At 36.4% G+C, this 72,089-nt stretch overlaps 1 protein-coding gene and 2 pseudogenes across 1 annotated transcript; 1 reads left to right on the forward strand and 2 right to left on the reverse strand.

The window, feature by feature from the left end:
• The first annotated feature begins 13,696 nt into the window (after nt 1-13,696).
• On the forward strand, nt 13,697-14,316 carry LOC101127556 (olfactory receptor 10J3-like; annotated as a pseudogene).
• Nucleotides 14,317-39,442: 25,126 nt separating this feature from the next.
• LOC101126811 (olfactory receptor 10J1-like) lies at nt 39,443-40,372 on the reverse strand. Its single transcript, XM_004027065.1, has one exon. It carries the CDS (start codon nt 40,370-40,372, stop codon nt 39,443-39,445), a length of 930 nt encoding a protein of 309 aa, XP_004027114.1.
• A 14,149-nt stretch (nt 40,373-54,521) lies between these two features.
• LOC109028648 (olfactory receptor 10J1-like) lies at nt 54,522-55,525 on the reverse strand (annotated as a pseudogene).
• Between the last annotated feature and the right edge of the window lie 16,564 nt (nt 55,526-72,089).

Below are 72,089 nucleotides of genomic sequence, written 5' to 3' on the forward strand. Positions count from 1 at the left end.
TAAAAAATGAATTTAAGTTGCATATTTAACCAAATGAACCTAAAAGGCATTTACAAAGCATTTCATCCAACAACTACAGAATACACATTCCATTCATCAGACATTCTCCAAAACAGATCATATGTTAGGACACAAAACAAGTCTCAACAAATTGAATAATATTGAAATCATATCAAATGTCTTCTGAGACTACAGTGGAATAAAACTAGAAATCAAGAGGAACTTTGGAAACTGTACAAATACATGTAATTTAAGCAACATGCTCCTTGTGTTAGTCTGTTCTCACACTGCTAATAAAGGCATACCTGAGACTGGGTAATTTATAAAGAAAAAGAGGTTTAATGGACTCACAGTTCCATGTGGCTGGGGAGGCCTCACAATCATGGCAGAAAATGAAAGACATGTCTTACATGGCAGCAAGCAAGAAAGAAGACTTGTGCAGGCAAACTCCCATTTATAAAACCATCAGATCTCATGAGACTTATTCACTATCACAAGAACAGCATGGGGAAGACCCACCCCCATGATTCAATTACCTCCCACTGGGTTTCTCCCATGACACATGGGAATTATGGGAGCTATAATTTAAGCTAAGATTTGGGTGGGGTCAGAGTAAAACCATATCATTCTGCCCCTGGATCCTCCCAAATCTCATGTTCTCACATTTCAAAACCAATCATGCCTTCCCAACAGCTCCACAAAGTCTTAACTCATTTCAGCATTAACTCAAAAGTCCACAGCTTAAAATCTCATCTGAGACAAGCCAAGTCCCTTTGGCCTGTGAGCCTGTATAATCAAAAGCAAGTTAGTTACTTCCTAGGTACAATGGGGTTGCAAGCATTGGGTAAATACACTCATTCTAAATAGGAGAAATTGGCCAAAATGAAGGGGCTACAGGCCCCATGCAAGTCTGAAATCCCATGGGGAAGTCAAATCTTAAAGCTCCAAAATGATCTCCTTTGACTCAATGTCTCACATCCAGGTCACACTGATGCAAGAGGTGGGTTCCCATGATCTTGGGCAGCTCCACCCCTGTGGCTTTGCAAGGTACAACCTCCCTTCTAGCTGCTTTCACGTGCTGGTGTTGAAGGTCTGTGGCTTTTCCAGGTGCTCAGTGTAAGCTGTTGGGAGATCTACCATTCTGAGGTCTGGAGGACAGTGTCCCTCTTCTCATAGCTCCACTAGCCAGTGTCCCAGTGAGGACTTTGTGTGGGGGCTTCAACCACACATTTTCCTTCCACACTGCCCAAGCAGAGGTTCTCTGTGAAGGCCCCACCCCTACAGCAAACTTCTGCCTGGATATCCAGGTGTTTCCGTACATCCTGTGAAATCTAGGCAGAGGTTCCCAAGCCTCGATTCTTGACTTCTGTTCATCTGCAGGCGTGACACCACATGGCAGCTGCCAAGGTATGGGGATTGCACCATCTGAAGCTATGACCTGAGCTGTACCTTGGTCCCTTTTAACCATGGCTAGGGTGGCTGGGACTTAGAGCACCAATAGACTGTGCATAACAGGGGGCCCTGGAGCTGGCCCAGGAAACCCCTTTTTCCTCCTAAGCCTCCTGGCCTGTGGTGGGAGGGGCTGCTGCAAAGGTCTCTAACATGTCCTGGAGACATCTTCCCCATTGTCTTGGCAATTAACATTTGGCTCCTTGTTACTTATGAAAACTTCTCCAGCTGGCTTGAATTTCTCCTCAGAAAATGGAAGTTTCTTTTCTATTGCATTGTCAGGCTGCAAATTTTCTGAACTTTTATGTTGCTTCCCTTTGAAAGCTAAATGCTTTTAACAGCACCAAAGTCACCTCTTGAATGCTTTGCTGCTTAGAAATTTCTTCCACCAGATACCCTAAATCATCTCCCTCAAGTTCAAAGTTCCACAAATCTCTGGGGCAGGGGCATAATGATGCAAGTCTCTTTGCTAAAATATAACAAGAATCACCTTTACTCCAGTTCCCAACAGGATTCTCATCTCTATCTGAGACCACCACAGCCTGGATTTCATTGTCCGTATCATTATAAGAATTTTGGTAAAAGCCAGTCAATACGTTTCTAGGTAGTTCCAAACTTTCCCACATTTTCCTGTCTTCTTCTGAGCCCTCCAAACTGTTCCAACCTCTGCCTGTTACCCAGTTCCAAAGTTGCTTTTACATTTTTAGGTATCTATACAGCAGCACCCTACTCCTGGTACCTATTTACTGTTAGTCTTTTCTTGCACTGCTAATAAAGACTGCCTGAGACTGGTTAATTATAAAGAAAAAGAAGTTTAGTGGACTCATAGTTCCACATGGCTGAGGAGGCAGAAAGTGAAAGGCATGTCTTACATGATGGCAGACAAGAGAGAAAACTTGTGCAGGACAACTTCCACTTTTAAAAACATCAGATCTCGTGATACTTATTCACTATTATGAGAACACTATGGGAAAGACCTGCTCCCATGATTCAATTACCTCCCACCATATTTCTCCCATGATGTGTGGGAATTATGGGAACTACAATTTAAGATGAGATTTGGGTGTGGTCAGAGTCAAACCATATCACTCCTCAAAGGCCATTTGATCAAGAAAGGAATTATGGAGGAAATAAAATTTATTGAAACAAATAAAATGGAAACACAACATACCAAGACTTGTGGAGACAGCAAAAGCAGTGCTAAGAGGGAATTTTATAGAAATAAACACGTATAGAAAAAAGTAGATTTTAAATAAACAATCTAATGATTTACTTCAATGAACTAGAAAAACAAGAACAAAACAAATTCTAAATTAGTAGAAGAAATAATAAAGATCAAAGCAGAACTAAATGAAAGAGACTTAAAAAACAAAAAATCAATGAAATGACATGTTTTTAATAGATAAACAAAATCAATAAACTGCTAGACAGAATAACCAAGAGAAAAAGAGAGAAGACCCAAATAAATAAAATCAGAAATGAAAAAGGAGACATTACAACTGATACCACAGAATTAGAAAAGATTATTGGAGACTATTATGAGCAATACACACTAACAAATAGGAAACCTAGAGGAAATGAATACATTTCTAGACTCATATCACCTACCAAGACTTGAATCAGGAAGAAATAAAAAACTTGAACACACTTATAATGAGTAATGAGATTGGATCAATAATAACAGGCCTCCTAACAAAGAAAATCCCAGAACTGGATGGCTTCACTGAAAAATACCACCAAACTTTCAAAAAAGAACTAACATCAATTTCCTCAAATTATTTCAAAAAAATTAAAGGAGAAAATTTTCTCTAACTCATTGTATGAGGCAGCATTACCCTAATACTAAAACCAGACAAGGATGCAAAAAAAAAGAAAACTACAGTAAAATGCTCCTGATGAACACAGATACAAAAATTCTAAACAAAATACTGGCAAACCAAAACCAACAGCATATCAAAAAAAAATAATAGGACAAAAACAATATGATCATCTCAATAGATGAATAAAAATTATTTTGCAATATTCCCCCATGATAAAAAAGTCTCAAGAAACTAGGCAAAGAAAGATCATACCTGAACATAATATAGGCCACTTATGACAAACCCACAGCTAACATTGTACTGAATGGGGAAAACCTGAAAGCCTTTTATCTAAGAACTGGAACAAGACAAGGATTCTCCCTTTCACCATTCTTATTTGATGTAGTAATAGAAGTCGTAGCCAGACAATCAAACAAAAGAAAACTAAGATACTCAAATTGGATAAGAATAAGTCAAATTGTCCCTCTTTGCTGATGATATAATCTTACATCTAGAAAAACCTAAAGACTCCACCAAAAAAAACCTCTTAAATCTATAAATAAATTTAGTAAAGTTGTAAGATACAAAATCAACACACAAAAATCAATGGCATTTTTATACATGAATAATGACCTAGTGAATTCTTTATTTCTTTAATAAAGAAGGCAATCCCATTTACAATAACTGAAAAAAAAAACTAGGAATAAATTTAACAAAGGAGGTGAAAGAGCTTTGCAAGAAAAACTATAAAACATTGATGAAAGAAATTTAAGAGGACACAACAAATGAAAAGATGTCTCATGTTCATAAATTAAACAATTATCATTAAATAAATAATCACATTAATATTTTCATGTTCTTAAAATAATTATATCATTAACATATTACTAAAAGTGAATATTAGTCATATCGTTTAAAATTAATTACCATATTCATATCATTAAAATTACCATATTGCCCAAAGTGATCTATAGATCCAATCCAAAAATTTGTGTGGAACCAAAAAAGAGCTTGAATAGCCAAAGCAATCTTAAGCACAAACAACAAAGCTCAAGGCATCACCTGACCTGACTTGAAAATGTGTTACAAGGCTGTCATAATCAAAATAGCATGGTATTAGTATAAAAACAGACACACAGGCCAGTGAAACAGAATAGAGAATTCAGAAATACATTCATTTATTCACAGTCAACTGATTTTAGACAAAGGCACTAAGAACATGCATTGGGAAAAGGATACCTTCTTCAATAAGTGGTACTGGGAAAATTGGATGTCCATATGAAGAAGAATAAAAGTGGGCTTCTATCTCTCACCATATAAAAAAATCAACTCAAGATGGATCAAAGACTTGAATGTAAGACCCAAAACTATGAAATAACTAGAAGAAAACGTAGGGAAAACACTTCAGAATACTGATGCAGGCAAAGATTTATGTATAGTGAAGATCGCAAAAGCATAGATAAAAACAAACAGATAAATTGAACTCTATTAAATTAAATAGCTTCTTCACAGCAAAGAAAACAATCAAAAGTTGAGAAACAACACATTGAATGGGACTATATATATGCAAACTATTCATGCCACAAGGGACTAATATCCAGAATATACAAGGAACTCACCTCAACAGTAAAAATAAAAATCCAATTAAAAAGTGGGCAAAGGACAAGAATAGACATTTTTCAAAAGAAGATATACAAATGACCAACCATACATGAAAAAATGCTTAATATCGCTAATCATCAGGGAAATTCAAATCAAAACCACAATGAGATGTATAATCTTACCCTAGTTAGAATGGCTATTACTAAAATTAATAAATAACAGAAGATGCCAAGAAAAGGGAACTCTTATACAATATTGGTGGGAATGTAAATTAGCACAGTTGCTGTAGAAAACAGTATGACATTTCTAAAAAGCTAAAAATAGAGCTACCATATGATCCAGCAATTCTGCTGTTGGGTATATGTTCAAAAGAAAGGAAATCAGTATATTGAAGAGATATCTACACTTTCATGTTTATTGCAACACTCTTCAAAATAGCTAAGATATGGAATTCACCTAAGTGGCCATCAACTGACAAATGTACAAAGTAAATGTGTTATATAAACACAATGGAATACTGTTTGACCATAAAAAGAATGAAATCCCATCATTTGAAACAACATGGATGGAACTGGAGGTCATTAAGTGAAATAAGCCAGACACAAAAAGAAAAATTTTACATGTCCTCTCTCATATGCGGGAGCTACAAAAGTTGATTTCATCGAGGTAGAGAACAGAACGGTAGATACGAAAGCCTAGGAACTGTGTGTGGGTAGGAGGGTGGTGATGAAGAGAGGTTGGTCAATGGGTATGAACATACAGTTAGAAGTTATAAATTCTCATGGTCCACAGCAGGTTAGGGTGACTGCAGCTAGTATCAACGTATTGTAAATTTCAAAGTAGCTAGAAGAGAGGACTTGAAATGTTTCCAACACATAGAAATGATAAATACTGAAGGTGATAGATACCCTAAATATGCTGATTTGATCATTATACATTCACTGCATGTAACAAATACTCACATGTACCCCATAAATATGTAAAATATTATATGCCAATTTAAAAACCTGAAAAACCCGTTGACGTAAGTGTGAACTATACATACATTTCAGAAAGATTGATAAAAACAAGCAATATAATTTTTTATTTTTATTTATTTACTTTTTTATTTTATTTTATTATTATTATACTTTAAGTTTTAGGGTACATGTGCACAATGTGCAGGTTAGTTACATATGTGTACATGTGCCATGCTGGTGTGCTGCACCCATTAACTCATCATTTAGCATTGGGTATATCTCCTAATGCTATCCCTCCCCCCTCTCCCCCACCCCACAACAGTCCCCAGAGTGTGATGTTCCCCTTCCTGTGTCCAGGTGTTCTCATTGTTCAATTCCCACCTATGAGTGAGAACATGCAGTGTTTGGTTTTTTGTTCTTGTGATAGTTTACTGAGAATGATGATTTCCCATTTCATCCATGTCCCTACAAAGGACATGAACTCATCATTTTTTATGGTTGCATAGTATTCCATGGTGTATATGTGCCACATTTTCTTAATCCAGTCTATCATTGTTGGACATTTGGGTTGGTTCCAAGTCTCTGCTATTGTGAATAGTGCCACAATAAACATACGTGTGCATGTGTCTTTATAGCAGCATGATTTATAGTCCTTTGGGTATATACCCAGTAATGGGATGGCTGGGTCAAATGATATTTCTAGTTCTAGATCCCTGAGGAATCGCCACACTGACTACCACAATGGTTGAACTAGTTTACAGTCCCACCAACAGTGTAAAAGTGTTCCTATTTCTCCACATCCTCTCCAGCACCTGTTGTTTCCTGACTTTTTAATGATTGCCATTCTAACAGGTGTGAGATGGTATCTCATTGTGGTTTTGATTTGCATTTCTCTGATGGCCAGTGATGGTGAGCATTTTTTCATGTGTTTTTTTTTTTTTGGCTGCATAAATGTCTTCTTTTGAGAAGTGTCTGTTCATGTCCTTTGCCCACTTTTTGATGGGGTTGTTTGGTTTTTCCCTGTAAATTTGTTTGAGTTCATTATAGATTCTGGATATTAGCCCTTTGTCAGATGAGTAAGTTGCAAAAATTTTCTCCCATTTTGTAGGTCGCCTGTTCACTCTGATGGTAGTTTCTTTTGCTGTGCAGAAGCTCTTTAGTTTAATTAGATCCCATTTGTCAATTTTGGCTTTGGTTGCCATTGCTTTTGGTGTTTTAGACATGAAGTCCTTGCCAATGCCTATGTCTTGAATGATAACGCCTAGGTTTTCTTCTAGGGTTTTTATGGTTTTAGGTCTAACAATTAAGTCTTTAATCCATCTTGAATTGATTTTTGTATAAGGTGTAAGGAAGGGATCCAGTTTCAGCTTTCTACATATGGCTAGCCAGTTCTCCCAGCACCATTTATTAAATAGGGAATCCTTTCCCCATTGCTTGTTTTTCTCAGGTTTGTCAAAGATCAGATAGTTGTAGATATGTGGCGTTATTTGTGAGGGCTCTGTTCTGTTCCATTGATCTATATCTGTTTTGGTACCAGTACCATGCTGTTTTGGTTACTGTAGCCTTGTAGTATAGTTTGAAGTCAGGTAGTGTGATGCCTCCAGCTTTGTTCTTTTGGCTTAGGATCGACTTGGCAATGGGGGCTCTTTTTTGGTTCCATATGAACTTTAAAGTAGTTTTTTCCAATTCTGTGAAGAAAGTCATTGGTAGCTTGATGGGGATGGCATTGAATCTGTAAATTATCTTGGGCAGTATGGCCATTTTCACAATATTGATTCTTCCTACCCATGAGCATGGAATGTTCTTCCATTTCTTTGTATCCTCTTTGATTTCCTTGAGCAGTGGTTTGTAGTTCTCCTTGAAGAGGTCCTTCACATCCCTTGTAAGTTGGATTCCTAGTATTTTATTCTCTTTGAAGCAATTGTGAATGGGAGTTCACTCATGATTTAGCTCTGTTTGTCTGTTATTGGTGTATAAGAATGCTTGTGATTTTTGTACACTGATTTTGTATCCTGAGACTTTGCTGAAGTTGCTTATCAGCTTAAGGAGATTTTGGGCTGAGACAATGGGGTTTTCTAGATATACAATCACGTCATCTGCAAACAGGGACAATTTGACTTCCTCTTTTCCTAATTCAATACCCTTTATTTCCTTCTCCTGCCTAACTGCCCTGGCCAGAACTTCCAACACTATGTTGAATGTAAAGACCATCGAGGCTAGGAAGAAACTGCATCAACTAATGAGCAAAATAACCAGCTAACATCACAATGACAGGATCAAATTCACACATAACAATATTAACTTTAAATGTAAATGGACTAAATGCTCCAATTAAAAGACACAGACTGGCAAATTGGATAAAGAGTCAAGACTCATCAGTGTGCTGTGTTCAGGAAACCCATCTCACGTGCAGACACACATAGGCTCAAAATAAAAGGATGGAGGAAGATCTACCAAGCAAATGGAAAACAAAAAAAGGCAGGGGTTGCAATCCTAGTCTCTGATAAAACAGACTTTAAACCAACAAAGATCAAAAGAGACAAAGAAGGCCACTGCATAATGGTAAAGGGATCAATTCAACAAGAAGAGCTAACTATCCTAAATATATATGCACCCAATACAGGAGCACCCAGATTCATAAAGCAAGTCCTTAGAGACCTACAAAGAGACTTAGACTCCCACACAATAATAATGGGAGACTTTAACACCCCACTGTCAACATTAGACAGATCAACGAGACAGAAAGTTAACAAGGATACCCAGGAATTGAGCTCAGCTCTGCACCAAGTGAACCTAATAGACATCTACAGAACTCTCCTCCCCAAATCAACAGAATATACATTTTTTTCAGCACCACACCACACATATTCCAAAATTGACCACATAGTTGGAAGTAAAGCTCTCCTCAGCAAATGTAAAAGAACAGAAATTATAACAAACTGTCTCTCAGACCACAGTGCAATCAAACTACAACTCAGGATTAAGAAACTCACTCAAAACCGCTCAACTACATGGGAACTGAACAACCTGCTCCTGAATGACTACTGGGTACATAACAAAATGAAGGCAGAAATAAAGATGTTCTTTGAAACCAATGAGAACAAAGACACAACATACCAGAATCTCTGGGATGCATTCAAAGCAGTGTGTAGAGGGAAATTTATAGCACTACATGCCCACAAGAGAAAGCAGGAAAGATCCAAAATTGACACCCTAACATCACAATTAAAAGAACTAGAAAAGCAAGAGCAAACACATTCAAAAGCTAGCAGAAGGCAAGAAATAACTAAAATCAGAGCAGAATTGAAGGAAATAGAGACACAAAAAACCCTTCAAAAAGTTAATGAATCCAGGAGCTGGTTTTTTGAAAGGATCAACAAAATTGATAGACCGCTAGCAAGACTAATAAAGAAGAAAAGAGAGAAGAATCAAATAGATGCAATAAAAAAAGATCAAGGGGATATCACCACCTATCCCACAGAAATACAAACTACCATCAGAGAATACTACAAACACCTCTACGAAAATAAACTAGAAAATCTAGAAGGAATGGATAAATTCCTTGACACATACACCCTCCCAAGACTAAACCAGGAAGAAGTTGAATCTCTGAATAGACCAATAACAGGACCTGAAATTGTGGCAATAATCAATAGCTTACCAACCAAAAAGAGTCCAGGACCAGATGGATTCACAGTCGAATTCTACCAGAGGTACAAGGAGGAACTGGTACCATTCCTTCTGAAACTATTGCAATTAACAGAAAAAGAGGGAGTCCTCCCTAACTCATTTTATGAGGCCAGCATCATCCTGATACCAAAGCCGGGCAGGGACACAACCAAAAAAGAGAATTTTAGACCAATATCCTTGATGAACATTGATGCAGAAATCCTCAATAAAATACTGGCAAAATGAATCCAGCAACACATCAAAAAGCTTATCCACCATGATCAAGTGGGCTTCATCCCTGGGATGCAAGGCTGGTTCAATATACACAAATCAATAAATGTAATCCAGCATATAAACAGAACCAAAGACAAAAACCATATGATTATCTCAATAGATGCAGAAAAGGCCTTTGACAAAATTCAACAACCCTTCATGCTAAAAACTCTCAATAAATTAGGTATTGATGGGACGTATCTCAAAATAATAAGAGCTATCTATGACAAACCCACAGCCAATGTCATACTGAATGGGCAAAAACTGGAAGCATTCCCTTTGAAAACTGGCACAAGACAGGGATGCCCTCTCTCACCACTCCTATTCAATATAATTTTTTAAAAATTGGAAAAGCTGTCTTCAACATTTGAGCCATTAAAATAATGGAGAGACTTTATCGTTATGGATAGATTAGAGATAGATAATACATGTAAAGTTAAGTGGTTAATTATCTTGATAGAAATGTATAGGTAGACTCCTCAAAGTTTGTGAAGATATAAAATCAATGGAAATGAATGACCAAAATCTCTTTGCAGCTGGTTGGAAGAGGCAGGTAAGTCTCAGTGAGAAACTGCAAAATAATGTATTAGAAAAGGAGAGTATGGAGTATGCTTAAAGCACAATGTTCTGACTTACTAATTAAAAAGAAAGTGGAATTTGATGTCACAATGGGCTATTCCTAAGTATACAGGCCTAAAAAGTTAAAAACAAAGCGGAGATGGGTTTAATCGGTGAGCAGTCAAAAGAAAAGAATCCTTATGCAAATCCTTGGTCAGCTTCATGCAGCCCAGGTAAATTTCTCATTCATACTACTGCAGAACATTCAGAGAATAGCTGCGGAAATGCCCTGGTGAGAGTCTCAAGATCTCCAGTGTGCAAGTTATCTGATAAGAAGAGACTCTGAAGTCTGCAGTAAAAGAAGCAGAGAAGGGATGTGATTCATTTAAATACAGTTATGAATGGAGTGCACAGAGCAATATAGGCTCATTCAGCTCACACAGTACTAGGAAGTATATGATGGACATATCAAATTCATCATTTGTGTTTTGGAAAATCCCACACACCATGGTGCTTTTCAATCCCAGGGTCATAGCTTGGTTTCTCTTTCTTCCTTATAGCAGTTCCCAAGGACTCAGCCTCTTTAATGTTGCTATGAAGCACAAAGTCCTAGATCCATTCAGAACCACTCTTTTATTCCCTAAACATGACATAATAATCTTCTCTAATCATGATAATAATAATTATGGCCAAAATTTTTCGGGATGTTACTATTTGTCAGTCACCTTGCTCAATGATTTATGTATTGACTCATTTGAGCCTCACAATATTCTTATGAGTTAAGTACTAACATTACCCATTTTATAGATGAGGAACTTGTGTTACAGACAGGTTCAGAATTTGCCCAGGTGGAATGAGAATTTATCGTCAGGCCTTCTCTCTTTTTTTTTTTTTTATTATACTTTAAGTTTTAGGGTACATGTGCACAATGTGCAGGTTAGTTACATGTGTATACCTGTGACTTGCTGGTGTGCTGCACCCACTAACTCGTCACCTAGCATTAGGTATATCTCCTAATGCTATCCCTCCCCCCTCCCCCCACCCCACAACAGTCCCCAGAGTGTGATGTTCCCCTTCCTGCGTCCATGTGTTCTCATTGTTCAATTCCCACCTATGAGTGAGAATATGCGGTGTTTGGTTTTTTGTTCTTGCGATAGTTTACTGAGAATGATGATTTCCCATTTCATCCGTGTCCCTACAAAGGACATGAACTCATCATTTTTTATGGTTGCATAGTATTCCATGGTGTATATGTGCCACATTTTCTTAATCCAGTCTATCATTGTTGGACATTTGGGTTGGTTCCAAGTCTTTGCTATTCTGTTTCTGGGCCCTCCATATGTAACCACTGAGCTACAGAGATTCTCATGCTGCTTCATCTGGATCTTAGAAATGCTGGGCCCTCATACTTGATGCTGCCTGCAACATAAGCCTTATTCACTTTTCCTTTACTATCTTGGACAATACCTCCTTTATAGTATTCTTTGACCCTAAGACTGAGTTAGGAACCCTTCTTCACGTTTCCATATCATCCTACACTAAGCTCTATCATAACACCCCTTACTCTCTACATTGTTACTCCCATTTACCTTTCTTTTCTATTGATGTTGTGAGTTATTTAACATCAGGGACTCTTTACCATGCTTTATTCACTCAGTAAATAATTAACAAGAAACTAAAATGTACTAGCCATTGAATTCATAGACCTTGACACATAGTAGGGGAATAAGGAATATTTGATGAATAAATAAATTAAGTAATACTCTTCTTTGGAATTCTTCTCCCTTTAAGATCAGTTGTGAATTTTATCACTGATTTCATAGAAAAATATAAGAATTAACTGCATAACCACATTGAATAGGTTATAAAATTGATTGTATTCATGCACAGTTTCTGTAATTACTGTCCTCTGTCTTTGGCTTCCAATTCTTTCTAAAATCATCATTGGAATTCTTCCTGGTTAAACACACCTCCTTTAATATCTCTGCTGATGGAATGTTTCAGATTTTATGTACACTTAGAGTACCATATAGCATTCACTAGGTGCCAGACACTTTTCTAAGCACTTTGAGATATTAATGGATTTAATCCTCACAATGACTCTGTAAAGAAGGTGCTATCATTAAGCTCATTTTGGAGATAAAGCAATTGAGACACAGACAAGTTAAATAACTTGTCCACAGTTACATAGTTATGACCGGGTGGAACCAAAATTAAATTCTGGGCAGTGTGGCTTCAGAGTACATACTGCTTCCCATTACACTCTATTTCTTCTTTGAGCCATAACAATGGAAAATTGCATTTTGATACATTCTTTGTGAGAGATCACTTGGCAAAAATTTTATAGAGAAAAACATGGCACTCTATCCAAGTTGAAGATGCTCATAACTTTTGACTCTGCATTTTTTCACTACCTGTTATTCACTTATGTGTGAAATGACATCCTGACAAAGTTTTCTATTGCAGAAATGTTTGTTATGGTAACAACTGGAAAAAAAGACTAAAACATTGACCTCTATTTCCGAAAACATGGCCACTATTGTAGTTTGAGTGGCTCGCCCACAGCCTGGCCTTGCACTAGTCGTCTAAAGCAGCAGAGCTAAGGAAAGTAATGCCCAGGACTCCAGATATTTGGGAAGAATGCTTGATCTGAGATCCTCCCAGGGCAGTCTTTGCTGGCAATTCATACTGATGGAAACGAATGGATTAACCCCAGATATTTATCAACCTTCACTATCTCTGCCTCCTCATTATGTCATCAAAGGCTCAGATTAAGGGTAAGTATAGAGGAAGCTGAAGTGCCTGGCCCATTCAACATTTTCTTCCTCTCTGACCTGGACTCACCTTTTTAATGGTCAAGTAGGGTAGCTGTTTTCGTAATTTTGTTGTTCACATTATGTTGAAATTTCCTTCCCTTTGATCTCTGCCGTTAATCCAGTAGGTCATGAGACGTTTCTTAGTTTATTCCCAAGAGTGCTGAGCTCTTGATCAGTGGAGGAACAAAGATAACCCCTGTGCCTGGAACATTATCTAAGGAATCCAAAAAACTGATGCTGCTCAGACAACTGTGTAATCCGTAACATAGTTGGAGCCTCACTTCTGTCTTTCCTTTGTCCATTTCCTTCAGATTTAGACATTCTTCAGTGCCAAGGTCAAAGTCCACTGCTGTGACTGAGCTCTTCTTTGAAGGTTTCTCCAGCTTCAGATGACAGCGCAGACTTGTCTTCTTTGTTGTCTTTCTAACTTTGTACCTGCTGACTCTCTCTGGTAATGTGATTATTGTGACCATTATTCACCTGGACATTCACCTCCACACCCCCATGTACTTCTTCCTGAGCATTGCTGTCTATCTCTGAGACCTGCTACATGGTGGCCATTATTCCCCATATGCTTTCTCGCCTTTTGAATCCTCACTAGCTTATTGTCATGCAAGGCTGTGTCACTCAGCTCTTCTATGTGACTTTTGGCATCAACAACTGCTTTCTTCTCATAGCCATGAGATATGATTGCTATGTGGCCTTCTGCAACCCCTTACGGTATTCATAGGTAAGAGGGCTTGTGTCTGGCTGGGATCTGGGTCACTGAGGATTGGCCTGGGCATGGCCATTGTCCAAGTAACATCTATGTTTGGTCTGCCCTTTTGTGATGACTTTGTCATCTCCCACTTCTTCTGTGATGTGAGACCCCTGCTGAAGCTGGCCTGCACAGACACCACTGTTAATGAGATAATCAACTTTGTTGTCAGTGTCTGTGTCCTTGTCCTACATATGGCCCTGATCTTTATCTCCTATGACCTCATCATCTGCACCATCCTTAAGATTGCTTCAACTGAGGGTAGGAAGAAGGCCTGTACCACCTGCACCTCCCATCTCATAGTGGTCATCAGCCACTATGGCTATATTTCCATCGTCTACCTGAAGCTTAAGTCCCAGAGTTTCCTGGGGCAGAACAGACTCATCTCAGTGACCTGCACCATTATCACTCCCCTGCTGAACTCTATCATGTAGATCTTGAGGAGCAAGGAGCTCAAAGATGCTCTGTGCAGAGCCATGAAGAAGAAACTCTTCAACGCCCAGTGTGTCAAGATTGTGATGGCCTCCCTTCATGTGCTTACTTCTCCAAAGTTTTGGCAGTCAGGAATATTGTGATTCTCCACAGTCCAGGGAGCCTCCTATGGGGCCTGCTCCTGGAATGTCATCACAGGACATGCCTTCTCTCAGGTTAGCAGTCATATTCCCATGAAACCAGGTAAAATGGCCTGTGAGTTTCACCAGTTCTTACTCCTGCCAAATAACACAAAAATGGAAGATTCATGTTGGATGCCTTGTAAAAAGCTTCAGATATGTTATTCTATTTTGAGGCTAGGGAACCTTCAGAGGTGAAAATGGAAAGTGTTAATTTAGTTGTTCCTTATACAATTTCCCCCTTAGATCCACCTTTTTTCCTCATGTCTTTATTTGTTCACAAACTTTGGTATAAGTTTACTGCTTCCTCTTTCACTGGTGTAGGCATCACCCTCACCCCATGGAGCCCATGGTGAGCCATGAGTATATGCTGTTTCTCCTCTGTAGCGCTGCCTCATGTCTTGCACCACCATTATCATGGGGTACAAAAACGGAGAATTACCCTTTATCACACTGAAAACAAAGTTCTATATGTTGGTACATCGCTTTATAGTTTACAAGGAAGTTTCACATATAGGATTTCACCTGATCCTTAATGAACCCTATAGAGTAGGCTGGGAAACAATTACGTTATCTTCCCTATCTTAGACCTGAAAATACTAAAGCACATATAGATAGAATTTATCTGCCCAGGCACACGAAACTAGACAGTTGTAGTGATAGGATTTGGATCTAGTTCTCTTATCATTGTCACTTGCTCTTTGTAATGAATGGAGTAACATGAAGCAGAAACTTCTTGAGAAAAATTGTGGTCTTCATTGGATAGTACAGGCAAGGCTGTCACTGTTCTATGAAGCGTGTCTACCCATTTTAGGGGAAAAAAGCATCTTCTCTAGACATTTCTGTTGAAAACTGCCATAATAATTTTACTGCCCTCTCCCAATAAATTATCACAAATCTATGATGTTTGAGCTGTAAATGATACTCCTGTATCATTTACAAATGTGGCACTGTCGCGCACTGCACAACCTGCAGAATCCTATGCTGCAATTCTGACGATGGGTGTGAAAAAGGATACTGGAAACAATAGGTGCCTAGTTCCTTTCCCGGAGTCTATATTCATCCCTGGATTGTCTAAAAGGTGGAAGACATTAAATTCTATTACTGGATGAAACACCTCCAGTTTCTCCAACTCAGGCCTTTTCAAGAGAATATTCAAGTTATTTCAAAAGGTACAGTTATTTTTGACTATAGTCATCCTGTTTTGCTATCAAATAGTAGGTCTTATTTATTTTTTCTATATTTTTTGATACCCATTTACAATCCCCACCTCCCCCTCAAGCCCCCTGCTATACTTTTCAGCCTCTGGTCGCTCTCTATGCCCATGAGTTCAATTGTTTTGATTTTTAGATCCCACAAGTAAGTGAGAACATGCAATGTTTGTCTTCCTGTGCCTGGCTTATTTCATTTAACGTAATGATCTCCAGTTCCATTCATGTTGTTGCAAACGACTGGATTGCATTCTTTTTTTATGGCTGAACATTACTACATTGTGTGTATGTACCACATTTTCTTTATCCATTCATCTATCGATGGACACTTAGGTTGCTTCCAAATCTTAGCTATTGCAAACAGTGCTGCCACAAACATAGGAGTACAATCTCTTCTGTATACTGATTTCCTTTCTTTTGTGTATATATCCAGCAGTTGGATTGCTGGATCATATGGTAGCTCAATTAGTTTTTTGAGGAACCTCCAAAAAGTTCTCTATAATGGTTGTGCTAATTTACATTCACACCAGCTGTGTGCAAGTGTTCCCTTTTCTCCACATCCACGCCAGCATTTGCTATTGTCTTGTCTTTTGGATATAAACCATTTAACTGGGGTGAGATGATATCTCACTGTAGTTTTGATTTGCATTTCTCTGATGATCAATGACGTTGAGCACATTTTCATATGCCTGCATGCTATTTGTATGTCTTCTTTTGAGAAATGTCTATTCAAATCTTTTGCCTATTTTTGATCAGATTATTAGATTGTTTTCATATAGAGTTGTTTGTGCTCCTTATACATTTTGTTTATTAATCCCTTGTCACGTGGATCATTTGAGAATATTGTCTTCCATTCTGTGGGTTGTCTCTTCACTTTGTCGAATGTATACTTTACTATGAAGAAGCTTTTTAACTTGATGTGATCCCATTTGTCCACTTTTGATTTGGTTGCCTGTGCCTGTGGGTTATTGCTCAAGAAATTTTTGCCCAAGTTAATAATGTCCTAGAGATTTTCCCCAATGTTTTCTTATAGCAGTTTCATGGTTTGAGGTCCTAGATTTAAGTCTTTAATCCATTTTGATTTGATTTTCGTGCATGGTGAGAGATAGGGGTCTAGTTTAATCCCTGTGCATATGTATACCCAGTTTTCCCAGCACCATTTATTGAAGAGACAGTCTTTTCCCCTAGTTTGTGTTCTTGGTATCTTTGTTTAAAATGAGTTCATTGTAGGTGTGTGGATTTGTTTGTGGGTTCTCTATTCTGTTCAATTCATCTATGTGTTTGTTTTTACGACACTAGTATGCTGTTTTGGTTACTATAGCTCTGTGGTATAATTTGAAGTCAGGTAATGTGATTCTTCCAGTTTTGTTCTTTTTGCTTAGGCTAGCTTTGGCTATTCTGAGTCTTTTGTGATTCCATATAAATTTTATGATTGGTTTTTCTATTTCTGTGGAGAATATCATTGGTATTTTTATAGGTATTGCATTGAATCTGTAGACAGCTTTGGGTACTATAAATAGTTTAACAATATTGATTCTTCCACCCATAAACATGGAATCTTTTTCCTTTTTTTGGTGTCCTCTTCAATTACTTTCATGAGTGTTTTATAGTTTTCATTATAGAGATCTTTCACTTCTTTGGTTAAGTTCATTCCTAGATAATTCATTTTATGTGTGGCTATTGTAAATGGGATTTTTAAAAAAAAATTGTTTTTCACATCTTTGACTGTTGGCATATAGAAATGCTACTGATTTTTGTATGTTCATTTTTTATCCTGCAAGTTTACTGAATTTGTTTATTAGTTCTAATAGTTGTCTTGTGAAGTCTTTAGGTTTCTCCAAATATAAGATCATAGCATCTGCAAAGAAGGATACTTTGGCTTTTTCCTTTCCAATTTGGATGCCCTTTATTTCTTTCTCTCGTCTGATTGCTCTAGCTAGGACTTCTAGTACTATACAGAATAACAGTGATGAAAGTGGGCATTCTTGTTGTGTTGCAGATCTTACAGGAAAGGCTTTCAGTTTTTCCCCATTCAGCTCGTATCATTTAGTATGGTACTAGCTGTAGGTCTGTCATATATGGCTTTTATTTCGTTTCAGTATGTTCCTTCTATCCCCTGATTTTTAGGGGTTTTATCATTAAGGGATGTTGGATTTTATCAAATGCTTTTTTAAGCATCAGTTAAAATGATCATATGGTTTTGTCCTATATTCTTTTAATGTAATGTATCACATCGATTGATTTGCAAATGTTGAACCATTCCTGCATCCCAGGATTAAATCCCACTTGGTCATGATAAATGATCTTTCCAATGTATTGTTGGATTCTGTTTGCTAGTATTTTGTTGAGGATTTATGCATCAATATTCATAAAAAATATTGGCTTGTAGTTTTCTTTTTTTGATGTGTCTTTGTCTGGTTTTGGTATCAGGATAATGCTGGCCTTGTAGAATGAGTTTGACATATTCCTTCCTCTTCTATGTTTTGGAATAATTTGAGTATGATTGGTATTAGTTTTTTAAATGTTTGGTAGAATTCAGCAGTGAAGCCATCAGGTCCTGGGTTTTCTTTCCTGGAGACTTTCTTTTATGGCTTCAATCTCATTACTTGTTATTTATCTGTTCAGGTTTTTTATTTCTTCTTGGTTCAATCTTGGTAGGTTGTATGTACCTAAGTATTTGTTCATTTCTTCTAGGTTTTCCAGTTTATTGGCATATACTTGCTCATAGTAGCCACTAATCATCCTTTGAATTTCTGCAGTATCAGTTGTAATGCCACCTTCTTCATTTCTGATTTTATTTACTTAGATCTTCTCTATTTTTTTCTTTGTTAGTCTGGCTAACGGTTTGTCAATTTTGTTTAACTTTTCAAAACCCCAACTTTTTATTTCATTGATCTTTTGTGTTTTGTAAATTTTAATTTTATTTATTTATGCTCTAATCTTTATTATTTATCTTCTACTAATTTGGGGTTTGGTTTGCTCTTGCTTTTCTAGTTCTATAAGATGCATTGTTAGATTGTTTTTTGAAGTTTTTTCTCTTTTTTTTTTGGTGCAGGCACTTATAGTTAAAAACTTCCCTCTTAGTACTGCTTTTGCTATATCCCATAGGTTTTGGTATGTTGTGGTTCCATTATTCTTTGTTTCAAGAAGTTTTCAATATTTCATTGACCCACTGGTCATTCAGGAACATATTGTTTAATTTTTATGTATTTGTATATCTTCCCAAATTTCTGATTATTCATTTCTAGTTTCATCCCCTTTTGGCCAGAGAAGATGCTTGATATTATTTAAATGTTTTGAATGTTTTAAGACTTGTTTTGTCACCTAATATACAGTCTATCCTTCAGAATGATCCATGTGCTGAGGAAAAGGATGTTTATTCTGCAGCTCTTGTATGAAATGTTCTGTAAATATCTATTAGGTCTATTTGGTCTATAGTACAGAATAAGTCTGAGGTTTCTTTATGGATTTTCTGTCTGGAAGATCTGTCCAATGCTGAAAGTGGGGTACTGAAGTCTCCAGCTCTTATTGTATTGGGGCCTATGTTTTTCTTTAGCTCTAATAGTATTTTCTTTATATATCTTTTATATATTGGGTACTTTATATTTATATTTAAATTTTATATAATAAATATATATTTAAATTTTATAAAATATTTATATTTAAAATTGTTATATCCCCTTGCTGAATTGACCACTTTATCATTATATAGTGACACTCTTTGTCTTTTCTTATAGTTTTCATCTTGAAATTTATTTTATCTTATATAAGTATAGTGACTCCTGCTCTTTTTAGTTTTCCATTGGGATGGAATATCTTTTTCCATCCCTTTATTTTCGTTCTATGTGTGTCTATAGGTGAAGTGCTTTTGTAGGCAAAGATCAATGGATCTTGTTTTTTCATCCATTCAGCCAGTCAACGTATTTTCAGTGGAGAGTTTAGTCCATTCGCACTCAATGTTATTGTTGATAAGTAAGAACTTACTCTTTTTTTAAAATTATTATTATACTTTAAGTTTTAGGGTACATGTGCACACTTACTCTTGCCATTTTGTTGTTTCCAGGTTGTCTTGTGATCTTCTCTTCCTTCTTTCTTTCATTACTATCTTTCTTTAGTAAAGATGATTTTCTCTGTTGATACAATTTAGTTTCTTCCTTTTTTATTTTTTGTGTATCTATTGCATATTTTTTGGTTTGAGGTTACATGAGGCTTACAAATGCTATCTTATAATCCATTATTTTAACTTGATAACAACTTAACACTATTTGCATAAACAAACAAACAAGCAAAAAGAAAACTAACAAAAACTTGCCTTAACTTTGTCCTCCCACTTTTTAACTTTTCGTTGTTTCTATTTATATCTTATTGTACTGATTATGTCTTGAAAAGTTGTTGTAGTTATTATTTTCTATTGGTTCATCATTTAGTCCTTCTATTTAGTATAAGATTAGTTTACTTACACACAACAGTTACAGTGTTATAATGTTCTGTGTTTTTGTGTTTACTTGCTATTACCAGTAAATTTTCTATTTTCCGGTGATTATTTATTGCTCATTAATGTTCTTTTCTTTCTGATTGAAATACTCCCTTCAGCATTTCTTTTTTTTTTTCTTTTTTTTTTTTTTGAGACAGAATCTCGCTCTATCGCCCAGGCTGGAGTGCAGTGGCGTGATCTCTGTTCACTGCAAGCTCCACCTCCCAGGTTCACACCATTCTCCTGCCTCAGCCTCCTGAGTAGCTGGGACTACAGGTGCCCACCACGATGCCCGGCTAATTTTTTGTATTTTTTAGTAGAGACGGGTTTCACCGTGTTAGCCAGGATGGTCTCAATCTCCTGACCTTGTGATCTGCCCGCCTCAGCCTCCCACAGTGCTGGGATTACAGGCATGAGCCACCGCGCCTGGCCAGAATTTCTTATAGGACAGATCTGGTATTAATAAAACCTCTCAGCTTTGGCTTGTCTGGAAAAGTCTTCATTTTACCTTCATATTTCAAGGATATTTTTGCTGGATATACTATTCTAGACTTAACAGTGTTTTTTTCCTTCAACATTTAAAATATGTCATGTTATTCTCTCCTGGCCTGTAATGTTTCCACTGAGAAGTCCACTGCCAGGTGTATTGAAGCTTCATTGTATGTTATTTGTTTTTTTCTCTGACTGCTTTTAGTATCTTTTCTTTATTATTGATCTTTGGAAGTTTGATTATTAAATGCCTCGAGGTAGTCTTTGGGTTAAATCAGCTTCATGCTCTATGGCCCTCTTGCACTTGCTATTGATATCTTTCTCTAGGTTTGGGAAGTTCTCTGTTATAATCCTTTTGAATAAACATTCTACCCCTACCTCTTTCTTTACCTCCTCTTTAAGGCCAATAATTCTTACCATTTCTCAATAATAATTCTCTAAAATAGCCTTTTTGAGACTATTTTCTAGATTCTGTAGGCATACTTTATTGTTTTTTATTCTTTTTTCTTTTGTCTCCTCTGACAGTATATTTTCAAATAGCTTTTCTTCAAGCTCACTAATTCTCTCTTCTTCTTGATCCATTCTGCTATTGAAGGACTCTTATGCATTCCTCAGTATACCAATTACATTTTTCAGCACTGGAATTTCTGCTTGGTTTCTTAAAATTATTTCAATCTCTTTGTTAAATATATCTGATTGAATTCTGAATTCCTTCCCTGTATTATCTTGAATTTCCTTGAGTTTCCTTAACACGTCTATTTTGAATTCCCTTTCTGAAAGGTCACATATCTCTGTTTTTTCAGGATTGGTCCCTAGTGCCTTATTTAGTTAATTTGGTAAGGTCATGTTTTCCTGGACAATGTTGATGGTTGATGCTAGTAGATATTCTTCAGTGTCTGGGAATCAAAGAGTAATGTATTTATTGTAATCTTCACTGTCTTGGCTTATTTGCAGCCATCCTTCTTGAAAAGGCTTTCCAGATATTTGAAAGGACTTGGGTGTTGTGATTTAAGCTGTTTCTGCTTTAGGGGTCACCCTAAGCCCAATAATGCTGCAGTTCTTGCAGACTGTTGCTACGGTATTGCCTTGATGGTCTTGGGTAAGATTACCAGAATTCTCTGTATTACCAGGCAGAGATTCTTATTCTCTTCCCTTACTTTCTCCCAAACATACAGAGTCGCTTTCTATTTTCTAAGCCACCTACAGCTGGGGGTGTAGTGACACAAGCACTCCTGTGGCCACCATCACTGTGACCGCACAGACTTGAAGCAAGCATAGTGCTGGGGCTTGCCCAAGGCCTGCTGTAGCCAGTCCCTGGCTACTGTCTATGTTCACTCAAGGCCCTGGGGCTCTATAATCACCAGGCAGTAAAGACAGCCAGGCCTGTGTCCTTTGCTTTAGGGTGGCAAGGTCCCTCAAGCCCCAGGTGGGTCCAGAAGTGCCATCCAGGAGTCAGGGACTAGAGTCAAAAATCTTAGGAGACTATCTGGTATTCTATTATATTGCAGCTGAGCTGGCACTGAAACCACAAGACACAGTTGTTCCTACTCTTCCTTTCTTTTACCAAAGGCAGAAGAATCTCACCCCCATAGCCACCACCACATGGCCATGAGGAGTACTGCCAGACTACCATCAATATTCCTTTAAGGCCTAAGATCTCCTAAGTTAGCTTGTGGTGAATGTTGTCTAGCCTGGGACTCACCCTTCAGGGTAGTGGGCTCCCCTCTGGCCCAGGGCAGGTCCAGAAATGCCATCCAGAAGTCCAGTTCTGGAATCAAGGACCCCCAAGATTCCACTTGGTGCTTTACCCCTTGTGGCAGTGTTCTTACCTAAGGTGCAAGAAAAAGTCCCCTTTACTTTTCCCTCTGCTTTTCTCAAGCAGAATGAGTTTTGCCCCATAGCCACCACAGCTAGTAACATGCTGAGTTTTACCTCAAGCCAGCAAGTCTCAGAGGCTCTCTAAGGCCCTCAATGTAGTACGTGGGTATCACTGCTGGTTATTCAGGGCCCAAGGGCTCTTTATTTAGCAGTCAATGGATGCTGGCAGGACAGGGTCCTTTTCGATAAGGCAACAGGTTCCCTTCTGGACCAGGGTGTGTCTAGAAATGTTGGCTGGGGGCTAGGGTCTGAAACAGGGGCCTCCTGACTGACTGGTGCCCTAACCAGCCGTGGCTGAGCTGGTGTCCAAGATGCGAGACAAAGTCCTCCTCACTCTTTCCTCCCTTCTCCTTAAGTGGAAGAAAGGAATGTCTTTTGGAGCTATGAACTGTGCAGCCTTGGGTTAGGGGAGGGATGATGCCAGCACTCCTTTGGCTTCCTTAGCTAGTCTCTCAGTCTATTCCATGCCCAACACCCTCACAACAAGTCCACTATCTCTGGGCCTAGTTTAGCCCTGGGACTCACTTAAGTGTTGCAGTCCTTATGATCTAGACTGTCTTTCAAGTTTACTTAGTGACTGAGAGCACTTTGGCCCTTGGTGGTGAGGTTTGCAGGCACTCATAGTTCGGACCACTGGGATGGCAATTCCCTACTGGCTAGGGCTAGTTTAAATGCTCCCTCTGTGTATGGGTGTCAGCTGAGTTTGTTGGTTTTCCCTTCTGCTCTAACAGAACAGCACTGAGTTCAATGCCTCACAATTGTGTTCTTCCTCCAGCACGTAGAGATGCTTGCGAGGGTTAGGGAGGGGTGGCATAGGTGACTCAGGGCTGTTTTTCTATCTCTTCAGTGCTTTTTTCAGCAATATGAAGTTAAAACCAGGTGTTATGAGTGCTCACCTTATTTTTGGTGTTGTTTTCCTGTGTAGGTAGTTGTTAACTTGGTGTCCTTGCTATGGGGATGATTGGTGCAGCTTCCTATTCTGCCATCTTGTTCCACCTCTCTCCCTGAGCCTGGTGGTTCTTATTCCAAAGTCAGAGAAGAAAGCACTTATGCATTAATTATTGTCTATGCATTAAGAGCTTTGCTAGAAATTTTATACACATTATCTAATTTAAACTATTATTCTCCACAGTCTAGTATATTAATCATTTTATTCACTCAGTTTTCCAAGCGATGTCTATTGAGGGCTTTATTACCTGTTTATGCTACTCTGCCACGGCTGGCTCTTAGTAGGTTGGTGACCTTTAAGGCTACCAACTTTTTGATCATGGGAACTCTTTCAACTCTTAAAAATTATTGGGGACCCTATGAACTTTTGTCCATGTTATTTTACTGTAGTAGAAATTAAAATGGATAATTTTATATTTGAAAATAACAATGAACCTATTATGTGATAACATAAATAACATTTTTATGAAAAATAACCAATACAACAAAATATTTAGAAGAGTGGCACTACTTTACATTTTTGCAATTCTCTTTAATGTCTGGTTTAACAGAAGACAGCTGGATTATTATGTGCGCTTCTATATCCAATCTGTTGCCATATCACATATTATGTAGCCTCTGGAAAACTCCTGTCTCATGAGAGAATGAATGAAAAAGGTAAATAATATCAGTATTATCATGAAAACAGTTTGATCTCATAGACCCACTGGAAGAGACCTTCCCACTACTCTTTGAGCACACTTAGACTAGTGTTTAAGTGTATTGCTTGCTATGAGCTGTATTTACTAATGCTCCCACTCTTTACACTGACCACACTCAGTTTTAGAATAAAAAAAAAGAAAAGAAAAACAAAATGCAAAAAACTTGAAGTGGGGATGAGGAAGCATCACTTCTTGGGAGTTGTAAGCAAACAAAACTAATGAGAAGGTCACAGACCTCTATTGTCTTTGAGCATTTCTTGGCCCATTAAAAGAAGCATCAGAAAGAAGAATGCCTGAGTGGAAGATGGGGAAGAAATGGGATTTGGGTCAGGAGATTCTAAGGGGGATTTCTTACCCATTAGTGCTCAGTATATGAGTGAGAGCTGGGCTTTCCAAAACTTGTTTTCCTGCTGATTTTCTCTTGTTCCTTGACCCCAACCAGCAAACTAGAGTCTACGTTTTGCTTCATAGCATCAGCTGATAATCAATTGAGACCCTTTCTTTGGACTGCTAATGTCGAGCAGGGAGATAAACAACTGGATGGATTTTTTTTTTTTTTATAGTTGCGTGTTCTAAGCACACTGGAGTTCAGAGCCAAAAAGTTCGTTTAAAAAAATCTATTCAAAGAGAGATTCATGTTTGCACTTATCAAAGCAGTGTGTATTTAATCATATTCCTTTTCTCTCTCATATGCCAAATTAGTGCATGTGTACACATCTGTTTTTGAGTTACATTCTGTTGTATAAATCTATTTTGGCTATTTTTGTGCCAGTTTTATGCTTCTTTAATGAATATTGATTGATTATATATACCTTGATATCTGCTAGATCAAGAAACTCATTGTAATTTTTTTCTAAAAGTCTTGCGTATTTTAGTGCATTACTAAATATAAGTTCCATGAAAGCTTATTATTTCAATTATTGTACTCTTAACAACTTTAATAATGCTTGACATAGTATAAGCACTCAGTAAATACTTGTTAAAATAATGAGTTTACACTTCTGAACTAATTTTAGAGTTAGTATTCATGCAACATCCCACATGGTTTATTTTTTAGGGTTGCACTGAATTTGTAGATTGATTCAGAAAGAGTTGACGTCTTTTCTTTAAAGAAAAGCCATCAATGGATATGTCTCTTCATTTATCTCCTTCATTAAAGTTACATAATATTTTACATAACGATATGGTGTATTTTTGTTATGTTTTCATAAGATGCTCTGGTGTTCTGTTGTTATTTAAATGGGATATTTTAAAATAATAGGCTTATTGAGTTGTAATTCACCTAACATAACATTTACCTTTTTAAAGTGCAAAATTTAGTATTTTTTAGTACATTCACAAAGTTCTATAACTATTACTACTATCTAATTTCGGAACATTTTCACCACCTCCAAAACACCCTGTATGCATTAGCAGCCATCCCCTATTTCTCTCCTGCCTTCAGCCATTGACAAACACTAAACTATTTTCTGTTTCTGTAGATTTGCCTGTCTGGACATTTCATATAAATGGAATCATAACACACATGGTTCTTTGTGACTAATTTATTTCACTTAGCATAATATTTTCAAGGTTCATCCATGTTGCAGCATGAATCAATATTTCATTCCTTTTTATTGCAGAATAATTTTTCATATGTCACATTTGCTTATCCATTAATCGGTTGTCAGAAAATTGTGTTGTTTACATTTTTTGGCTATTACAAATGTAATGGTGCTATGAACATTTGTCTGAAAGTTTCTGTGTGGAGGTATGTTTTTATTTCTTTTGGATATATGCCTAAATATGGAATTGTTACTGGATTCAGTTTGCTAGTATTTTATTGAAGTTTTTATATCTATATTCTGAAAAAATATGGATCTACAGTTTTTTTTTCTTGTTTCTTGTGATGTCATTGGTTTTGGTATCAAGAAATAATAATGGCCTTATAGGATGGGTTGGGAAGTATTTTCTCTTTTTTTTGGAAGAGTGTATGAAGGATTGATATTAATTATTTAATGTTGCTACACTTTGCAAGTGAAGCCATCTGGGCCTGACCTATCTTTATGAGAAGCTTATTCATTACTGATGCAATGTCTTTACTTGTTAGAGGACTATTCAGATTTTCTATTCCTTCTTAAATGTATTTCTATAGTTTGTATTTTTTAAAGGTGATGTCCACTTTTTAGTATTTATTTATTTACTTATTTGTTTTTAGTAACCACACAGGAAACTTAAGACGTCCTCTTTTTAATTCCTTGTTTTAGTGATTTGCATCTTCTCTCTTTTCTTCTTGGTTAGTCTAGATAAGCGTTTGTCTTTTTTTTTTTTTTTTTTTGTGGCAGAATCTCTGTCACCTAGGCTGGAGTGCAGTGGTGCAATCTCAGCTCACTGCAGCCTCCACCTCCGGAGTCCAAGTGCTTCTCCTGCCTCAGCCTCCTGAGTAGCTGGGACTACAAGTGCATGCCACCACCACCAGTAAATTTTTGTATTTTTGGTAGAGACGGGGTTTCGCCATGTTGGCCACGCTGGTCTTGAACTCCCGGCCTCAAGTGATCTGCCCGCCTCAGCCTCCCAAAGTGCTGGGATTACAGGCATGAGCCATCCCGCCCAGCCCAAATCTGTCAGTTTTTGTTTCATGTATTTTGATGCTCTATTTTTAGGTGCATATTTAATTTACAAGCGTTAAGTCTTCCTGATGAATTGAACTTTTACAACTATAAAGCATCTTTCTTTTCTCTTGTAACATTTTGGCCTTGAAATCTATTTTGTCTGATATTAATACATAGCCATAGATCTTTTTAAGTGACTGTTTACATGACATATTTTATTCCACCCTTTTACTTATAACCTGTTTGTGTCTTTGAATCTGTAGTCTGTCTCTTGTAGACAGACATATAGTTGAGTCATATTTTTAAATCTATTCTGTCAATCTCTGCCTGTTAATTGGATGATTTAACTTATTTCTCTTTAATGTAATTACTGAACAGGTAGAATTTACATTTACCATTTTATCATTTGTTTTCTATGTGTCATGCCTTTTTGCTCCTCTAGTCTTCCATTATTGCCTTTTTTATATTTAAAAAGATATTTTCTAGTTTCACATTTTAAGTAACTTTTTTACTAGATTTAAATATTTAAATATTTTCTTAGTGGTTGCTCCAAGGACTATAATTAACTTTTTACCTTGCAATAATCTATTTCCTATTCCTATTCCTATTAATTTGCTTAGTTACAAAAAATGCTCAAATATGACTCCATTCTCTCATCTTTCTTTGCACAATTATTGTCATACATATAACATCTTTATACAAATTTATCAACACATCTTTGTAGTTATTTCTTTATGCAGTTGTATTTTTAATCAAATAGAAGAAAAGAGTAGCAAAAAAATTATACTGTCTTTTTTTACCCATGTATATATATATTTTTGTCTTTTTCTGACTTTAGTTGGAATGATCAAAATGTTTTGTCATGAAGTATGATATTTGGCCTAGATTTCTGATAGCTACTCACAGGTAAAGAAAATCCCATTCTAGTCTCTGTTTGGTAAAAATGTTTAAAATCAATTGTGTGTTGAGTCTATAATATTTTTATGTTTCTTCATCCTTTGAGATAATCATGTGTTTTATTCTTTAACTTTTGATGTAGTAAATTATGTTAATATATTTTTAAATGTTGAGTCACCCTTGTCTTTCTAGCTTAAACACATTTGGACATGCTTAATTTAACTATAGATTATTTTAGTTAAAATTTTATTTAGAATATTTGTTCCAATCTATAAGTGACATAGGATTTAATTTCTTATTTTTAACTGCCTATTTCTGGTAAAATATAAGGTTTTTTGAGGCTAGTGTCCCTATGATTTGAGTTAGGGAGATTATTCTCTTTTTGTGTAACCTGAAATAATTTGCATATCTTTTTCTTGAAAGGTTTGATAAACTAGCCTGAAAAACCATCTGTTCTCATGTCTTTCTCTTGAGTGGGTATGCAAAGTATGTTTTAACTATTATTTTTATTTGTTTCGGCTTATTGGTGTGTTCATTTTCTAATTATTCTCAGGTCAATGTAGTAAATTTATATTTTAAATAAATTGTACATTTCATCTACATTTTCTTTTTTTATATTATACTTTAAGTTTTAGGGTACATGTGCACAATGTGCAGGTTTGTTACATATGTACACATGTGCCATGTTGGTGTGCTGCACCCAGTAACTCGTCATTTAGCATTAGGTATATCTCCTAATGCTATCCCTCCCTCCTCCCCCTACCCCACAACAGGCCCTGGTGTGTGATGTTCCCCTTCCTGTGTCCATGTGTTCTCATTGTTCAATTCCCACCTATGACTGAGAACATGCGGTGTTTGGTTTTTTGTTCTTGCGATAGTTTGCTGAGAATGACGGTTTCCAGCTTCATCCATGTCCCTACAAAGGACATGAACTCATCATCTTTTATGGCTGCATAGTATTCCATGGTGTATATGTGCCACGTTTTCTTAATCCAGTCTATCGTTGTTGGACATTTGGGTTGGTTCCAAGTCTTTGCTATCGTGAATAGTGCTGCAGTAAACATACGTGTGCATGTGTCTTTATAGCAGCATGATTTATAATCCTTTGGGTATATACTCAGTAATGGGATGGCTGGGTCAAATGGTATTTCTACTTCTAGATCCCTGAGGAATCACCACACTGACTTCCACAATGGTTGAACTAGTTTACAGTCCCACCAACAATGTAAAAGTGTTCCTATTTCTCCACATCCTCTCCAGCACCTGTTGTTTCCTGACTTTTTAATGGTCACCATTCTAACTGGTGTGAGATGGTATCTCACTGTGGTTTTGATTTGCATTTCTCTGATGGCCAGTGATGATGAGCATTTTTTCATGTGTCTTTTGGCTGCATAAATGTCTTCTTTTGAGAAGTGTCTGTTCATATCCTTCGCCTACTTGTTGATGACACGATTGTATATCTAGAAAACCCCATTGTCTCAGCCCCAAATCGACTTAAGCTGATAGGCAACTTTAGCAAAGTCTCAGGATACAAGATCAATGTGCAAAAATCACAAGCATTCTTATACACCAGTAACAGACAAACAGAGAGCCAAATCATGAGTGAACTCCCATTCACAGTTGCTTCAAAGAGAATAAAATACCTAGGAATCCAACTTACAAGGGATGTGAAGGACCTCTTCAAGGAGAACGACAAACCACTGCTCAATGAAATAGAAGAGGATACAAAGAAATGGAAGAACATTCCGTGCTCATGGGTAGGAAGAATCAATATCATGAAAATGGCCATACAGCCCAAGGTAATTTACAGATTCAATGCCATCCCCATCAAGCTACCAATGACTTTCTTCACAGAATTGGAAAAAAACTACTTTAAAGTTCATATGGAACCAAAAAAGAGCCCGCATCACCAAGTCAATCCTAAGCCAAAAGAACAAAACCGGAGGTATCACGCTACCTGACTTCAAACTATACTACAAGGCTACAGTAACCAAAACAGCATGGTACTGGTACCAAAACAGAGATATAGATCAATGGAACAGAACAGAGCCCGCAGAAATAATGCCACATATCTACAACTATCTGATCTTTGACAAACCTGAGAAAAACAAGCAATGGGGAAAGGATTCCCTATTTAATAAATGGTGCTGGGAAAACTGGCTAGCCATATGTAGAAAGCTGAAACTGGATCCCTTCCTTACACCTTATACAAAAATTAATTCAAGATGGATTAAAGACTTACATGTTAGACCTAAAACCATAAAAACCCTCGAAGAAAACCTAAGCAATATCATTCAGGACATAGGCATGGGCAAGGATTTCATGTCTAAAACACCAAAAGCAATGGCAACAAAAGCCAAAATTGACAAATGGGATCTAATTGAACTAAAGTGCTTCTGCACAGCAAAAGGAACTACCATCAGAGTGAACAGGCAACCTACAGAATGGGAGAAAATTTTTGCAATCTACTCATCTGACAAAGGGCTAATGTCCAGAATCTACAGTGAACTCCAACAAATTTACAAGAAAAAAACAAACAACCCCTTAATCTACATTTTCAAATTTATTGATTTAAAGCTTCCCATGCTATTATCTTACAATTTTTAAAATTGTATTTGTATTATTAGTTTTGTCATTTTTGGGAAGTATTTATTTTTATTGTAAGTGGTCCTTTTGCCATTTGCTCTTCATCATACCTACCGAAGGTTAAATTTCAATAATCTTTTCAAGACCTATTTTTGTTGTAATTTTTATTAAATTATTTTAAGGTATGTTTATTTAATTTTTATTTATTAAATTAATTTTCATGTTATTATCATCTTATTTCATTTTACCTTGGGTTTATTTGTTCTTTTTCTATGTCTTCTTTTTGTTTAAATTTTAAAAATTTTAAAAATATTTTTATTTGACAGGTAGATTGCAGGCATTTGTCTTGTACATGATGTTTTGAAGTATATGTACATGTGTAATGGGTAATTTTAGTTAATGAACAGTTGCATTGCCTCACATTATCCTTTCTGTGCTGAGAACACTTAACATTCTCTCTCATTGCATTATATAAGAATACAATAAATTGTCATTACTATAGTTGCCTTGCTGTACAATAGATCTTTAAAATGTATTCCTCCTGTCTAACTGTATTTATGTATCCTTTGCCCAACCTCTATCCATCTTCCCTTCAAGCTCACCTTCCCCAGCCTCTGGAAGCCACTACTCTATACTCCACTTCTGTGAGATCAATTTTTTTAGATTCCAGAAATGATTATATGGCATTTGTCTTTCTGTACCTGGCTCATTTTAGTTAACATAATGTCTTCCAGGTTCAGCTGTATTGCTGCAAATAACAGGATTTCCTTTTTTTAATGGATGAATACTACTACATTGTGTATATATGCCACATTTTCTTTATCCATTTATCCATTGATGGACATTTAGTTGATTCCATATCTTGGCTATTGTGAACAGGGCTACAATAAACATGGTAGCGTAGCTATCTCTTCAACATACTAATTTCATTTTCTTTGGTTATATGCCCAGTAGTGGGATTGCTGTATCACATGATAGTTCTATTTTTGATTTTTTGAGGAACCTTTCTACTATTTTCCCTAATGGTTGTACAGACTAATTTACATTCCCACCCTCAGTGTATAACGGTTTCCTGTTTTCTGTATCCTTGCCAGCACTTGTCATTTCTGACTTTTTAAATAGCAACCATTTTAATATAATAAGATAACATCTTATTGTGATTTTGATTTGCATTTTTCTGATGATTAGTGATAATTAGCATTTTTTTCATATACCTGTTGGACATTTTTATGTATTCTTTTGAGAAATGTTTATTCAAGTCTGCCCATTTAAAAATTACCATTATTATTATTTGCCATTGAGTTGTTTGAGTTTTCTATACATTTTGGATAGTAACTCATTGTCAAATGTGTAACTTTCAAACATCGTTTGTTTCCATAACTCTTTTCATCTTGTATAAATGAATCTCTATATCCCTTGAACAATAACTCTTCATGGATTAGTCTGTTCACATGCTGCTAATAAAGACATACTCAAGACTGATTAATTTATAAAGAAAAAAAGGTTCAAAGAACTCACAGTTTCCCATGGCTGGGGAGGCCTCACAATCATGGCTTAAGGTGAAGGAGGAGCAAAGGCGTGTCTTATATGGCAGCAGGCAACAAAGAAGTGCTGAGCAGAAGGAGGAAAAACCACCTAATAAAACCATCAAATCTCATGAGAACTCACTATCACAAGAACAGCAGCATGGGGTAACCTCTCCCATGATTTAATTATGTCACATCATGCCTCCCATGTGCCTCCCACAACACTTGTGGATTATGGACCCTACAATTCAAGATGATAATTAGGCAGGGACACAGAGCCAAATCATATCATTCCTCCACTGGCCCCTCCAAAATCCCGTGTCCTCACATTTCACAACACCATCATGCCTTCCCAACAGCCCCGCAAAGTCTTCACTCATTCCAGCATTAACTCAAAAGTCCAAGTCCAAAGTCTCATCTGAGTCAAGAAAAGTCCCTTCTGCCTATGAGCATGTAAAATCAAAAGCAAGTTAGTTACTTCCTAGACACAATGGGGGTACAGGCATGGGGTAAATACACTCATTCCAAATTGGAGAAATTGGCTAAAATGAAGGGACTACAGGCCTCATGCAAGTCCAGAATCCAATAGGGCAGTCATTAAACCATAAAAAGTTCCAAAATGATCTCCTTTGACTTCATGTCTCACATCCAAAGTGTGCTGATGCAAGTGGTGGGCTCCCACAGCTTTGGGCAGCTCCTCCCCTGTGGCTTTGCAGGGTGCAGCTTCCTTTCTGGCTGCTTTCATGGGCTGGCCTTTTGTGTCTGCACTTTTCCAGACACCTGGTAAAAGCTGTTGGTTGATCTACCATTCTGGGGTCTGGAGGACAGTGGCCTCTTCTCACAGATCCGCTAGGCTGTGCCCCAGTGGGGATTCTGTGTGGGGGCTCCAACCCCACATTTCTTTTTCACACTGTCCTAGCAGAGGTTCTCTATGAGGTCTCCGACCCTGCAGCAAACTTTTGCCTGGACATTTACTTGTTTCCACACATCCTCTGAAATCTAGGCAGAGGTTTCCAAGCCTCAGTTCTTGACTTCTGTGCACTTACAGGCTCAACACCACACGGAAGCTGCCATGGCTTGGGGCTTGCACCCTCCAAAGTCATGGTCTGAGCTGTACCTCGGCATCTTTTAGCCACAACAGTAGCAGCTGGGATGCAAGGCCACCAAATCCCTAGGCTCCACACAGCTGAGGGGTCCTGGGCCCAGCCCACAAAACCATTTTTCCTCCTAGGCCTCTAGGCCTGTGATGGAGGGGGCTCCCATGGAGCTCTCTGACATGCCCTGGAGACATTTTCCCCATTGTCTTGGTGACTAACATTTGGCTCCTTGTTACTTACGCAAATTTTATGCAAATTTCTGCAGCAGGCTTGAATTTCTCCCCAGAAAATGGTTTCTTATTTTTTGTTGCATTGCCAGGTTGCAAATTTTTCAAACTTTGCTTTCTTTTGAATGTCCTGCTGCTTAGAATTTTTTTTTCTGCCAGACACCTTATATCATCTCTCTCATGCTCAAAGTTCCACAGATCTCTAGAGCAAGGAAAAAATGCCATCAGTCTCTTTGCATACCAAGAGTGACCTTTACTGCAGTTCCCAACAAGTTCCTCATCTCCATCTGAGACCATCTCAACCTGGATATTATTGTCCATATCACTATCAGCATTTTGGTCAAAGCCATTCAACAAGTCTTTAGGAAGTTCCAAACTTTTCCACATTTTTCTACCTTCTCCTGAGACCTCCAAACTGTCCCAACCTCTGCTTGTTACCCAGTTTCAAAGTTGCTTCCACATTTTTGGGTATCTTTACAGCAGCACCCCAATCTACTGGCACCAATTTACTGTATTAGTCTGTTCTCACACTGCTAATAAAGACATACCTGAGACTGGGTAACTTATAAAGGAAAAGAGGTTTAATGAATTCACAATTCCACATGGCTGGGGAGGCCACACAATCATGGTTGAAGGTGAAGGAGGAGCAAAGGCACATCTTATACGGTAGCAGGCAAAAAAGAAGTGCCAGGCAAAAGGGAGAAATCTCCTTATAAAACCATCAGATCTCATGAGAACTCACTCACTGTCATGAGAACAGCAGCATGAGGGTGACCTCCACTGTGATTCAATTACCTCCTACTGGGTCCCTCCCACGGGATGTGGAGATTATGGGAACTACAATTCAAGATGAGATTTGGGTGGAGACACAGCCAAACCACATGACTCCATTTCTTCCCTTCCCTAGTTCCTGGGAACCACCACTCTACTTCTGTTTCAATGATTTTGACTACTCTAAGTACCTCACATAAGTGGAGTTGTACAATATTTGCCTTTTTGTGGCTTACTTATGTTACTAAGCATTAATGTCCTCAAGGTTCATCCATGTTATTAATATTTTAATAATAATAGAAAATAATTTAATAATAAAAGGAAATAAAAATTTCCTTTTAAAGGAATTCCTTTAAGAGGAATTCCTTCCTTTTGAAGGCTGAATGATATTCCATCATATGCCTATAACACATTTTGTTTATCCATTCATGCACCAATGGATACTTTATTACTTCACTGTTTTAGTTATTGTGAATAATGCTGCTGTAAACATGGATGCACATTTATTTTTTTGGGATTCTACTTTCAATTCTTTTGGTTACATAATTTGAAGTGGAATTGCTGTGTCATACGGTAACTCTATCTTTAAATTTTAGGAAAATTTAATACTGCTTTCTACAACAGGTGTCTCATATCACATTCTTACCAGCTGTGCTAAATTGTCCTATTTCTCTATATCTTTGCCAATATTTGTTATTTTCTGTTTTTTTGTAATAGTCATTCTAATGGTGTGAGATAGTATCTCATTGAAGTTTTTATTTGCATTTCCATAAAGTTTAGTGATGTTGAGTGTATTAGGCTGTTCTCACATTGCTATAAAGAAATACCTGAGACTCAGTATTTTATAAAGAAAAGAGCATTAATTGGCTTATGTTTCCACAGGCTGTACAAGAAGCATAACACAGACATCTGCTTCTAGGGAGGCCTCAGGACACTTAAAATCATGGAAGAAGACAAAGGGGAAGCAGGTGTCCCATGTGGCAGGAGCAAGAGAGAGAGATACACACACACACACACACACACACACAGAGAAAGAGAGAAGACACCACACACTTTTAAACAATGAGATCTTGTGAGAACTTATTCACTATCACAATGAGAGCACCAAGAAGATGGTATTAAACCATTCATGAGAAATCCACCCATCCATGATCCAATTATTTCCTATCCAGCCCCACCTTCAACGTTAGGGATTACAATCCAACATGAGATTTGGCCATTGACAAATATCCAGACTATATCATACCACCCCTGGCCCCTCCCAAATCTCATGTTCTCCTTACATTTCAGAATACAGTCATTGCCTGATATAGTTGGCTGTGTACCCACCCAAAATCTCATCTTGAATTGTAATAATCCCCACATATCAAGTGTGGGATGAGGTGGAAATAATTGAATCATGGGATCGTGTTCCCTCATACTGTTCTTGTGATAGCGAATGAGTTCTCACAAGATCTGATGGTTTTGTAAGGGACTTCCCACTTTGCTCAGTTCTCATTCTCCTTCCTGCTGGCATGTGAAGAAGAACGTGTTTGCTTCCACTTCCACCATAATTGTAAGTTTCCTGAGGCTTCCCCAGCCATGCTGAACTGTGAGTCAATTAAGCCTCTTTTCTTTATAAATTACCCAGTCTCAGGTATGTCTTTATTAGCAGTGTGAGAATAGACTAATGCATTGCTTTACCAATAGCCCCTCAAAGTCTTAACCCGTTTCAGCATTAACTCAAAAATCAAAAATTCAAATTGTCATTTTAGACAACGCAAGTTCCTTCTACCTATGAGCTTGTAAAATAAAAAATAAGTTAGTTACTTCCAAGGTATAATGGAAGTATAAGCATTAGGTAAATATTCCCATTCCAAAAGGGAGAAATTAGAAAAAAGAAAGGGGCTACAGGCCCTATGTGTGTTCAAAACCCATCAGCACAGTCATTAAATCTTAAAGCTCCAAAATAATCTTCTTTGACTCTATGTTCCACATCCAGGGCACACTGGTGAATAAGATGGGCTCCTAAGGCATTGGACAACTTTATCCCTGTGTCTTTGCAAGGTTCAGCCCTCACTGCTGCTCTTATGAGCTGGACTTGAGCACCTGTGGCTTTTCCAGGTGAAGGGTGTGAGCTGTGAGTGTATCCACCATTCTCGGATTTGGAAGATGATGGCCCTCTTCTCACACGTCCACTAGGCAGTGCCCCAGTGGGAACTCTATGTGGGAGCTTCAACCCCACATTTCCCGTCTGCACTGTTTTGGTAAAGGTTCTCCATGAGGGCTCCCTGCAGCAGATTTCTGCCTGGACACCCAGGCTTTTTCATACATACTCTAAAACCTAGGCAGAGACTCCCAAGCCTCAACTCTTGCACTCTGTAAACCCAAAGGCTTAACACCACATAGAAACTGCCAAGGCTTATGGCTTTCATGCTCCGAAGCAGCAGCTGGGTCTGTATCTGGGGCCCTTTGAGTCGATGCTGAAGACAGTGCAACTGGGATTTGGAGAGCAGTTTCTTGAGGCTGCACAGGGCAGCAGGGCTCTGGGTCTGGTGTATGAAACCATTTTCCCCTTCTAGGCCTCTGAATCTTTCATGGCAGGAGTTGATGTGAAGGTTTCAAAAATCCTTTCAAGTCCTTTATCCCATTGTCTTGGCTATCAGCACTTGGCTTCTTATTTATGCAAATATCTCTAAAATGTCATTTCTCTAGAGCCTGTTTGAACTCCTTTCCTGAAAAAGCTTTTTATTTCTCTGCCACATGGCTAGGCTGCAAATTTTTCAAATTTTATTCTCTGCTTCCCTTTAAATATAATTTCCAACTTACTATTTTTGCTCCCACATCTGAGCATAGGCTGTTAGAAGCAGCCATGTTACTTCCTGAATACTTTGCTGCTTAGAAATTTCTTCCACCAAGCCTTTGTCTTTGATCCATTTTGAGTTAATTTTTGTATATAATGTTAGGTAAAGGTTCAGCTTCATTGTTTTGCTTGTGGAAATTCATTTTTCCCAGCACTGTTGGAAAGACTGTCCTTTTCCCAATGAATGGTCTTGGCATCTTTATAAAAATTCAACTACATATGCTGGAGCTGTTTTCTGAATTCTTTATTCTCTTCTATTTGCCTGTATGCCTATAATTATGTCAACACCACAGTGCTTTATTATAGCTTTGTAGTATAGTTTCCAAATCAGTATATGTAAATCCTCCAGCTTTGTTCTTCTGTTTCAAGATTGTTAGGTTATTTGGGGTTCCTTAATATTTCATATAAATTTTAGAATAAATTTTTGTTACTTTTTCAAAAAATACCAATGAAATTTTGGTAGGAAATGCATTTAATCTGTAGATGGCATTGGGTATACTGACATCTTAAAAATAGTAAGTCTCCCAATTCATGAATATGGAATATGTTTCCATTTACTTATGCTGTCCTTAATTTCTTTCAGGAAAATTATGTAGTTTAATTGTACAAGTCTTTCACTTCCATGGTTAAATTAATTTCTAAGTATTTTTTTCTTTTTGAGGTATTGTAAATGAAATTGTTTTTATAATTGTCTTTTCAGATTATTCATTGTTAGTATATAGAAATGTAACTGATTTTTTTTGTGTTGACTTTGTATCCTGCTACTTTGCAGAATTTATTTAATAGTTCTGACAGCTTTCCGTGGAATCTACAGTGTTTTATACATATACAATTATATAGTCTGTGAATAGAGATAATTTTACTTCTCTCTTTCCAATTTGGATGCCTTGTGTTTCTGTTTGTTGCTTAATTTCTCTGACTGGGGCTTCTAGTACTATGTTAAATTGATATGTCAAAAGTGGGTATTCTTGCATTGTTTCTGATCTCAAAGAAAAAGTTTTCACGCTTTTACCATTGATAATATTTACAGTGGATTTTTTACATACAAATTTTATTAAGTTGAGATAGTTTCCTTCTGTTAACAGTTTGTTAAGTTTTTATTATGAAAGAGTGTTGACTTCCACAATGGTTGAACTAGTTTACAGTCCCACCAACAGTGTAAAAGTAAACTAGTTCAACCATTGTGGAAGTCAGTGTGGCGATTCCTCAGGGATCTAGAACTAGAAATACCATTTGACCCAGCCATCCCATTGCTGGGTATATACCCAAAGGATTATAAATCATGCTGCTATAAAGACACATGCACACGTACGTTTATTGCGGCATTATTCACAATAGCAAAGACTTGGAACCAACCCAAATGTCCAACAATGATAGACTGGATTAAGAAAATGTGGCACATAAACACCATGGAATACTATGCAGCCATAAAAAATGATGAGTTCATGTCCTTTGTAGGGACATGGATGAAATTGGAAATCATCATTCTCAGTAAACTATCGCAAGAACGAAAAACCAAACACCGCATATTCTTACTCATAGGTGGGAATTGAACAATGAGCTCACATGGACACAGGAAGGGGAACATCACACTCTGGGGACTGTGGTGGGGTGGGGGGAGGAGGGAGAGATAGCATTGGGAGATATACCTAATGCTAAATGACGAGTTAGTGGGTGCAGCACACCAGCATGGCGCCTGTATACATATGTAACTAACCTGCACAATGTGCACATGTACCCTAAAACTTAAAGTATAATAAAAAAAAAAAAGAAAAAGAAAAAAAAAATTTCTAAAACAGGATCCTGAAAACTTAGATATCCATTTTCTCACATGGTCAATTTGGAACTTATATAAAAAAGACCTAGATTTCAAGGGCTGCTGAATTTTATAGATTGCTGTTATCTCTGATACTCATTTTATTTATAGTGTCTAGTTGATTTAAAAAATCTTAAATTTCCCATAAAGAAATTAATTCAATTAGGTGTTAAATCTACTTAGCTCTAAATGGGTAAGGGGAAACACCACATCCAAAAAACAGTGTTATAGAATATATTTAAAACTTGAACCGGCCAGGCGCGCTGGCTCACGCCTGTAATCCCAGCACTTTGGGAGGCCGAGGCGGGCGGATCACGAGGTCAGGAGATCCAGACCATCCTGGCTAATACGGTGAAACCCTGTCTCTAATAAAAATAAAAAAAAATAGCCAGGCATGGTGGCAGGCACCTGTAGTCCCAGCTACTTGGGAGGCCAAGGCAGGAGAATAGCATGAACCCGGGAGGCAGAGCTTGCAGTGAGCCGAGATCACACCACTGCACTTCAACCTGGGTGACAGAGCAAGACTCTGTCTCAAAAAAAAAGAAAAAACTTGAACCTTGCCCTAGAGCAGCCTCCCCTCATTAACTCTGTCTCCTCTCCTGATTTCATTCTGTCCCAGGCTGCCCACACAACCCTTCTACTTTCCAACACCACTGAGTTCTTTCTTCTGCATTTGTAACCTATAAAATCCCTGTTCTCTTATGAGATGGAGGCCCGCTGTGCTTTGGAGAATCTTCCCCCTTCTCAAGTGGCTGAATCCTTTTGTTTTCTCTTCCTCTCGCCCAACCACTGCTTGATAGGCTTGAAATTTTCAACTCTATTGACCGTGCACACTGTTCCACTGTTTCTTCTCTAGAAAATCTTCTAAGACACTATTTGAAATGGGCCCATTCTGTTAGGAGAATTTTTGACCTATCACTCTGCACAGAGCATCTTTGACCTCTTTGTTCCTCAGAGTGTACACCACAGGGTTCAGTAGCGGGGTAATGACAGTGTAGGTCACTGAGATCAGCTGATCCTGATCTCTGGTGTTCTCTGACTTGGGCTTGAAGTAAGCAATGGAGGCACAGCCATAGTGGACAATAACCACAGTAATATGAGAAGCACAGGTGGCAAAGGCCTTTTTCCTGCTCTCGGCAGAGGCAATCTTGAGGATGGTAGAAATGATGAGGATGTAGGAGATGAAAACCAAGCCCATGGGAATGAGGATCACCAGCACACTGATGATCATAGTCAGGATTTCATTGACTGTGGTGTCAATGCAGGAGAGCTTCATTACAGGTCGGATGTCACAGAAGAAGTGGGGCACCTTTGGAATACAGAAAGGCAGCCTGAATACAGCTGACACCTGTGTCATTGCTACAATTAGGCCAATGCTGCAGGCCCCCCACACCAGCTGCATACACACTCTCTTGCTCATGACGACTGAGTACCTCAAGGGGTTGCAGATGGCCACATAGCGGTCATACCCCATTGCTGTGAGCAGGAAGCAGTTGTTGATAGCCAAAGTAATGAAGAAAAACATCTGAGTGGCACAACCTGCCAAGGAAATGGGCTGACTCAGGCCTATGAGGTTAAACAGCATCCTTGGTATAATGACAAGGGTGTAGACAGTCTCTGAACCTGACAGCATGCTGACGAAGAAGTACATGGGGGTGTGGAGGTGACGATCAATACTAATGATACTCACAATGATAACATTGCCTGCCAGGGTGAATATGTACAATGTAAGAAACACAACAAAGAGGGTGAGCTTGTGCTCACGGAAGCTGGAGAAACCTTGAAAAGTAAACACATTCACCAAAGAGTGATTTTCTTTCTTCATTAAATCACACATGATATCTGAGAAAGAAAAAAATAATGTAAGGAACCTAGATGGATGATTTCTGTCAAATAATAGGCTGCGAAAATTCCTGTGATTAATACACCTTAGGTCTCTGCATTTTTACATTCATACTTATTTCTTTTAGGAGTAGAGAGTGGAGAAACGTTGTTTCTTCATTCAGAAGAAAGTACATGGCTTTTAAAATCAAATGTTGTAAACTAATTTCCTAGTTCTTGCATATGCTAACTTATCTTGGGCAAGGACTTATAATTTATAAGACCAGTTTCCTCACCTTTATGGATGTAGTGGTGATAACATCATAGAATTGTTGATGGAAAAATTGTATACTAATTATAATACTTATATTTGAATTTTAAAAACAACATTGAATAAATGCGAGTTCAGTGGTGTCATGCAGAACTCCAGGCTCCATAGCCACCTGATAATTTTTGAGCTTTTAAAGTTTGAATAGAGCCTGTGTTACTGTAATTTCCACACTGCATTTTCATTCCATTATTTTGACTCTGATGATATTGCTCCTCTCAACTCTGTTCTACACTCCTCTTCCCTAGACACCACTCATTTTTCAAAGCCAAATAAAACCCATGTCCTTTAGAAAATCTTTTTTTCCTCATTGGAACCCAGGAGGTGGAGATAGCAGTGAGCCAAGTTCGCACCACTGCACTCAAGCCTGGGAACAGAGCAAGACTCCATCTCAAAAAAAAAAAAATCTTTTTCTCCTTACTCTCTCTCTCTCTCTGGGGCCTATATGTCTCATGTCTCTGCACATGTAGGTGGCATAGAACTGTTCATTGTTTTTTTATTTTTATATTGTAAGCCCCTTACAGTGAAATTGTGATTACAAAATATTTTTGCATACATTATTTAATCTTATTACCATCCAACAGAGCAGGGAGGACAAAGATGAACTGTCTCTCTCTAGATGCAAAAACTGAAGAAAGCTCTGGTTAGGCAATTATTTTTGGACAGACAGGGGTCAAAGGACTAAACCAAGACTAGAATTCATATCTTTTGACCCTATGTCCATTGTTTCTTCCACTACACAAAACTGCATTATAAAACTGTTCCCTCTATAGGTAAACAGGGACCATGTATTCCCTCTTTTTATGACTCCAGGTTGGCCACTCCACTACAGGGGACAAATATCTGCCGGTAGAATCATTATGAGTCATTGCTCCTTCACACAAATTGTCCATTAGAAAGTAGAATACCAGAGCATTACAATGATATTTTCTTCAAAGAGAAGGCATAAATGTTTTAATCTTTGACTTTTTATGATGTCTAGGTCTGTGATAGCAACAAACAGCTAAATAATTGGGCTAAATTTTAACAGTGGAATTATAAAACTAGAAGAAAGTATGACATTATTAACAAGTAATTGAAAAATACACTGGTAATAAAACTTTTCTAGTAGCCTTTACCTTATCAGTAATCACTATATAATACATAATAGGTTCATTGTAAAAAAGATAAATTTAGAAATATAATGATGGAATTGCTTCAAAAGTACAATTTGCTGGAAGTAAAGCAAATGAATCCACATCACAAAATGATTTACTATTGGGTGAATTTGAAAGGTAAGCTTCTTTAGCGCTTTTAAAATTAAATTCAATTTATCTATTTTTCAGAAATATACCCCTTTTCATAAGAAAGTCTACAAAGAGTATTTATAAGAAATTGGTGCATGGTTGTGCTTCAACTCCTCAGTGCATGATATGAAAGAAAATCAGATGAGGTTGCAAAAAATAAATTTTGTGTTAGACATCAGAGACCATTTCTTGACAGGAAAAGTTGTTTGTGATGTGTGCAGCATGGTAAGTAACTGTAAACATTCTTTATGAAGCTTTCTAAACTATGTCTCTGTGGACTATGGATTGTCTGAAGATAAGAATATAGACAAGAGAGCATGCATAGCTGATAAGTGGCAGAGCCACATTCCTTATTATCATGCTAATCAAGGCACTCTTTAATCCTGAGAAATTTTACTTCCTTAGGATTAACAGGAGATCCTTGAAAGTAATAAATCAAGGAAAACCCAAATATTCATCGACATCAGGATTCCTTCCAGCTTAATATAGTTTGCCCTTTAAAAATGATTTAAAAAAACTTCATGCATGTATTTTATTCCTTATAAGGCTCCCTCTGCTAAACATTGAAGTCTCTTTCCAAATCACTTACTTCTCTTTCTGCAAATCTGTGGCTCAACCGAAAAGTTGAGGTAGAGGTCAGAGATGTGAACCCTTGATCACAAGTATTCACAAATCAAGATCATGAAGAAAAGACATCTGAATGTGGGCCTTCCATCTGCCATAGGACCAGTCTAGGGATGGAGGTCGAAGGAAAGTTACAGGGGGCTCTTTGGATACTGGATATTTCCTCCAGCTTGAGGAGGACCTTTTGATACCAAAGAAAGGCTCTCTGATGAGCAGCTTTCAAGGTTTCAGGGTTTCTCAGTGTCATTCACTGAGCACTCTTGAGAGTCGCCCAGTGACTAAGAGGAAGCAGACAGCCAGTACCAGGGGACCTCGTTAAGTGTGCGGCACATTTACCAGATGATATGGACTTGTGCTTTGGGAGACTTGAGGCAGTTTTCACTGCAAGTAGAAACAGCAGTGGCTTATTTGTCATGTTTTATTTTTTAAATAAATATTCTATTTTTATACAGTTGAGCCTTGGAAAACCATGGTTACGAAGCCCAAGCGAGCTTTAGCTAAGCGCACTGTCTTGGATTCCAGGAAACCCTGCAGCTCATTCTATCGTTAAAAACCTTGTTCAATATTATAAGCTGTGCTTTTTTTTTCTGTTCTCTGAACTAAAAAAAAACTCAATTTTGGCCAGTTTTTGTCCTGTAGGATTCAGAAAGGGAAGATCAAATCTCATTAGACAATAGAAACCTCTCTAGAAGGCCAGGAGGCCATTTTAGAGCTCCAAAAACATGAACCAGGACTTCATCCCAAGGGACCATCAGGCAAACAGTTAAATACACTGGGTTTCATGAGCCCAATCTGGGGATATCCTCCCACTGGTTTTCCTGCCACAACCCTTGGCGCTTTATTCTATTTTTTTTAAATGTATGTCTATCTCATCACGAATTCTGCCAATTCTCCTCCCAGTTAATTTTTCCGTACTTGGCCAAAAATAAGGTACCTGCATTAACATCTTAATAAACTTGAAAAATGCTCCTTATACTGATTTTTTTCATTTGTATTTTATATTTCCTATCTGTCATAACTTAAAAGAAATAATTTTTAGGGACAAAGTCTTGTTCTGTTGCCCAGACTGGAGTGCAGTGGAGCAATCACAGCTCACTGCAGTCTCAACCTCCTGGACTCAAGCTATCCTCCTGTCTTGGCCTTCTGAGTAGCTAGGACTACAGGTGTGTGCCACCATACTCAGCTAATCTAAAAGAAAATTAGAAAGGGGGTCTCATTATACCGCACAGTCTGGTCTCAAATTCCTGGCCTCAAGTGATTCTTCTGCCTCAGCCTCTCAAAGCACTGGGGATTACAGGCATGAGACAGCATACTCAGCCTGTGGTAACTTTTGGATCTAAAAAATTATAAAATCAAAAACTTTATAGCAAATATAAGAATGTTAATTACATTTGCTTTTATTCCTATTAGTTCATAGACATAAGAAAATATTGGCCAAACTGGAGAAAACTCCAATATTTGTAATTAAATTATCATTGATAAAGTTAACATCCCAACTTTTTTCCTTATTGTTTGCAGCTGAGTAGTACCTTCATATGCATTACAACCTGCACTGTCTTGGGGGTCGAATTATGATTGGATCATTCATTTTTGTGCCATTCTGTTGATTAAACATGTACTTTTCTTTATCTGCTCTAGTGAGAGAGGGGCCAAACTGTTACCCTAGTTATCATTAAAGACACAAATCTGCATTGAGGCATAAAGAGGCTCCCTCCCCTAGACGGGAAGTAGATACAAAGACCCTTTCAGCAGAGAAAATTAGGACAGCTTTATCAACACAGAAAAAGGATAGAGAGAACTTTGTATTGTAGCAATCTGAACTTCCTGTCAATAGATTAGGAGGACATCTTGGGGGTGAATGTACTAATAACCTTATTTGCCAGTAAAGGGGTGTCCTTTCATGTTTCAAGGGTTAAATATGAAATCTAGCCAAATTCTGTGTTTATAAATAACCAGGAAAATGAAGGACAGTAGGCTGGGGTCTGTTAGGAGTTTGATGGTCAAATAACTTCTAACTCCTGGTTGGCAGGTTTCTCAAGATCTGGCTGTATAAACAACGGACAGGGCTGAGAACCAGGAAGTGCAATGTCTCTGGGATCTATGCTTGATGCCTCTAACTCTGCTCAGCACTGAGTATGTAGGATAGTCCCCATGTATAAGTATAGCTGCCTATGTCCATAATTGCTTGTACTGAAACCCAGACTTTCTAGTCTATTGTTGCATAATACAGTACCCCAAATTTAGGAGCATAAAGCAACAACAATCTTTTGTAATTACCTCTCTGTGGGTGATTGATTTCAACTGCGCTAGTCTCACTTAGAGTCTGTCATACAGTTTTGTTCAGGAGGTAGATGGAACTTGCTCAATCACGTGCCAGTCAGTTGATATTGCCTATTGACTGAAATACCTACACATCATCTTTCCATGTGGCCTGGGCTTCCCCACTGCTTTAGTCAAGAAGTAACAAAGGTCCACTCAGTTTCAAGGGGTGAGAGTACAGACTTCACCTCTTAATGAGGGAATGGCACACTCTAAGAAGAGCATGAGGAATAAAAGAGATATGTCCATTTTTTGAAAATATAGTCTGCCACAGTAAATTAGTAGATGGCCAGTATCTTCTCTTGGACAATTTAGATTAGATGCCCTCAAAGGGAAAGAGGAAAAAAAAATAGACAACTCAAACTCTAGACTCTCCCTTCTTAAGTGTTTATGTAAACTTCATCAGTCTATTGTAATACTTAAGTTACAGGGATTAGAAAAATAAAGGGAAAATGTAAGACACCAAAAAGGGAGGTTCTAGATCACCTGCTAACCTATTAGAAACTCAAGATGATATCAATTTGAGTTGGTAAACATAAAAGATATACATTTAGTGGACTAGATGATAACTGTAAAAGGCAAGACTAAAGTTTCTAAACAACTTTCAAAGTTAACAAAGCTCTGGCTAGGCAGACAAGACGCCACCAGTTATGATTTGCCTAAGCATTCTGTGTCCACGTATAGGTTTGGCATATGTTATTATATTTTTTAATGTACAAAATATATATATTTTTGTTATTTTTAATATAACACTTGATGTTTACAAAACACTGTGCTTAAGTTGTGGAGCATAACAATAAAATGAACATTTAGGAATCTATCACTCAACTTAACTCAACTCAAGAGCTACACTTATGTATTTTTTATTTTTCCCACCTCCCTATTTCTTCACACTGTACCCCTCACCCCCACCAGTGGTTACTATTATTCTAATTTTTATATTTATTTTATCTTATTTATTGTTATATCTTTATGACATATGTATGTATGTTTAAAAATATATTACTTAGCTATACCTACTTTTGAGCTTTATAAAATGTGATACTGTATACACTTTTCTAAGACTTTCTTCTTTTTATAATTCAGTTACACTAATAATATCCAGAAAGAGCTGTAGTTCACTAGCTGCCTTATACTATTCCATTATGTGAATATATCTCAATATTTTTAATCCATTCTACTGTTGAGGAATTATAATAGAATTGTTCATATATATTTGTGTACTTCTGGCAGCTCACCTATAGAATACATTCCTGAAAGTAAAATTCCTTGATCAGTAATATGTGCCTTTAAAATCTTAACAACTATTGCCAAACTGAAACCAAAATAGGATACATTCATTTACACACTCAGCAACACTGAGAATGCTTCCTCACCCACACTTTCATCAATGATGGGTATTACCAACTCCTTAAAAAATGGGCAAACTTAAAGGTAAAAGGGGTTTATTATTTTTACCTTTGAATTTTAATTTCTTTAATTACAAATAAGGTTAAGTATCTTTTCATATGCTTATTAGCAATTTCTACTTTATACGCTGCAAATGTCCATTTACGTATCTTGCTCATTTTTCATAGTGTTAGTTGTCCTTTTCTTGTGAGTGCTAAGATAAGAAAATATGCCTTTTATCATATATATTGCAAATATTTTTCTTCCATTTATCATTTTTACTGGATTTGTGTGTTTGAAATTTTTGCAATATTATATTCATGTATTTATCTCTTGAAATCAAACTTTATTGCTTATGCGTTTTGATTAGTGCTTAAAAGGGACTTCCTAACTCCAAGATTATTTTTAAAAAGTACCATGCTGTCCCATATACTTTGTATGCTTCAATATTGATTCATCTGAAATTTATTTGGTTGTAAGAAACAAAGTAAGGTATACAGTGGTCCTTCAGTATCCACGTAGATTTGTTCCAAGATGCACTATGGCTAGTAAAATCTGAGGATGCTCAAGTCCATTATATCAAATGGCATAATCTTTGCATGCAACCTATGCACATCCTCCCATTTACTTTAAATCATCTCTAGATTACTTATAACATCTAATCAAATGTGTTATGTAAATGAATGTTGTACTGTATTGCTTAGAGAATAATGACAAGAAAAAAAGTCTGTGCATGTTCAGTACAGACACGACATTCTTTTTTTTCCTAAACAGAAGCTTTTTAGTTTTTTGTAGTCCCACTTATTTATTTTTGCTTTTGTTACCTGTGCTTTTTGTGTTACATGAAAAAAAATCATTGCCAAGACTAATGTTAAGTATCTTTTTCCTATGTTTTCTTTTAGAAATGTTTATGATTTCAGGTCTTAGGTTTAAGTCTTCAATCTGTTCTGAATTAATTTTTGTGTATGCTGTAAAATAATAACCTGTAGTTTTCTTTTCTTCTGCATGTGGATATCACATTTTACCAACACAACAAGAGATTATCTTTTCCCAATTTTATATCCTTGGTGCCTTTATTGAAGATTGGTTGATTTTGTACATGTGGTTTTATTTCTGGGCTCTTTATTCTGTTCCTTTGGTCTATGTTGCTGTTTTTATGCCAGTATTATACTGTATGATTACTACAGCTTTGCAATATATTTAAATCAGGATGTGTGATGCCTTCAGCTTTTCTCTTGTTTCTCAAGATTACTTTGGCTATTTGGGATCTTTTGTGGTTCCATACAAATTTTTAGAATTTTTCCTTTTATTTCTGTAAAAAATACAATTGAAATTCTAATAAATGTAGATTACATTCAATCTATAAATCACTTTAGGTATTATAGACATTTTAATAATATAAATTCTTGCAATCCATGAACACGGATATCTTTCCATTTATTGGTTTCTTCTTTAATTTCTTTCATCAATATTTTTTGGTTTTCAGTATACAAATCTTTCACCTCCCTGGTTAAATTTGTTCTTAAGTAATTTATTCTTTTTTATGTTATTGTAAATGAGATTTTTAAAAATTTTCTTCGTGGATAGTTTATTTTTGATGCAAAGTAATGCTATTGATCTTTGTACACTGAATGTGTATCCTGTACCTTTAGTGAATTTATTTATTCTAACAGTTTTTTTTTCTTTCATGGAGTTTTTAGGGTTTTCTACATAGAGGATCATGTCATCTGCAAACGGAGATAATTTTACTTTTCCCTTTCTAATTTCAATGCCTTTTCTTTCTTTCTCTTTTCTATTTATCTTTCTAGGACTTCCAGTACTATGTTGAATAGAGTGGCAAGGGTGAGCATTCTTGCCTTATATTGGATTTTAGAGAAAAAGTTGTTTTTCCCTATTGATTATGATATTATCTGTGGGTTTTTCATAAATAGCCTTTATCATGTTTATGTTACTTCTTTCTTTACATATTTTACTTAGAGTTGTTACCATGAATGAATGTCAAACTTTGTAAAATGCTTTTTTCTACATCTATTGAGATTATCATGTGATTTATTTTCATTCCGTTAATGTGATGTATCATAATGATTAATTTGCTTATGTTGATTTCACCCTGCATTCCAGAGATAAATCGCATTTGGCCATGGCATATAATCTTTGTGGTGTACTATTGGATTTAGATAGCTGGTATTTTATTCAGGATTTTTCATCTATATTCATGGGAGATTTTGACTTGTAGTTTTCTTTTCTTTTGGTGTCTTTGGCTTTGGCCTTATCAAATGAGTATAGAACTGTTTTCTCTTCTATTTTTTAGAAGCGTTTAAGAAGGACTTATATTAAATTTTCTTTGACTGTTTGCTAGGATTCATTCATAAAGCCATCTGGTCCTGGGCTTTTCTTTGTTGGAAGGATTCTAATACTGAGTCAATCTACTGATTATTATCATCTGTTCAAGTTTTCTATTTCTTCTTGATTAGTTTTGGTAGGCTGCATAATTCTAGAAATTTATCCATTTCTTCCAGGCTATACAAATATAATTTGTTGCCTTTTAATTGTTCATAGAAATCTCTATGATCTTTTTTATTTCTTAGGCATCTGTTGTAATGTCTCTTTCTTCACTTCTAAATTTATATGAGTCTTCTGTCTCTTATTTTCTCTTTTATTCTAGCTAAGGGTTGTCCATTTTATTTATCTTTTTTATAGAAACAACTTTTAGGTTTGTTAATTTTTCTATTGCTTTTCGATTCTCTATTTCTGCTCTAATCTTTATTATTTTATTTTTCTGTTAACTTTGGGTGTAGTTTGTTCTTCTTTTTTCTTGTCCCTTGAGGTGTATAGTTAGGTTTCTGCATCTGAGATCTGTCTTTCTTTAAATGTAGGCATTTATGATCATAAACTTTTAGGACTGCTTTTGTTGCATCCTATAGTGTTGGCATGTTTTAATTTTGTTTTCATTTGTTTCAACATATTTTTTAGATTCCTTTTTGATTTTCTCTTTGACCCAATAGTTATAGTGTGTTGTTTAATTTCCATGTAATATAAAATTTTTCCATTTTATTGCTGTTATTGATTTCTAATTGCATTCCATTGTGGTATTAAAAAATACTTGATATGTTTCCATTTTTTTCAAATTTGTTAAGATTTGTTTTGTGATTTAACATATGATCTATTCTAAAGAATTTTCCATGTTCGTTTGAGAAAAATGAGCACTCTGCTGAAGAAGGTTCTTCAAACCCAAAGGAAAGAATGCTAACACGATTGTTAATATTAATATTGTGATTGTGGTGTTTGACCCACTTCTATCTTTACTAAGAAGACTGAAAGAGAAAATAAGACAAATTAAGAACAATAGCTACAGCAATTTAAGGTATAGGCAATATAAAAATTTTAAATTGTGACATCAGAAATTCAAAATGTGTGGGGGAGAAGGTAGTCTGTACACATTTTTTTTATTTTGTTTTTGCTTTGCTACTGTTATTTTCTTGTGATTAAAGCTAAGTTTAAATAAAAGTTTTTAATTGTGTGTTATAACTATAGGATGTTTGTGTAAGCTTCATGCTAATCACAAAGCAAAAGCATATAATAGATACACTAAGAAAGCTATAAATTAAAATACTCTACCAGAGAAAATAACTTCAATATAAAGAAAGACAGTTAGAAAAGAAGAGAGGAGTTACACCACAACTGGTAAAGAAGTAACAAAATGGCAGTAGCAAGGCTTTACCTATCAATAATTACATTGAGTGTAAATGGATTAAATTCTCCATTTAAAGACATAGAGTGGCTGAAAGGATAAATAAGCAAGACCTGACTATATCCTGCCTACAAGACTCAGTTCACCTATAGAGACACACATTTATTGAAAGGGAAGAGATGAAAAAAGATACTCTATGCAAATGGAAATCAAGAAAGAGCAGGAGTAGCTATACTTGTATCAGATAAAATAGACTTTAAGTCAAAAACTGTATAAAGAGACAAAGAAGATCACTATATAATAATAAGAAAGTCAATTCAGCAAGAAGATATAACAATAATAAATATACAGTACCCAATACTGGAGCACCCAAATATATAAAGCAATTATTAATAAATCTAAAAGATAGACTATAATACGATAATAGTAGGGGACTCCAACACTCCACTTTCAGCACTTGAAAGATTATCCAGGCAGAAAATCAACAAATGGACATCAGAATTAAACTACACTCTGGACTAAGTGGGTCTGACAGACATTTACAGAATATTTTATCCAACCGCTGCAGAATGTACATTTTTTTCTCATCAGCACATGTAACATTATCCAGGAGACACCATATATCAGAGCATAAAGCAAGTCTCGAAAAATTCGAAGAAATCAAAATCATATGAAATATATTTTCTGATCACAACAGTGTAAGATTAGAAATCAATAACAGGAACTTTTAAAACTGTACAAATACGTGGAAATGAAAGAACGTGTTCCTGAATTATCAATGAGTCAGCAAATACATTAAGAAGGAATTTTTTTTTTTTTTTTTTTTTTTTTTTTTAGATGGAGTCTTGCTCTGTCGCCCAGGCTGAAGTGCAGTGGCGCTATCTCGGTTCACTGCAAGCTCCGCCTCCCGGATTCACGCCATTCTCCTGCCTCAGCCTCCGGAATAGCTGGGCCTACAGGCGCCCGCCACCACATCCGGCTAATTTTTTGTATTTTTAGTAGAGATGGGGTTTCACCGTGTTAGCCAGGATGGTCTGGATCTCCTGACCTCGTGATCCGCCCGCCTCGGCCTTCCAAAGTGCTGGGATTACAGGTGTGAGACACAGCGCCCAGCCAAGAAGGAAATTTAAAAATTTATTCAAATAAGTGAAAATGGAAGCACAACATACCCAATCTTTTGGGATACAGCAAAAGCATTACTACGAGAGAATTTTATGGCAATAAATGCCTGCATCCCCAAAACAGAAAGACTCCAAGTCAACAATTTAATGATGCACTTTAAGGAACTAGAAAAGCAAAAATTAAAAAAAAAAAAGAAGGAAAAAAAATAAAGATCTTAACAGAAATAAATGAAATTTAGACTAGGAAAATAATCCAAAAGTGCAACAAAACAAAAAGTTGGTTTGTGGAAAAGATAAAATTGACAAACCTTTAGCTAAAATAACCAAGAAAAGAAGAGAGAAGACCCAAATAAATAACATCAGAAATGAAAAAAGAAATATCACAACTGATACCCAGAAATGCAAAGGATCAATAAAGAGCATTGTGAACTACTATACACCATCAAATTGGAGAAACTAGGGGAAATGCATAAATTCCTGAACACATACAACCTACCGAGATTGAACTATGAAGAAATAGAAAACCTGAACAGACTAATAATGTGTAATGATTTTGAAGCAGTAACAAGTCTCCTATCAAAGAAAAGCCCAGGACTTGATAACTTCACAGTGGTTGTATTGGACACTCTGAGGAGCTGGCCCTGTGCAAAAAGAGGAATGTCCCCCCAGGAGGAGGTGAAAACTTTACCCACTATGTAGGAGGTAGATACTGCTGGTAAACATAAGTATCTTCCAGTCTAGGAAGGTAAGAACCCCATCCCTTATGGCTGAAGATTTATCTATTACTGGAGAGTCATATTTTGAAATCAAATTTTATATTCTGGGGAAGCAAATGTTTTATGAATCTCCACAAAAAATACTCTTGGAAGAAATATTATGGAATAATGTTATATGATAATAATCTAATGCTTCCCTTCTTTTTAAAATTCTTATTATTCCAGGGGACATTTATTTGCCCCAGTGAAGGATAAACCCAAAAGAATGCAGGAAAAAGTCAACTGAATTTCAAAAATATGTTTGTAAAGCTTATAACTGAAACATTTGTATTGAAAGCTGAAATAGTTTTTAAGTTTAGCAAACTTTTCTAGAGTGGAAAACCTCTTAATTTACAAAGAATGGTTTTGAATATCAAAAGCCTAAGTACTAAAGTACTTTGTCTATGAAATGTAAACTGTGCATTATGGAGTTGGAAAGAATTAAGGTTTTTTTTTTTTTCCAAAATAAAACAAAGCCATCCAGCCTTTGGAGAAGATGGCACCAGAGTTAGATAGTGTGGAAAGCCCACTCTTGGTCCTACCCCAAATAAATCCTGATGTAAGGAAGGAAGGAAAGAATCTGATTGAAGCAGAGAAGGTATGCCCCTCACTTTTCAGAGAAGCCTCTTAGAAAAGGCTTGAATACTGATGGAGTAGAAATGGGTGAGTAAGGCAGCAGGTGATGGCTCAATGACACCTCACTGAGTTTAATCCACTCCTCTACAGAATCAAGGGTGCAGTTAAATGTCCAGGTGCCCTCAAGAAGTGGCAGAGGGAAGGACAAATAACCTAGAGTAGCCTCAAAATGGTCATAAGGACGATATGAAGTGCGGGGACTATACTGATAAGGACCATGGCAAGACTGGACTCATCTCAATTAATGGCAACAGATACATGAGCCATTGGGGCTCATGTATCTCCAGATAATCCAATCTGAGGAGGTAGAAATGAACCTGGATAAAGTTCTTCTTCTTCCAGAAAGCTGGAAATCTTGACCTGAACTTGATTCACCCCAAGGATAATGGGGAAGTGGAAGAAAGGGGAGAAGCAGAACTTTTAATTTTATTGTTTTCACTCATAACATGACTTATTAATCATTAATTGCTTGAGTTTACATGAAAAGGTTTAGATTACTTTTTTTTCATCAAGCAGATTCGGAGCTGAGAATTACAAAGTAGAATGAATTGCAGAACTTTCTAAAAGTAACCTTTGTATGCGCTTGCATAGATAGCCTATATAATTCACAATTGGTTTACACATTTTATTTGACATTTCTGCATTTTAAAAATATTTTACAATGAGAATCCTGTGTACTCATGTATTTCTTGTATGTCTTTTTATAAATATCTTTGTATTGTGACATTAATTTGGTCAGTAATTATAACTGTTACTCATTATAGTTTTAATCATCACATATTTTGTCCCACAAATTGAGTCTAAAATTCACCCTAATTTTTTTAACATTTTTTTGAAGTGAGGAACAGTACATAGTCTTTTTTTAATCTACTTTTAACTCAGTTGCTTTAACTTTATGGAAGTTTTCATGTCAAAAGCCCTTACTGTTGACTTTGTTCAGTTTTTCGGGAGTAATGAAATTACCTACTTTTTCAGAAAGGTGTTATGTTGACTCTTTCACGTTTCCATTTAATTGTCTTTCTTTGCATTTGTGACTTGGCCTACAAAGGGAAAGAGAGGACCCAATCTGAAATGATTTTAAAAATGATTTTTGGTCGTTTTGACCCTCGCCTTGTCCTTCCCTTCTCATCTATCACTCCCATCTGCATCTGCTTCTGAAGTGTCTTTCTTCCTAACCAATTTCATAACATTTTGTAGCATTCTGCTTCTTGAGCCGTCTCCTCTTCTGATCCTGTTCATGAGGAAGGCATTTCTGTCAGCCCAACAAGGCCTTCTCCTCCATGTGGCTTATCTTCAGCCAGAAGAAGCAAAGAATCAGAACAAGTTACGTGAGCTCTGTTCACAAGCCCCAAGTCTCATAGCTGTCATATGCTGATTAGGAGTCTTCTCCACTCAATGTCCTTACTACTCCCCACTTTCACCACCTAGTTCCCCTTCATTTGGAGTCCCACATGTGGGTGGCAGGAAATGTGCAGGGGATTGCCTGAAAATGTTCTTTCTAAAAAGTTTTTAGCTCATTCCAAACCCATGTCTTAAAAGATAGCTATGTTCTTGCTTTGCTTATCTTATTAAAACACAAGGCAATTAGATTTTTGCACATATCTTTTTCAGTAATAGCCACTTGTTCAAGCATCCACTTTATGACAAAAGATTCAGTTGACTAATTTCATATGGTTTGCACTTCAGCAAGATGGACTGGTATCTTTAAATTTAAGCTTGAGATGAACACTAGCTCATACATTGGCCTTGTCAGGATCTCCTTGAGTAGGGCCAATGGGTGTCTGTCTACAGGTGTTTCAAGTGACCTGTGTTTTTATTCTGTTTTGAAAGAGGTTCAGAAAATGATCCTCAATTACTAGAGGCTAGCTCCTAGTTTCTCTTTTGCCTTGGCTCTGACTGTGATGTATGAGGCTTCACTGATCACATAAAATTCTGGCTCTATGTCTTTACCAATAGGCTTCCATCTGGAAGGCACACACAACTATTTAAGAAAAGATTATCATCTTAGGAGAAGAATTTCCTACCCAGCACTCTCTGCAGAGCATCCTGGACTTCTTTATTTCTCAGACCATACACAACAGGGTTTAGTAAAGGTGTTATGACAGTGTAGGTCACAGAGATTAACTGATCCTGATCTTTAGTATTCTCCAAATTGGGCTTGAAGTAGGCAATGGAGGCACAGCCATAGTGGATAATGACCGCAGTGAGGTGGGATGCACAGGTGGCAAAGGTCTTCTTCCCGCCTTCAGCCGAGGTGATCTTGAGAATGGTGGAAATAATAAGGACATAAGAGATGGAGAGGAAGGTGGCTGGGGCTGTGATGGCAAGGAGGCTCATAATTAAGGTCAGAATATCATTGATCATTGGGGTAGCCCAGGCCAGGTCCAACACAGGCTGAACATCACAGAAGAAATGCTCAATCAGTGGGGTGCAAAAGAGCAACCTGAAAATGGCCACAGTCTGAACCAGTGAGAGTGAGAACCCTGTGGCACAGACTGATGATGCCAGTATAGCACACACCCTACAATTCATGATGACTGAGTATCGAAGTGGGTTGCAGATGGCCACGTAGTGATCATATTCCATTACTGCTAGCAGGAGGCAGTTGGTGATGGCAAAGCCAAGAAAAAAAAAGATCTGAGTCCCACAGCCCTCCAGGGAAATGGGTTGGCTCAGGCCTACAAGGCTGGAAAGCATGCATGGGATAATGACCAGGGAATAGAAAGTCTCTGAAGTGGATAGCACACTTAAAAAGAAGTGCATAGGAGTATGGAGGAGATGGTCAACATAGATTATGGCCAGAATGATGGAAATTGCCAGCCAGAGTTAGGATGTAGAGGGCGAGAAAGACCACAAAAAATGTGAGCTGATGTTCTTGAAAATTGGAGAAACCTTGGAAAACAAACTCTCTTAACTCTGTGTGATTGGCTCTCTTCATTGAGAATCTCAGGTCTGAAAGAATAAGAGAAATTCCACACCATCTTTTAGCAAAAAATAACTGTGCTCTGGAGTACACTACAGAGAGCAAAAATGCAACACAGCAGAGACTCAGTTCAAAACTCAGTGAATCAACTTTCTTTTTTAGGGACATGGCAGATTAAGGCCTTGGACTGAAAATAAAGATACACAAGATTTGAGCATTATTATTTAAAATTTTGATATAAAGCATTCTTCTTAAGTACACCTGGGTCATTTTAAAAAATGATCATCAATGGTCCATGAAATTGGTCCCAACATTTTTTTAAGAACTGGATCTTCTTAAAAGGTAATCACATTCCCAGACTATAGTATAATTAAGACAGAAAATTTCATCTTGTCACAGTGGCTCACACCTGTAATCCCAGCAATCTGGGAGGCAATGTTGGGCTGATCGCTTGAGTCCAGGTGTTCAAGACCAGCCCTGGACAACATGGAGAAACCCCATCTCCTCAAAAGATACAAAAATTAGCTAGGCATGGTGGCACATGCCTGTAGTTTTAGCAACTTGGGAGGTTGAAGCAGGGGGATCACTTGAGCCTGGGAGGCAGAGGTGGCAGTGAACTAAAATTGTAGCAGTGTACTCTAGCCTGGGCAACAGTGAGATGGAAGAAAAAAAAGAAAGAAAGAAAGAAAGAAAGGAAGGAAGGAAGGAAGGAAGGAAGGAAAAGAAAGAAAGAAAGAAAGAAAGAAAGAAAGAAAGAAAGAAAGAAAGAAAGAAAGAGAAAGAAAGAAAGAGAAAGGAAGGAAGGAAGGAAGAAAGAAAGAAAGAGAAAGAAAGGAAGGAAGGAAGAGAGAGAGAGAGAGAAAGAAAGAAAGAAAGAAAGAAAGAAAGAAAGAAAGAAAGAAAGAAAGAAAAAGGAAGAAAGAAAGAAAGGAGGGAGGGAGGGAAGGAAGGAAGGAAAGAAGAGAACTTCATAAAAATGCAAATGTTTGATAAAGTAACCCATGGTTTAAAGAGGAACTCATAATGATAATTTTAAAAAATTTTAATTAAACAATGATAAAAGAGACACATACCAAGATATTTTCAATCCATTTAGAACATACTAGAAGGAAAATTCTAGTACAAAATGCTTATTAGAGAGGAAGAGGCCAAAAGTAAGCTGAGCAGTCATCCTAAGAAGTTATAAAAGCAAGACCAATGAAGGAAGTAGAAGGAAAAAAATAGTGATGATAGAGATGTTAATAATAGAAGGATAAAATAGAGAAGATCCACAAAGATATAAATTAATAAACTTTAGTAAACTGCTAGTGAAACTGGGCAAGAAAAAAGAAGACATAAATAAACTCTATTATAAATAAAAGCACATAATTATGGACGTTTTAGGCACAAAAAGATGAAAAGTAACATTATAAACAGCTTTATCAATGAAATGGACACATTGTGTTGAATTTTCTAGCCAGCCCAGTAAGGCAAGTAAAGAGCATTAAAGATATAAGAATTGAGAAGGAAGAAATAAAACTGACATTTTTTTTACAGTAGATGTGACTGTGGACATAGAAAGTTAATACATTTATAGAAAAAAATTAATATTGAATCAAGAATGAGAAAACCTGAAAAATACTGTAGCTCTTTTAAGAAATAGTTAAAAACTATAAATAAATAAACCTGGAGGCCAAGACAATATACTAAGTGTTACAAAACATTCAAAGATAAATTAATTTCAGTATTATACAAATAATTTTAGAAAATGGAAGAGAAGAAAGTATTTCCCACCTCATTTTACAAAGCTGAAATTATCTTGACACCAAACTTAACAGGCTAATCTTAACTTAGACATATAGATGTAAAATTCTTCAACAAAATACAGTGGGCCATTGCTACCTGTGGGTTCTGCATCCTTGGATTCAAACCAATCACAGATCAAAAATATTGGGAAAAATGCATTTGTACTGAACGTGTACAGACATTTTCCCCACTATTTCCTAAACAATACAGTGTAATAACTATTTATATAGCATTTACATTGTATCAGGTACTATAAGTAAGCTAGAGATGATTTGAAGTATAAGGAGGATGTGCATAGGTTATATGCAAGTACTTCACTATTTTGTATCATGGACTTGAACATCTGTGAATTTTGATATCCATGAGAAGTCCTGGAACCAATCCCTCATGGATACTGAGAGACAGCTATGTTATCAAACCAAATCCAGCAATGTATAATAAAATGGATACATGACCAAGTTGGTTTTATTTCAGAATGTAAAGTTTGTTTAACATTTAAACAGTCCAATTATATATTTCCTCAAATAAAGTATCTCAAAAAAGTCATATGATTATTTCAATAGCTGCCACAAAAGCATTCTTAAAATTCAATGTCTATTTTGAGAAGAACCCTTAGTAAACTAGGACTAAAATATTTTCTTTAACTTAATAAAGCATATGTATGCAATTCTACATCCGACATCAAACTTAATGGTAAGTTATTGAATGATTATCTTTAAGATTAAGAAGAAGACAAGGGTGATGGCTTTATCCACTTCTCTTTGACATTGTATTGAATATACTAGCCAGCCTAATAAAGTAATAAAAAGACATTAAAGGTATAAGGATTGAAAAGAAAGGAATAAAACTTAACTTTCTTTTTATTTTAGTGATTCCAGGACATTTTATTCCTTTACACTTTCTTTCTTTTTTCTTTTTTTGGTGCTTTATTTATTTTATTTTTTATTATGCTGTAAGTTCTGGGGTACGTGTGCAAACGTGCAGTTTTGTTACATAGGTATACATGTGCCATGGTGGTTTTCTGCACCCAGCAACCCGTCATCTACATTAGGTATTTCTCCTAGTGCTATCCCTTACCTAGCCTCCCACCCCCTGATAGGCCCTGGTGTGTGATGTTCCCCTCCCTGTGTCCATGTGTACTCATTGTTCAACTCCCACTTATGAGTGAGAACATGCAGTGTTTGTTTTTCTGTTCTTGTGTTAGTTTGCTTAGAATGATGGTTTCCAGCTTCATTCACATCCCTGCAAAGGACATGAGCTCAACCTTTTTTATGGCTGCATAGTATTCCATGGAGTATATGTGCCACATTTTCTTTATCCAGTCTATCATTGATGAGCATTTGGGTTGGTTCCAAGTCTTTGCTATTGTGAACAGTGGTGCAATAAACATATGTGTGCATGTGTCTTTATAGTAGAATGATTTATAATCCTTTGGGTATATACCCAGTAATGGGATGCTGGGTCAAATGGTATTTCTAGTTCTAGATCCTTGAGAAATCGCCACACTGTCTTCCACAGTGGCTGAACTAATTTACACTCCCACCAACAGTGTAAAAGTGTTCCTATTTCTCCACATCCTCTCCAGCATCTGTTGTTTCCTGACTTTTTCACCATTCTAACTGACATGAGATGGTATCTCATTGTAGTTTTGATTTGCATTTCTCTAATGACCAGTGATGATGAGCATTTTTTCGTATGTTTCTTGGCTGCATAAATGTCTTCTTTTGAGAAGTGTCTGTTCATATCATTTACCCCCTTTTTGATGGGATTGTTTTTTCTTGTAAAATTGTTTAAATTCTTTGTAGATACTAGATATTAGCTCTTTGTCAGATGCATAGATTGCAAAATTTTTCTCCCATTCTGTAGGTTGCCTGTTCACTCTGATGATAGTTTTTTTTGCCTTCAGAAGCTCTTTAGTTTAATTAGATCCCATTTGTCTATTTTGGCTTTTGTTGCCATTGCTTTTGGTGTTTTAGTCATGAAGTTTTTGCCCATGTCTATGTTCTCAATGGTATTGCCTAGGTTTTCTTCTAGGGTTTTTATGGTTTTAGGTCTAACATTTAAGTCTTTAATCCATCTTGAGTTAATTTTCGCAAAAGGTGTAAGGAAAAGATCCAGTTTTAGCTTTCTGCGTATAGCTAGTCAGTTTGCCCAACACCATTTATTAAATAGGGAATCCTTTCCCTATTTCTTGTTTTTGTCAGGTTTGTCAAAGATCTGATGGTTGTAGATGTGTAGTGTTATTTCTGAAGCCTCTGTTCTGTTCCATTGGTCTATATATCTGTTTTGGTACCAGTACCATGCTGTTTTGGTTACTGTAGCCTTGTAGTATAGTTTGAAATCAGGTAACTTAATGCCTCCAGCTTTGTTTTTTGCTTAAGATTGTCTTGGCTATGCAGGCTCTTTTTTCATTCCATATGAAATTTAAAGTAGTTTTTTCCAGTTCTGTGAAGAAAGTCAATAGTAGTTTGATGGGGATAGCATTCAATCTATAAATTACTTTGGGCAGTACGGCCATTTTCATAATACTGATTCTTCCTATCCATGAACATGGAATGTTTTTCCATTTTTTGTGTCCTCTCTTATTTACTTGAGCAGTGCTTCATAGTTCTCCTTGAAGAGGTCCTTCACATCCCTTGTAAGTTGTATTCCTAGGTATTTTATTCTCTTTGTAGCAATAGTGAATGGGAGTTCACTCATGATTTGGCTCTCTCTATGTCTATTATTGGTGTATAGGAATGCTTGTGATTTTTGCACATTGATTTTGTATCCTGAGACTTTGCTGAAGTGGCTTATCAGCTTAGGGAGATTTGGGGCTGATACTATGGGGTTTTCTGAATATACAATCATGTCATCTGCAAAAAGAGACAATTTTACTTCGTCTTTTCTTAATTGAATACCCTTTATTTCTTTCTCTTGCCTGATTGCCCTGGCCAGAACTTCCAACACTATGTTGAATAAGAGTGGTGAGAGAGGTCATCCTTATCTTAAGCCTGTTTTTGAAGGGAATGCTTCCAGTTTTTGCCCATTCAGTATGATATTGGCTGTGAGTTTGTCATAAATAGCTCTTATTATTTTGAGATATATTCCATCAATACCTAGTTTATTGAGAGTCTTTAACATGAAGGGCTGCTGAATTTTGTTGAAGGCCTTTTCTGCATCTACTGAAATAATCATGTGGTTTTTGTCATTGGTTCTGTTTATGTGATGGATTACATTTATTGATTTGCATATGTCGAACCAGCCTTGCATCCCAGGGATGAAGCCAACTTGATCGTGGTGGATAAGCTTTTTGATGTGCTGCTGGATTCGGTTTGCCAGTATTTTATTGAGGATTTTCACATCAATGTTCATCAGGGATATTGGCCTGAAATTTTCTTTTTTTGTTGTGTCTCTGACAGGTTTTGGTATCAGAATGATGCTGGCCTCATACAATGAGTTAGGGAGGATTCCCTCCTTTTCTGTGGTTTGGAATAGTTTCAGAAGGAATGGTATCAGCTCCTCTTTGTATCTCTTGTAGAATTCAGCTGTGAATCTGTGTAATCCTGGACTTTTTTTGGTTGGCAGGCTATTAATTAATGCCTCAATTTCAGAACCTGTTATTGGTCTATTCAGGGATTCGACTTCTTCCTAGTTAGTCTTGGGAGGGTGTATGTGTCCAGGAATTTATCCATTTCTTCTAGATTTTCTAGTTTGTTTGCTTAGAGGTGTTTATAGTATTGTCAGGCAATACAGAGAACACCACTTTTTTATAGATGATGTGACTGTATACACAGAGAATCTGAAATAAATTTCTGATAAATTATTAGAATTATTAAGAAAGTTTAATAAACTTTTTGGTACAAAATTTGTATGTAAAAATCCACTTTATTTCAGTATTTCAACAAACGATAGCAAAATATAAAGCCACTATTATTTACAGTAGCTTCAAAAAATAAAGTATCCACGAATAAAGACCTTTATATCAAGAATTACAATATCAAGAATTACAATACCTTACAAAAAAGACAGAAATAAATGGTTATGCTTATGAATTGGAAGATACAATATTATGATATTACAATTAGTGCACAATTGACTGATGAGTTCAATGCAATTCAATCAGAATCCTAAATAGATTGTTTTGGGTTATTTGTTTTTTAGATTGACAACTCATATTAAACTGTATATGGAAGCACAAACATCGAAGAATAGCCAAACATTCTTGAAGAAAAGAAACAAATGGAGAGAATTTGTCCTTCAAATATCATTTCCTATAATAAAGCTGTAGTAATTAAGAAGGCATGGTTTTGGCACAGGGATAAGCACTCAAACCAATGAGAGAAAATGGAATTCTAAAATATGAAAATTATTCAAACGGGGCTGGCATTCCTGATTGATGGAAAGCACAGACTAGTCAATTAATGCAATAGTTGGTCATTCATATGAGGAAAAAATGAAATTAGGTTAGCTTACACCATACAAAATTCAATCACAAATGGATTAAAAACCTATAAACAAAAAAAAACCCTATTAACTATATAATTGTTGTTTCTATTTATTTTCTTTTGTTTTCATTTGGTCACTAGAAATTTTCTTTTTTTTTTTCAAAATTCTTTTTTTTTATTATTATACTTTAAGTTTTAGGGTACATGTGCACATTGTGCAGGTTAGTTACATATGTACACATGTGCCATGCTGGTGCGCAGCACCCACTGTATAATTTTCTGACAATATACATAATTAATTAAACACATATTGAACTTCTATGCCAAACACTATATTTGATGCTGAAGATATGAAGGGGATAGGGAACAAAAACAAGAACAATGCATCTTTCTGTATATGGCTTAATTTAATTATGAACATTTTTGTTTAGATATGTTTTACCACTTTCAACTGTTTCCTTTGGATAAATTCCTAAAAGTGAAAAACATTTAAATAAATACTGTCAAATTCTCCTACAAAAAAAAAACCCTATTAAATATTTAGAAGACACTATGTGAGAATATTTTTAAAACTTGAGATAAATGATTCCTTAAGGTACAAAACAGCAAAAAATGACAACCTTTATTATATAAAAATTAATTTGTGTTTTCCAGAATCACAAAAAAAGAAAAAAGCAAGGTAAAAATAGAGAAAAGATATTAGCAACAAAAATTAGATAAAATACTAGTATTTGGAGTATCAAATGGATTCTGAGAATCAAAGAGAAAAAAATCAGTTTAATATAATGATAGATAAGAGGAATAAATAGGAATTTCATATGAGAGGAAGGACAAATCTCATATAAACATGTGAACAAGCCTTTAACATCATTAGTAGCCAGGGAAAAACAAGACCACACCCCAAAAATTAAGAACATAGACCGTTTCATTCTCATAAGATGGTCAATAGTCAAAATTGTGCCAAATATAGAGCAAGGGAAGCTCCAGTCTCCTACTGGTGGGAGAGTAAATTGATACAATCATTTTGGAAAACAGTTTGACATTACCTGCTACAGCTGAAAACAAACATGTTCTATAAACCAGGAATTCTACCGTTAGATATTTAATCCAGAAAAACTCAAAAGACAAATGCACAAAGTTTACAGTTTTGTTTGTTTAAACAAAAAGAAAAAAAGGAAAACTGAAGCAAGTCAAATGTTCTTCAGAAGTAGAAAGAACATTTAAATTGAAACAAAATTTCACAATGAACTGTGATAGAGCATTGAATGAATTACTATAGAGGATGGGTGGGTAAACCAAAGCCTACAGAGCAGGCAAATGTTTTTATAAATAAAGTTTTATTGGAGCACAATCACATCAATTTGTTTATGTATTGTGTATGGCTGCTTTCGTACTATAATAGAGTTGTGTAGGTGCAACAGAGACCGCATGGCCTGTGAAGACTAAAATAATTACTAACTAGTCCTTTACAGAAAAAGTTTGCTGACTCATATTAAAGATAATTAAAAGGACTAATAACATTTTTTCAAATCAACATGAATGAATCTCAGTTATTATGATTATATTGAATAATGGAAGCACATCATTTATATATTATATAGAGAGATTATGATTGAGTGATTATATATAAATTCAATATATTATATATGGTGTGTGTGTGTGCATGCATCATGTGTGTGTATCCCATTTATTTAACATTCAAAGGAAGGCAGGATTAGATAATTTATTATTTAGGGATACCCTATTTTTTAAAAATATGGAAATGCTGTAACCTAAAGTTCATGACAGTGACTAGTTGGCATATATTTAAAGTTTTTGAAAGGAGCATTTATGAGGCTTCTAGATTCATGATGATATTCTAATTCTCAGCCTGGGTAGAGGGGACCTAAGTGTTTGTTTTGTTATTCCTCTTAAAAGGTATGTTTTTGCATACATTTTAAAATGCATTCCATATTTTACAATAAAACTTATAATGTTACACATCTAGAAAACTGTTCACGATATTGTTAAATGGAAGAAATATTATAAAACGGTAAAGGTCATATGATCCCGATATTGTAAACAAAAGAAAGATATATATCCATGTATAAGTAAATATGTGAACATAGAAAACACACTCAAAGAATTCATAAATGAATATGTGTAACATTTGTAAACAAAAAGTAATGCAACATTATTTTAAAAATATGTATTATGCAGCTTTAAACATAATGCATATGATAATTTTATAATTCAGTGGAAAATAGTAAGTGAAGCAGGATATGATATAGTATATACAAAATAATCTCAATTATATGAATATCTGCATAGAGAAAGGCTGAATGTAAATCATATAAATGTTAGTAGAACATGGTTCTGCATGGTGTAATTATGGGTAAGATCCCACCGTCTCCTAATTTTTCCCTAGTGTCCATGATAAGTATATATTACTTATGCAGTGGGGTTGAGGATATGTTCAAATTTTTAAGCATTTCTTGAGGCCATTCTCTCAACCATCTTTCCATCTAGATATCCCTCCCTCCTTGGTTCTCTTTGCATTTCATTCCTTCTATAATAGCACTTGTCACATTCAATTGAAATTATTATCTGACATTTCAACTACATTTTAAGCTTCCTTATTATAGAGATCATTCTCAATTCCATATCGCTGAAGCTATCCTAATTTTTGCCACATTATAAGTTTTTGATAAGTATGTGTTAAATGAATTAATGAATAAGGGAATGCTCTTGAGATACTTCTAGTCTGAAGAAGGAGACCCTCACCTCTGCCAGTTATACACAGAAACACTTCTTTGGGCACACAGAAACCAAGAAATGTATTTAAGTGAAAATCTGGACTATAGAACTATAGGGTAGTGAGAGGTAGAGAATATGGTCTCTTCCTTTAGGGAAATTGCAGGCATGTGGAGCATATGAAGCACCCAAGCAAAAGAAAGACAGAAAAACTGGCATACAGATAGATAGGAAAGGATAAAATCCACAGAGCTCTTTAAGTTGCAGAAGCTGAGAAGCTGCTAGAGCTAAAAGACATGAAAGGGCAATATAGGAAAAGATGGAGAGATAAATTAATGCTGACAAACGATTATCATTAAGAAGGGACATGAATAATTATTCTGAGTTAGTTTTCCAATTCTTAAATTAAGTTTTTGTGAATAGCTCTTTTCTCTAAAAAGATGGTAAAAACGTATATGAATGTTTTTTGCATTTTGCAGTTTTCTTTATTCTTCAAAGTCATAATAAATCTATCAGAAATAACTATGTGGTAGAAAAGTGAGAAAACTGAATTCCAAAAAGGAAAAAGGAATATCACACATTTAGTTCATGGCAGAGCTAACTTGGAAACTCAGCTCTCTTGACCCTGAACACTGAGTCCTTTTCTATTAAAAAAATTTCATTACTGGAAGAAAAAATTATTTTTATCTCAGCTGAGATACTGATACATGAAACACTGATATACAGAAGTGAATGAACCTTCTTTAGGAAGACATTTTTTAAAAAGGGAATCATTGTATCTTATTCTGAGTTGCTTTTGATGTCTCTGTGAAGAGGCAGGAACATGGACTGTGTTAGTGTTACCCAATTTCCTCATAGTTCCTGATGTAGCTACTATCATCTGATAGGAGGGTGAGGCTCAGAGGAAAATGGTGTTCCTTTTATTTGTTCTCTGCTATAGCAAGTCTAGTATCTATCTGTCTAGAATCCTTAGCCTCATTCTAATTCACATCCACCTATCTCTCTCTCTCTCTTTTTCTCTCTCTCTCTCTCTTTCTCTCTCTGTCTCACACCCCTCCGCCTGACCCCCCCACACACACGCATTTTTCTGAAAGTAGTGATCCTGATGCCCCCATGCATTGTTGCTGAAAAGGGGCAGGAACAGTAATCTGACCAGGACTGTGCATGATAGATAAGGGGTGTCAACGTAGCATATAGACTCTCAAAGCTGATGGAAAAATGAAGGTAGCACTTATACTCTAAATGGCTGAGGAGTTAGAAAATAAAATGCAGAAACAAACATTTGGTTAACATACACCAGCCTAAAAGCTAGTGATTACTCTGCAAGGAAATAAAATACTCCCATTTGGTAGGTGGAGAATTTGAGGCTCAGTGGGATAAGCTACTTCAGTGGGATAAGCTACTTAAGTCTGACTCACAGATCTAGTAATTGGCAGTTGCAGGTGTGAAACAAAGATATTTCTAACTCCAAATCCCATGCATTTCCACCAAATCAATGCCCTACTGCATGAATTTTCAGGCAAGGTGTTCAGGTAAGAGAAGAAGGAGACAATAGCTGTATGAAAACTGCATCTCAGCCTTATTGACTCAAAAGATGCCAGGGACATCAGGAACAGATGACAATTCTGGGAGTTATGAAAGTTGTCTTATTCACTCTTCCCTCCAAGATTTTCTGCAGCTGATTTTATTATTTAAACATAAAGCTTGTAAGAATACTATATTTCACTTTATAAGTCATCAGCTCTCAATCAGCCATCATGCAAGATACAGGGAAATTATGAAACTCTAATATCACAAAAATAATCAGAAAACTGAAGAGAAAAAGGAAGTATATCAGAAAATTTAAAATCAAGTTTCCTCTCCTCTTTTTTCTATCAATAACCACTTACTTTTTGCAAACTTGGCAGAGGAAATGAGAGAAATTCTCCTTTTAGCTGGTGTATTTGAACATGAAAAGAAAATAAATAAATAAAATAAACAACAACAACAAAAAAACCCTGAGATTAGACCCTCTCCAAAAGGTCTAGTAGGAGAAATTGAAAGCTTCAAGCCTGGATGATCAGCGCTTCCTGAGTGTCTGAAGGAAGATTCGAGTATGGTGACTAATTCAAGGTCCAGAGCATTGACTCCTCTGGCTTGGGAAAGTCTTCCTGCAGAGTTGAAATCTCTTGCAACCCCAAATCCAGGAACTCTGTTTACTCCTGAAAGAGAAGCAACTTCATCTGCTCTAAAACTCTGGGGACTTCCCCTTGAGAATCATTCCAGGGCACAGAGGGAAGCAGAGTTTATGACTCTATCCCGGGGATCTGATTAGGAATTTTGGCAATTAGTAAAACAAAACTCATTGCCTTTGGTTATTGACTCACCAAAGCAGCTTGCATCTTAGAATGTAAAGTCTATTTTGTTAACAAACCAATGAACCTAGAAGAAACCTGCAAAATAAAATGGCCTATTTATTATACGTTTGAGGATCATTTCTTTATTTATTAAACCAATAAATATTAATGGAGATCTTATGTGCGATGAATTATGCTGAGTATTGAGGATACAAGCATGACAAAAACAGTCACGGTGTTTGCTCACATAGAGCTTATCAAGGAGGGAGGCATACAAAACTATAGCTAATCCATTGTTATCTTTGTGCAAATTAGCAAAAGGAGACTCTTCATGTAGATGCAGCCAATGTACACACTCCTTTGTGAGCAGAGACTGTATTTATACAATTAATAAAAGGGCACTCCTGCTTATAGACAGAGGGAGATCTATAACAGGATGTATGGCTTGTCAAGTGCACTGTGAGCTAGATTTTATCCCTCATTCTCTCCCTGATTAGGTGTCCTTGTCCTTGTCCAGTGAATAGCCTTCCCACCTAGGCATATTTCAAATAAATCATCTCACAAGTAAATACATTATTATGAGCAAAAATAAATGCTATAAGGAAAGGTTTGAGCCATTATGAGAGCATATAACAGAGAAGGCAGGTTGTCCTAGTCTGGGAAGACTTTAAATACTTTTCTGAGGAATGATGTTCAAACAGGAATATTTAAGATAGATATAGGTCAACCAAGAAAGAAATTTTAAGATAGAGAGAAAACATGAGTGAAGGACTTGAGAGATTAATGATAATAACTCATTCGGAGAAGTGAAAGAAGGCAAAATTGTACACACAGTCTGAGGAAGAGATGATGTTAGAAGGTAATAGGGGATGAGATCATACAGAGTCTTGTGCCACTTTGTAAGGCCAATGTGGAGCCAGCAAAGCTTTTAAAACCGTGAATAGCACAATCAGATGTGCATTTCAAAAAGTCTAGTTGAAATGAGAAAAATGAATTGGAGAAGCAAATTTGGAAGCAGAAAATTTAATTAGGAAGATACTGCAGTTCTCCAATGGAAATATGATGAGAGCTGGAACTAGGGTAGTAGACATGAAGATGATTTTGGCTTGTTGGGACACATAGAACCAGCTCACAATAGGCATCCTAGGATACATGGTCAAGAGATCTGCCTTTACCAGCCATAGCAGTGATATGAGTCGTTTCTTAGAAGATGTTTGTCTAGAGAAAGTGCAGCTTTTTAAAGAAGTCTGAAGGGCCTGCATTGTAATCCTCCTATTGTAGCTTCACAGAATACCAACTTAATTCCCCACATGGAGAATCATTATAGCCTCTCACCCAATTTCAGACTAGAACCCTTGAATGAAGAGGTGGCCATATACCTTTAGGAACAGACCTTGTGATATTGCCACAAATATATATTATAAACACACATATCAGTCACTATAAAAAATAAACTCATTGAACACGTGGAATCTACTGAGTTGTAAGGCTTTAGTGGTAGAGCTGCTTACACTGTATTCTTGACTAACTTCAGAGCCTTCCCTTGTTTTGGGCCCTACTCAAAACTGATGGTATCATAAATTACTTAGGAAATGGGTTGAAGTAGCTGATGTGTAATACGTTGCCAAATGTGTCTATTTCAAATAATACATTTAGAAATAGGGAAATAAATAGGATACGTTTGGGAATCACTGGACATGTCATGAAATAAATTCAGACCAAAATTTGCTAATTTTAGTTGACCTTCCTGAGCCTCTATGCTACATTGTTGCTATGGTTTGAATGTTTCTGCCAAAACTCGGGTTGAAATTTAATTGTAATTGTAACAATGTTGAGAGGTAGGACTTTTAACAGGTGATTAGGTCATGAGGACTCTGCTCCCGTGAATGGGCTAATACTGTTATCAGCAAAGTGCATTAGTTATCATGGGAATGGGTTCTTGATAAAAAGGATGAATGTGGCCCAGTTTTCTCTCTGCCTCACATGCATGCTTGCTTCCTCATTCTACCATGGGCTGACCCTTGTCAGATGCCAGTGCCATTCTCATGGGCCTCCCAGCTCCAGAACAGTGAGTCAAACTTCTGTTATTTATAAATTACCCAGTCTGTGGTATTCTGTTATAGCAACAGAAAATGTACTTGACAATTGTGTTTGGTATCCATAGATAAGTCAGTTCAGAGGCAGTGTCCAGTAATCTCTCCAGCATATACCCTTATAATCAGTTACCTTGGTGAATGAATGCAGAAGACCACAAAAGAATTTATATTATGTATAATATAAATGTGGTCTTAGAGAAGACCACAAAAAGAATTTATATTATGTATGTACAGCAGTGTCATAGGGTGCATCCTCAAGAGGATATCATCATTCAACAGGTTCTGGGAATATAAACTTGAGCTACTCTGGAAATTAGATGAGAGGTATAATTCTCCATTATGATGACTCAAGTCAGGATTATGCTCATGAGTCCTAGAGATTTTACAAACATATTATTACTATTATATGGATCTATTTTTCATTCTATTTCAGTCTCAGGAATGTCATGGTAAATTATGTAGCACCAAACAGTTCTGCAAGCAAACAATTCTAAAGACTACTGCTACCCATTTTATTAACCACATATACTCTTTATTATCTGATAGGCACATGGTGCCACTTGGTTCTTAATGGGATTTCATTCTCCCTATTGAAATCAGTGAACCATTCAATGGCAACATCTCACATACTCAATTACAGTCGGTAGAAGATAGTTACTGTTAAGATTTCCCCTGGTTGAGTCCATATTTCAGCAACTGAGCAAACAGCAAGAGCTACTCTAAACTTGATCAGATACGTTGGACCTGGAATCTCTGGCTAAGTACACACTTCCATACACGTTGCCCATCTCAATATTGTGTTTCTTCCTCTTCTGTCTAACAAATTTAGAATCAATTCTTACACACATTTCCCAGGTTCCTGATACTATGAATTAGGGGTCTTCTGAGACTTAACACTAGTTTTGGATTAGGAGGCAATGGAGCCATAGAGAGAGTGAAGTGGACAGAATTTCTAGTAATGGTGGCCAGAAAAGGTCATCAACTCCCTGTTGCAAAACAAGTATAAACCTGAATGAAATTATTATAAATAACCATTTCATGACACTGGAAATTGATGAAAGGCAGATAAGAAATTAAGAAACATTTATGCTCAAAAAATAACTAGAGCCTCAGATAAGAATAGCAGAGTCTGTTTTTTTTGTTGCTGTTGTTTTTGTTTTTGATTTTGTTTTTTGTTTTTTTGGTCTGGGGATGCTCCCAACTTCTTCCTCATGCCCCGAGGTCAGTGGGTAGAAACTTTAGTTTTATCTGCTTGAAGTTGGTTGTAAAAAAAACAGCAGCTTTGGTGTCAGAAAAGTCAATCTATATTTGAAGTGGACGTTGGGTGAGAAACTCCAATTTGCAGTGGAGGTTGGATGAGAAACTCCAGCTTTAAACAAAACAGACCTGAGAAAGCCTCATTAAAAGTGAAAGCCAAGTGAGACCTGAGAACAGGCTGGAACTTTGACTACATTCACAGCTTGGACACAAGTTGATCAACAGGGGGTGCAACCTCATGGGCTTTAGGTGTTTGTTTACAATCTGTCCAATAGCTAACCATTAAGCAATATAGTCATAGGGAAAATCCTAGAATTCTAGGCTAAAAAAAAATTAAAAACCAAGAATACACTAGCATCCATATTCAGCAGATTCTGCATTTAAGTTGGAGAAAGTAACTAAAAAAGGCAAACAACAAGAATGACATTTGAAAACATGAAACAAGATCCAGAGTTGCTACAAAATGTTCTGTTATTAACCACATATTATAAATCATGTAAAGACATAGAAAAGTGAGAGTCAAACTCAGGGGACAAAAGCAGTCAATAGAAATTGTTCTGAATGACCCCATATATTGATTTAGCAGGCAGAGACATGGAAAATAGATTTTATAAAATGTTTAGAGAATTAAATGAAACTATATTCAACAAATTAAAAGAAAAATATCATGACAATGATCCAGAAAATTTGGACTTTTAAAAAAGAAATAGAAGCTACAAAAGGAAACAAATACAAATTCTACACTTAAAAAAATAAATTAACAAATGAAAATTTTATTTGATGATATCAACAGCAAATTTGAGATGGCAGAAGAAAGAATGATGAACTTGAAGATTAATCAATATAAATTATTTAGTCCAAAAACACAGAGAAACACAAGAATGAAGAAAAATGAAGTGTCAGAGATTTGTAAGCCAAACTAAAACATACAAACACAGATGTAGAAGGATTCCCAGAAAATGAATAAAGGGGTAGAAAAATATTTGAAAATAATGTCTGAAAACTTCCTAATTTGATGAAAAAAACATAGATTCAAAAAGCTCCAAAAATCGTGATGCAAAGAAAATCACATATAGACACATCACAGTCAAACCACTGAAAGCTAAATACAAAAATAAAATCTTGAAAACAACCTGAGAAACCGACTCATCATGTACAGAGTAAAGGCAATATGATTAACAGCTGATGTTTGAACACACAAAAAATTAACAGCAGAAGATAAGTAAATGGCATTCAGGTTGTTGAAGGAAAAAATAAAACATTTTAACAAATAATTCTACATTTAGCAACAATATCCTTCAAAAATGAAGGCAAAATAGAGATGTTCCCAGATAAACAGAGATTGAGAGCATTTGTTGTTAGCAGACCTACCTTACAAGAAATACTAAAGGAATTTTTCAGGCTGAAAGGAAGTGAAAACTGGCAGTAATTCATATCTACAAGAAAGAATGAAAAACAACAACAAACAGAAATTCTAACTATATTAGTAAGTTTTCTTCAGAGAAGTGGAGGCAATAGAATATATATGTGTGTGTATTTGTGTGTTTGTGTACTTTATGTATTTACAAGTATAAAGTAAGAGGACATATATTGCAATAATTGGCACACACATTATGGAGACAGAGAAGTCCCATGATCTGCTGTCTACAAGCTGGAGAACCAGGAAAGCTGGTGGTGTAATGCAGTCCAAGTCCTAAAGCCTGTGATCTGAAGAGCCAAAATGTAAGTCCTCATCTGAGTCTGAGAACAAGGATCACTTATGCCTAAGGGCAGGAGAAGATGGATGTCCCAGCTCAAGCAGATGGGAATTTGGACTTTCTACACATTTTTGTTGTTTTCAGGCCTTCAATGGATTGGATGATGCCTACTCACATTGGTGAGGGTCATCTTCTTTATTTAGTCTGCTGATTCCAGTGCTCATCTCTTCCAGAAACACTCTCACAGACACACCCAGAAATAATGTTTTACCAGATATCTGGGCATCCCTTACCTCAGCCAAGTTGACACATAAAATT

The sequence above is a fragment of the Gorilla gorilla genome, chromosome 1 (genome assembly GCF_029281585.2).
Source record: "Gorilla gorilla gorilla isolate KB3781 chromosome 1, NHGRI_mGorGor1-v2.1_pri, whole genome shotgun sequence".
Taxonomy (NCBI): domain Eukaryota; kingdom Metazoa; phylum Chordata; class Mammalia; order Primates; family Hominidae; genus Gorilla; species Gorilla gorilla.

Coding starts and splice junctions, on each gene's coding strand:
- LOC101126811 (XM_004027065.1), bottom strand. CDS start 40,372: ATGAAGAAAGAAAATCACTCTTTGGTGAATGTGTTTACTTTTCAAGGT.